At 31.0% G+C, this 69,743-nt stretch overlaps 4 protein-coding genes and 1 pseudogene across 5 annotated transcripts; 4 read left to right on the top strand and 1 right to left on the bottom strand.

The window, feature by feature from the left end:
• Positions 1-8,804: 8,804 nt before the first annotated feature.
• On the top strand, positions 8,805-11,473 carry LOC105141733 (uncharacterized). Its single transcript, XM_011049065.1, has 3 exons — positions 8,805-9,012; positions 9,601-10,098; positions 10,644-11,473. Exons 1-3 carry the CDS (start codon positions 8,934-8,936, stop codon positions 11,162-11,164), a joined length of 1,098 nt encoding a protein of 365 aa, XP_011047367.1. The 5' UTR covers positions 8,805-8,933; the 3' UTR covers positions 11,165-11,473.
• Positions 11,474-11,776: 303 nt separating this feature from the next.
• On the bottom strand, positions 11,777-15,393 carry LOC105141732 (cytochrome b5 domain-containing protein RLF-like). Its single transcript, XM_011049064.1, has 7 exons — positions 15,289-15,393; positions 15,002-15,088; positions 14,488-14,878; positions 13,365-13,499; positions 12,824-12,874; positions 12,420-12,488; positions 11,777-12,064 (listed from the first exon to the last, which is right to left on the bottom strand). The coding sequence occupies exons 2-7, from the start codon at positions 15,032-15,034 to the stop codon at positions 12,051-12,053; spliced, it is 693 nt and encodes a 230-aa protein (XP_011047366.1). The 5' UTR covers positions 15,035-15,088; positions 15,289-15,393; the 3' UTR covers positions 11,777-12,050.
• A 5,083-nt stretch (positions 15,394-20,476) lies between these two features.
• On the top strand, positions 20,477-27,165 carry LOC105141731 (cycloartenol-C-24-methyltransferase-like). Of its 2 annotated transcripts, XM_011049063.1 has the most exons (15): positions 20,477-20,611; positions 20,704-20,813; positions 23,198-23,264; positions 23,991-24,064; positions 24,171-24,255; positions 24,354-24,409; positions 25,031-25,085; positions 25,257-25,304; positions 25,489-25,572; positions 25,698-25,814; positions 25,909-25,992; positions 26,089-26,214; positions 26,357-26,454; positions 26,894-27,003; positions 27,061-27,165. In XM_011049063.1, exons 2-14 carry the CDS (start codon positions 20,731-20,733, stop codon positions 26,955-26,957), a joined length of 1,041 nt encoding a protein of 346 aa, XP_011047365.1. In that variant the 5' UTR covers positions 20,477-20,611; positions 20,704-20,730; the 3' UTR covers positions 26,958-27,003; positions 27,061-27,165. The 2 variants fall into 2 exon arrangements, with proteins under 2 accessions (XP_011047365.1, XP_011047363.1); XM_011049061.1 differs by having other exon boundaries at positions 20,478-20,611; positions 26,894-27,165.
• Positions 27,166-35,875: 8,710 nt separating this feature from the next.
• Positions 35,876-39,772, top strand: LOC105141763 (pentatricopeptide repeat-containing protein At3g53170-like; annotated as a pseudogene).
• Positions 39,773-62,321: 22,549 nt separating this feature from the next.
• LOC105141730 (polyamine oxidase 1-like) lies at positions 62,322-68,635 on the top strand. The gene is made up of 10 exons (XM_011049060.1): positions 62,322-62,425; positions 62,517-62,766; positions 62,930-63,049; positions 63,174-63,235; positions 63,428-63,582; positions 65,086-65,229; positions 66,506-66,655; positions 67,465-67,719; positions 67,875-67,956; positions 68,066-68,635. The coding sequence occupies exons 1-10, from the start codon at positions 62,374-62,376 to the stop codon at positions 68,275-68,277; spliced, it is 1,482 nt and encodes a 493-aa protein (XP_011047362.1). The 5' UTR covers positions 62,322-62,373; the 3' UTR covers positions 68,278-68,635.
• Positions 68,636-69,743: the final 1,108 nt, after the last annotated feature.

Below are 69,743 nucleotides of genomic sequence, written 5' to 3'. Positions count from 1 at the left end.
GACGAATTAGGGTGTTTACGAGAAGATATGTGTGAATTTTTTTCTTCTTTTTAGGGTTTCTTGAGGAAGATCTTTGTAGAAAGGGAAATTTTAGGGCTTCTTGCTAAACAAACAGAGAGGTAGGGCTTGGTTTTTTCTAGGGAGAGCAAGTAGGGGGTTTTAGTTTTGAGAGAAAAAGGACACAGAGATGGTGTCTGGAAGCGAAACGAGGGGAAGGAGATGGATGACAGATTATAAAAAGGAAGGACAGAAGAGATCTAACGGTCGGGAGAATTTGAATTTTGAATTTTGAATTTTGTGAGGGAATTTGAATTTCTATGATTGTTAAAAGGGGTTTCGAAGATCTCACGGTGGAGGATTGATCTGGTGATCAAAACTCGAAACAGGTGAGCGCTTGATGGAGGAAATGATCTAGTGTATCTCGATAACTGGGTGCTCTTGATGTTCTTTCAAGCTGGTCATCATCAGGTGCCACGTATCGCAAGGTTATTAGGGGAGACTTGGGTTTGCTAGGTATGTTTGGGTGAAGAAAGCAAAGATCTGTTATCCACGAAATTCTGGGCTAGAGTCCAAGAAGCTTTTTGATCCACGAAATGATAAGAGTACAGAGTACTCATTGTTTTCGGGCCCCTTATCCTAACAATTATTGGGGCGGGTCTAAAATTCACAACTTATCATCTAAATCCACGAAAAAAAAAAAAAACAGATATTCTTTTTATCGAAACTTAATGCATGCTCCTTTTTTAATTGTCTTGTAATGAAGAATATAAAAATAATTTAGATACCAAAAGTATAAAAATAAATATATTTTTAAAATAATTTTAAAGTGAATTTATTTACTTTTAAAATAAGAGGCACATAGAGAACATTTTTAGAGACAACAATTTTTATTTTTTATTCTTAATATATTTTTGTAAAAAAATCTTAATATTAAAATTATTCAACTAAAACATATCAAAATACAATAGTTATTATTATAGTTTTAAAATCCAACTTGATCGTCAATTCAGGATAAAAATCGAGTCATTAGTCAAGGTCTGGATCACGAGTTATGTTGACCGGAATCAGTATAAGAATAAAAATGATTATTGTCATAGTTTTAAAAATTAATTTGAAAGTTGACCTAAGACAAAGCCTGGGTTACGAGTGGGATGGACTTTTAACCCGAATCAATATAAAAACAAAAATAATTATTATCATAATTTTAAAACTAGATGTCATGACCAACTCTTAATTGGTAAAGCTTAGATCACATGTCACAACTGTCAACTTAAAATAAACTGGGTCAATATATATAAAAAATAATTATTATTATAATTTTAAAACTCAATTACGAGGTCAACTTAAAACAAGGCATAGGTCATCATGATTGGGATGGTCAACTCGGATTAATGTAACAATAAAAAAATATCATTCTTATAACTATAAGACTCAACTCAAAGGTTAACTAGCGAAAGGGTCAACATGAGTTGACCCAAGTCAATTTATAAATAGAAATAATTGTTATTACAGTTTTAAAATTTGATTTGAGAGTTAATCCAAGACAAGTTTTAGGTCGCTCAATATATATATACACTTTTAAAAAATATGTATTTGACAATAATAAATATCAAGGAAAAATTAATTTTTTTTATATTTATTATGTCTCATCCATTATTAAGGGAAAATTAAACTTTTTTTATATTTATTATGTCTTATCCATCATAACCAAATGGAATACAAAAACAAACCTTTTATTTTGTATATCACTATTAAATATAGTTCTTTCTCTATTTTTTTATATCTTATGTCATTTATCTTTATTTATTTTGTTTTTTTTATCTCAAGTAATAAGCAAATGCTACCTTATTGTCCAAACAATTCTTTTCATTTGAAGTGTAAAACCCCTTAATAGGTCCTCACCGCCATCTCAATTATGAAAAAAAATAAAATCATTGCACCTCATACATCTAAATTATTCTAACCCTAATAAACAGTTTAAATTACCAATTGAAATTGTATGGGTTCTTTAAATATATTCTATAAACTTCATTACCTCAATTGATCCATTGATGGTTACTTCACTGGTTGTATATAATAATTTATAATTAAAAAAAAATCTTAAAACACATGGAGAACTCATTGTGCAGTTAAACACATATTTCTATTTTTCCATTCCAAAAAATAATAAATGACTTTAGTACTAGGATAGGGTGGGCTTTTTCTAAAGTCTTTGTAGGATTAATTGAAGATCTTTGATCTATTATATTTAAAATATACGCTGGAATGATTATATTGCCTTCAAAAGAAAAATATTCTAAAAAACTCCTTTGACGATTTTTTTTTTTAATAATATTCTAAAAAACTCCTTTGACGATTTTATTTTTTTTTTACATTTTGAAGCCATGATATAAACATTACATTATCCTTACATGTAAAAAATGTTAACTTGTATAAAAGATTTTTAATCTTTTCATATTTTTTTTTATATAAAATTTTACGAGGGACAATTTAGTCTTTTAAATAATATAAATATTATTAAAAAAAATATTGATGGCACGTATGATAACATCACTCCGCTAAACACCACCTTATAAAACAGTGTTAGAAGCGCTTCACCATCCTCTTCTCACTAGTGTCGTGCATGTGCTTGATAGGGTGGTGGTTGAGCTTTGATGAACTTTTTTTTGTCTCTTTACTTTTCTTTTTCTTTCATTTATCAAAGTATAAAATTGTTATTTTTTTAAACTTGATTTTTATTTTTTTATTGCCATTTATTTTGCTTTTATATTATTTTGATTGATTTTTTTATCTTGCCCCTTGTTATTTAATTTTATATAATTTTTATATTAATTTTGATCCTTGTTTTTATTTTTTTATTTTTAATTATTTTTTAATTGAATTTTGTTTTTAATTTCATTATTCAATTTTCAAATTCAAATTATTTTTGTATAGAATTTAGTATTCATCCTTTTAATTATCATTTCTTTTGTTTTGTATCTTTTTATTATTTGAAAATTTTGCTTTGTTATTTTTAGGGTTTGTGTTTTATTGAATTAATCTTGCAAGTAAGTTCTAGTTTTATATTTAGGATTATTGTAAAATTATTAAATTAAATACTCAATATAAATTAAAGTAAAAAATAATAATATCTAAATATTTTTTAAAATATATAAGTTTAACAGTAATATATATTAAGAGTAAAATATTTTTTTAATATTTTATCCTGTCTTATCTACCATAAATAAATAAGTTATAGAAATAATTATTTTATCTTTCGAAGAGTAAAATATTTTTTTAATATTTTATCTTGTACATCATTATCACTATCACTATTAGATGTAGTTATGTTTTAGTGTTATTTATTGTCTTACCCCAATACGTGGTTGTCTCTTCTAGCTCAAAATTAAAATTAAACATTACATTATTATCTAAAAAAAAATCTTTTTCCACAAAGCTTAAAACCCTTAACTAGGTCCTTAATTAATTAATCATTAATTGGCTAGAAAAACATTGCAACCAATACATCTAAGCTTTTTTAACCTCGATAAAAAATCTAAATAATTATCATTATTATAATGAATTATGTCGTGACATTATCAATTGAAATTCGATGGGTTCTTTAAATAAATTCTATAAACTTCATTTCCTCAATTGATCTATTGATTGTTACTTCACTAGCTATATATAACAAATTAAAATTGAAAATATAAACTTAAAACATATGGAGAATTCATTATGCACTTGAACACTTGTTAGTATTCACCACGCAATGTAATTACTATCTTGCCTTTTAAAAAAATCAATAACTTTGGTATTAGAATAGAATGGTCTCCCTAAATTATAGTATTGATAGGTAATAATTTGATCTTTTTATTTTTTAAATTTATAATGCAATAACTATATTACCCTTAAAAACAAAATATCTTAAAAGGATCTTAAGGGGACATTCACTCTTTTTAAATTTCAAAGGCATAATATAAAAACTATATTATTGTTACAAGCATAAAAATAGTAAACTTACATTAAGGGGTTTTTTAATTTTTTTATATTGGTATTTATTTAATAAAAGTTGATAAAAAAACAAATTAATCTTTCAAATACTATAAATATTATTAAAGAAGGTTATTGCCACATATGATAATATCTAGCCACCGTACGCCATGTGACGGGGCGGCATTAAAAGTATCTTATTATCCTCTTTCTATTAGGGCCACGCGAGTGCACTGCAAAGAAGTGCTTGGAATACAATGATTTTTTCTCTTTCTCTTTCTTTTCTACTTTCTCTTTCCATTTTCAAAGTATAAATGCATCATTTTTTTTATATATATCTTTTCAATTTGGTTTCATTATTTTCATTGTTTTTTATAATTTTTTATTGTTCTTTTTATTTAATTTCACCCCTGATCATTTAGTTTTATTTAATTCTTATATCAAATCTAGTTTTTTTAATTATTATTTGTTTATTTTTAATCTTTTTCTTTATTAAGTTTTTTTTTTATTATGGGGATGTTTAAGATAGTGATAACGGTTACTTTTCAAAATGTTTTTGCTTTGAAATATATCAAATATTTTTTAAAAATTTATTTTTGACATTAACATATCAAAATGATAAAAAAACATTAAAAATTTAATTTTTTTGAAACCTCTGGTTTAAATACCCCTCCATTCCTCGATATTTGATTTCAAATTATTTTCATATCAAATTTAGTCCTTATTATTTTAATTTTTATCCTTTTGTTTTAAATTCTTTTTTATTCTTTTAATTTCACCCTCTAGTATTTTGATGATTTGAAATTTTTTTGTGTTAATTTTTAGGGCTTGTATTTTATGGGGTTAGTCATAAGCTCATGATCAAGATCATAAATTTTTATGATTAACCCGAGTTAATTTTAGTTTTTGTTTTGTGTTTGCTTTTTATTTTTAAAATTTTATCTTTCAATATTTTATTTAATAAAAATTGATCCTCATTCTCTTTTATTTTTAATCTCTTTTCTTTGGAGTTGTTACAATCCTGTGGTTATGGTCATGAGGTCATAAAGTTAATTAGTTAACTTTACTTTACTTAATTTTTTGTTTTAATTTTATTTTTTAATATTAAATTATTTAATAATGAAAATTTATATTTTTATTGAGTTTGCTTTTGATTAAATTATTTCAGTATAATGTTAAAATTATATGTTTAACTTGCTAACTTGAATGAATCAAAGTTAAGTTTTTGTTTATTTTGTTTATTGTTATTGATTGTTTTTGTTTTTATTATTTGAATTAATTAAGTTTATTAAACACAACTGATTGAGTCTTTTATTTAAAAAAAAACATTTGTTTTGCTTTAATATTTTTTTAAAAATTAAAACACGCATAGCTACGCGTCCTATCTGTTCTTCACTTCACTCAAAGAAATCCAGGAAAAGATCCACACCGCCAATGATCATGGAAAATGAAAAGAGGAACAACAAAAAAAGAACAAAATAGAGATGGGACATGCCAGCTCAAAGATTGAGCAGGATTAAGTCAGAGATCGCCCCGTTGATACGGGCCCCACGTCTTTTCAATAAATAAAAAAATATATCAATAGCTTAAGGTAGCGGGGCCCACCTTTATCACTAATAAGGGAGATGAATATTGGGACTCCAGTCAAAGATTTTCCCGCTGCCCTTGCTATCAGCTTTTTTTCATAGCCATGGCCCATTCACCAGCTAAATCTGAACCACCTACACATGGGCCCAGATATGGACCCATTAGCACATGCATAATCATTTCTTGATTTCTTCAGCCTGCGGTGCACCGCCTCTTATTTTCGGGGTATTTAAAAGTGGTTTAGTAATTATGATTTAAAGTGTTTATTTTTTTATGAATAGATTAAATTATCTTTTATATTAATATATTAAAAAAATTTAAAAAATAAAAATAAAAAAATAATTTTGAAAAACACATTTAAAATAAAAAATAAATAAGTTTTACACGGTACTTGGTAGTATTATATTTAAAGTGTTTTTTTATTTAGAAATATATTAAAAAAATATTTTAAAAAATAAAATTTTTTTTTTAATTAAAAGAAATTACTATTTCAAGTGTGTTTATAGACGCTGCCTCACATGATATTGGGCTAAAGCGATATCGTTTGATTGCAAAATAATATATAAAATCAACGAATCTTGCCATACATATAAAAAATCAAAATCAATACATTCAATGGAGAAGAATTGTACAAGCATTGCAATTTATATAGATTCGGGGGCCAAATGGCACATTATTGTTGGTGTCTGTGCATTTCATCCACATTATTCATGATGAGGAAAATACAGATTTGGGCCCCGTGACGTCAATTCTGGCGATGAGTTTTGCATTATAGGATCCTTCCTGACAGCAAGTGCACGTGGATTAGATGATACCTGGCCAGATGGCTCTCACTAAGCAGCGGCACATGTGAGTAGGGCATGGTACTCTCCATGCCATGAAATCACTCTACATGAAGAAGATCTCCTAATTACAATTCAAACACAATCATATTTTTTTTAAAAAATTTTATTTATACAGGATATTTGGGTCAGTTTGTGCGCACCATGATTAATCTCTACGGCCCACTGAATATCCTGCAAACCTATTAGACATGTAAGGCACCGCGGAGATGACAAACATGCATGCTAGGATTCGAACTCAGATACAATAAAAAAAAACAAGTCTTTTTTACTACTAGACCAAGCACTGAAATGCAATATTTTAACACTTCTGAATGTGGTGCGTTTTGCTCGCCTTTAGCGATCTCCTGATCATAATGTAATCACGTGATTATATAAATGAACCCGACCCTTCATTAAAGAAGTTTTAAGTTGGCAAGAGCTGTGACTGTTTCTTAAAGAATGTTTTAATAAATATATTAAAATAATAGTTATTTTTTATTTTTTAAAATTATTTTTGATAGCAATACATTAAAACAATTTTAAAACACTAAAAATTATTAATTTTTTTAAAATACTTTTGATATATAAAAATAAACAAGTTTAAAATAAAGCATACTGTGAGAAGTTTGAAGAAAAGCTCCATGAATAAAATATTCTATAATGGTTTCTTGTATCCACTGCACTTGCCTTGAATATTAATTTGTTAAGCACTGGATATAACGCAATACTAATTTAGTAAACAACGTGGCCACGTATAACAAAACAATATTAACGTTGTAACACCGAGATAGAAGTGCTTGGTTATATATTCATATTTTATTACAATTGATGTGTTTTTACGCGTGTCTTAATACTGGTTCTAGAATACTGTAGCTTCCTTTATAGCGGTTGAATGTAACAAAAATTGGAATTATTACATAATGAAGGAATTATGACGATAATCTCGTGAGCCTTTCTCTATTGTATTTCTCTTCCTTTTTTGGTTTTTTTTTAAGTTTAACTTACATGTTTGAATTAGCTTAGGAGTATTTTGATTAATTTTATAAATTTTAAAATTAATAATTATATAAACTTATAATAATTTTAAAATTTATAATACTCAAATTAGTAATTTCTAAAAATTAAATTCAGAATATAATTATATCCTTCTTCTTCTAAGACAATCGGTTAAATTATGCATTTCTGCTCTAATTCATCAATTCATCCTTGGATTGCTTTAGTGCGGGAACCATCTCAGTAGCTATTGCAGCAATTTTTATACTAATGATAAGAACAATAAAATTAGTTTATGTATAATTTAAGATTATTTATCATGTTTAACTTTAAAACATCTAGTATTACTAATTACAAAATTAGTCGTGATTATAAACAAAGATTTTCAGTGTTTAAAGGTTTTTACAAAAAAAAAAACATTTTTAGTAGTTAAATTTTACATTTAGGATTATTTTTTGGCATACCAAATGATGTTAAACAATCGAACTATGTAATATATTTTCATGGATAGTTGAATTCAATCAAACATCATTTCTAGTAATAAAAATATAAAATACGAAACTTAATGAAATTAAAATATGCTAGCAAATGATTGCTTATCTTAAATAAATATATAACAGAGAATCACACAGAAGCATGTGATAAAATAACTAGTAAAAAAATTGATATCTATAATATATTTGTGCTTATAGTTTTCAGCAATGAATTATATTGAGATTGGTGCATTTATATCTGATTTCGTATGCTATATTCACCTTTTACCTTATTTATTTATTTTTACTTTTCGAGAAAGAGTAAATGTGATTTAGGTACTGTTTGATATTTTAATAGTAATTAATTTTTAAAGTATTTTTTATTTATAAATATATTAAAATAATTTTTTTTTATTTTTTAAAATTTATCTTTAACATACAATAAAATAATTTAAAATTACTAAACAAAATTAATTTCAAATAAAAAAAATTAAAAACTTTGACATATTGCCAAACGAGTTTTTGCACCAAGAGATGCTTCCTTGCTTCGTGGAGAATTTTGGTTAGCTTAAAGCCTTAAACAAGTCACACGCTAAACCAATGGACCCCACGAACGGAAAATTAAGAGTAATGGCTGAAATTACATAAACGCCGGTGCCATGGAACGTGGAGAAAAGTGCGGCTTCGAGTGATCAGAGGCAGAGACAAAATGTATATATACTGTTGGTGAATTGATAAAGATTTGGTATCTAAGAAGTTTGTTTTTTTTAGTTTCATGTTTGAGTTTTCGATTACTTATATAATAGTTATTGAAGGCTTACATGATCATTAATTTTAGAACTCATAAAATTAGTCATGCTACGTATAAACTGGCCCAGATATACATGTTAATCTAAAAAAAATATACCATATCTTCTGCTACCCTTTTCTCATACTGCACATGTTCACCCAGCTCCCTCAACTTTGTCCTCTTCACGCTATAAATATAAGCATTTCCTATCCCTTTTCCTCTCCCATATCAAAAACACTTTACCTCTCACCTTCAGAACACAAAGCCTAGCTTGTGTCCATTTCTTCTGTGAAAATGGCCGTGGGGATCTCACTTTTGCTTACATCATTCTTGCTTTTCACTACCTCTGCTTTAGCTGCTACTTACATGGAAGGTAATGCTAGCTAAGTGCTAATTTCTCTGTTTAATGTTCTGACCCCATTCAGTGGGCTTAGACAATGAAGATTTAACATAATGGTCACGGTGTGCTCATTTGAGTTGGGGAGTTTTGTGCTTTGTTCTCTCTTTTTGCGTGTATAATCTGTGCTTATAGTGCAAAATTGACATTGTATGCTTGGTTCTTGGCAGTTAATGCCTGGTTTAATCTGATAAACTTCAAGGCCGAATCTTTATGCTTCATGCTTATTCAACCTTCTTTCAGGGGTTTAATGTTCGTTGCAGTATCTTACTTCTCCCTGTCATCTTTAATTGCTAATCACAGTTTTATGTTTATTCAACCTTCTTTCAGGGATTTAATGTTTGTTGCAGTATCTTACTTCTCCCTGTCATCTTTGCTTGCTCATTACAGTTTTATTTCCATTTTCAAAGATTTCCAAAAATGAAAGGTAGATTAATTTTAGGTTTAGAGTGGCCAACAAAGAAAGAGAGATTTAGATTTGGTTCTCTACATTCTCTAGCACGTTTCTTTGCTGATTACTAGTTCCACAGTCTCATTTTGACTCGGTCTGATCTCTTTCTTCAGGCTTTCTAAAAAATGGCAACTTTGAAGAGAAACCAAAACCTGGTGCGATCAAGAAAACAGTCCTTAAAGGAAAATATGCGCTTCCCAGCTGGGAAATCAATGGATTCGTAGAGTACATCTCTGCCGGGCCACAACCTGGTGGCATGTACTTTAATGTGGCTCATGGTGTTCATGCAGTAAGGCTAGGCAATGAGGCCTCGATTTCTCAAACAATAACAATAAAAGCAGGCTCTCTGTATGCCCTCACATTTGGTGCATCAAGAACTTGTGCCCAAGATGAGGTGTTGAGAGTCTCAGTTGGGACCGTGTTTGGGGACCTGCCCTTGCAGACACTGTATAGTAGCAATGGCGGAGACACTTATGCTTGGGGATTTAAACTCAATGCCACTGTTGTTAAAGTGACATTTCGCAATACTGGAGTCCAAGAGGACCCTGCCTGTGGACCACTCATTGATGCAGTTGCTATCAAGGAGCTCTTTCCACCAATGCCCACAAGAGGTAATGGAAACTAATTAGCATTATAATGTCCTGTTTTTGGTATGGAGAATTTGCTGGCCGGTTGTTTTAGTTTCATTTTTGAGATTTCTTATTTGATTTAGTTTTGCTAGTTCATTCACTGAATCACTTGTTTCGGTGGCGTTGAATGTCAAGGCTGTTGCATTTGTAGATATTGTCTTGGATCTTCAAGTTTCAATGATTTACAATTGATAGCTTTCCACAGACATTGTTTAGTGGATCTGAGATTTTTCTTGCTCTGTTAACTGGTTGGTTTTTGAAGATAGCATTTGATCTGAGATACTATCCCTTTGATAATTTTGTCAAACACAGGATACATTTGGTTCGAGAAGCAGTGCTGTTGATCCATTTAAAGTTCTAAACACCTCCCTATTCTCTTTGTGAATGGTTGCAATTGGTGACCAGTATGTCTGTGTAGTTGATAAATAAAACATGTAAAATATTCAAAATTTGCCTGCATCTGCTTATGTATGACTCTGATTATAGCTTCCCTGGTCTCATCGATGGTTGTAAATGTTATCTTGTAGATAACCTTGTAAAGAATCATGGCTTTGAGGAGGGTCCTCATCGGTTAGTAAACACATCCAGTGGTGTCCTCCTCCCTCCAAGACAAGAAGATCTCACATCTCCACTTCCCGGCTGGATGATCGAATCACTTAAAGCTGTGAAGTTCATTGACAAAAAGCACTTCAACGTTCCTTTCGGGCTCGCTGCTGTCGAGCTTGTTGCAGGGAGAGAGAGTGCAATTGCCCAAATCCTCAGAACAATTCCCGACAAAGTCTACGGTCTCACATTCACCATCGGGGACGCAAGAAATGGTTGCCATGGATCAATGATGGTCGAGGCATTCGCTGCTAAGGATACCTTCAAAGTTCCATTCGAATCCAAGGGAAAGGGTGAATTCAAGACCGTAAGTTTCAAGTTCAAAGCCGTTACAGCTCGGACAAGAATTACGTTTTACAGCTCATACTACCATACTAGGATTGATGACTTCGGATCCCTCTGTGGTCCTATACTCGATGAAGTTAGGGTATTCCCTATTGCTTAGATGTTATCTCTGTAGCAGCAGGCTACACCTTTGTGGTTTTTTACAGACAAGTCACATCATCTGTTGAGGCACATGCTTCGCTTTTGTATCTAAGCTAGGGCATGTGGTCTTTTACTGTATTGTATGATGTTGTCTTCACGTGGTGTCGGCAGAAGGAGCCTAATGGATAAGAGGGTAGTAGAAACTATATGTGGTTTATTTCTAGGACATGTAATGGCAACAACTGAACTTTATTTACCCAGCGGGTATGATTACAGCTTCAAAATTCCAAAGAAGACTTGGCCTATGACAACGTGACCAGTCCATCAATATGGTTGCCAGTAAGCTTTGTACTCTCTCTTTTTTTTGGGTGAATGGCGAGGGCATTTTCCTTCCAAATCAGATTTTAGAGCGTGCTGGCAAATCCAATTATTAATTACAGCAAACCTACATTTGATTTGATTTTTAAAGAGTTATTTATTTAGAAATATATTAAAATAGTATTTTTTATTTTTTAAATTTTATTTTTAATATCATCACATCTAAATAATTTAAAAATATAAAAAACTTTATTTCAAACAACTTAGAGCAATCCTAAACACCCCATGGTGTTTCAATCAATGGCATGATTAGCGATAAACCCGTCGGCTTGAGGTTCAAAATAATGTACCGATATTGGGGGCGGGCCTCAACATGTTCAATTACACGCACAAGTGTTTTGATGAATCGAAAGATACAAATTTCAGGATGGACCGCTATTGTGCTTGAAGAAAAACTTGGTTCCATGGTTCATCGTCAGGTGTGACTCTCTCTGTCTCTTTCGAAAACAGAAGGGACCAAAAAGCCCAAAAAAAACAGCACCACCACTCAGTTCGTTTGTTACATTCAGTATTCATCATTAAGCCTGTTATCCAGGACCGTCTTTTTTAAAAAAAAAAAAAAAAAACAAGAGAAAAGGAAGGAGAAAAGGAGGAAAATGCGTTCTATATCACCATCCCAACAGCACTGAAAGTAATTTCACAGAGAAGTGTGTGCACATAATTATTTATCATATCAATAATGTTAATACATTTATGCTGCGGATGACAATCTTGTACGTAACAAATACAAGGAACCCTGTCAGCCAACCGGGATAGTGTTATTGCCCCTATCCAAAAAATGTTAGGACATAACTGCCATGATAAGCTTACAAAGTTTCAATAGGAAAATTACAGATTTAACTTTGCTTCACTAGATCATCACGTCAAAACGGCTTAGAAAAGCTGCCTTCACTGACCTACATCCAAAGTGCCCACAAGGCACTTCTCCAGCAAGAATTCAGCATTCACCCAGGCATGGTATTTGTCTGAAATAAAGAGTTGAGGATTGCAATTTGTGCAGTAAATCTTAACAGTTTAAAAACAGAAATCTTGCCATGCTTTGGAAATCCGTTCCCTTTTTTACCCTTGAAAGCGAAATCACGAAGTACAGCTTCTTAATCAAGATAGACTTAAACTAAACTGGTAGGCTTTTCTAAGGATTGAGCTTGGCCATGGTTAGCGACGTCAATGGTGAAATAGAAGACAACTCAATGTTGGGTCATCCAGTTTAAATAATAGCTTCAAAGAAAAATAATGCACAAATTCATCTCTGGTCACAACCTCTAAAAATCACCAAGAAAAAGAATCCATAAAAGGATACTGAATAAAGATGTACAGTCTTTTCCTACTGCCTTCATCAGTATATCAACACCTGAAAACAGGGAGTTTGTTAAATAATCATAGCAAATAATGAGAATATGAAACTCTAACAAATGGACAGCAGCTCAGACACCATATGGCAGTGGCTCTTGAAATGAAAAAAGCCTCCATAACTAAGCTGTATTTTACTATTTTAGTTATGGCATGGGAGGCAAACTTTTGCAGATTATATGCAGATCGTTATGCAATTGAAAGTTGAAACAGGCTGGTGCTGCATAATAGATAGACCAATAAAGGAAGAGCACCTTATGGTGCTTCAGGCATGATTAACTAATCATCGTGATCCGCATGTCCATGATATGTGCTTGTGCATGCGATTGTACATGTCTAATTCAAACAACTGATAGTCTAACACATGTAAATCACATACATATTAGAGATATTGTAAGAAGCAACAGTAATGAAGTCATTCAATTTTAATTAAGGTACGTGAAACTAAAATCACAAAATATTTTATGTATGGACATAAGAAATGCACACACCTCCTGGATGAAACTTGAGGTATGGAGACAAATTGTAGACACGACCTTTTAAAACAGTCCACATGGATCCTTCTGTTTGGTGTTGTTTAACTTCATCCATGGAAATAAGCCTCTTGTTGGACTGTCCCGTCAATCCTGGAAACACAATTTATAAATCATGAAGGGAAAGCTGAATAGCATTCCAGTTGTCAAGTAGGTGAAATTAAAAAAGCAATCAGATGTTATTTTCATTAGTTCACAGAGCGAAGCACTTCACAATAGCAAATCTTGTTGTCACTAAAACACAACAAGAGGGAAGGTGGAAAAGTAAGGGGCACGATTTGGAAATATATTAAAACTTTCAAAAAGAATGATCTTCAAATGCCTACTCGTTAAAACTTAGCTATGTAGACAACTCCTTCCTAAGAGGAAAATAAAGAAGAAAAGAAAAACTATATAGACACCCACACTTCAACCCACAAACAATATACTAATGTAACTAGACATAAGGAGTCTTCCATAATGACATTTTTCTATAATCTAACAGCTCATGGATGTAAATTTGACCATCAAATGTCTTCAAAATATGTTGAGATATGATGTGCAAGTATCATTGTTTTGCACATATAACCATGCAAGTACAGATGCAGATGAGAAATGTTATAAAACCTTGTTGAAACAGAAAGATCCGCAACATACATTTACAGCAAATGCCCATATTTTCATGTGAAGGTGTTGAAACTCAAAGTGGATTTTGATCATGATTGTGATACATCCCCCAATAACTATACCAGTTCAGTTAATATGCATCAACTAAAACATATTTTGCCATGATACATGTTTGCAAAGTTAGTGTGGAATCATGTTAAGACCACACTTGCTTATAATACAAGGAGAAGAATCTCACGGTGCAAGCATGCTTCTCAATCGATGCTTACACGATGAGCTACAACAGGGATATTAACAAATCCTTCAAGGAGAACTCAATACAAAGGCTTTAAAGATGGAAAATAGCAATGATGCGACAAGTAAAAAAAAAAACCAGACTATATGTTAAGTTACCGGTAAGAATTCCACATTAGAACCTGAAGGATACAGAAAAAGACTAAAGAAACACATTGACAACAAATTACCAATTTTATACCTGCAAGATCAGGATGAGTTCGAGTGAGTTTAAGCCAATCCATTTGGCTATAACCTTTCTCAAATGGAACCTTACTCCGAGCCACAGGCTTCCTAGCAGAAACTTTCTTTTCATCAAAATTCTTAGCTGAAGTTCCAGCATTTCCAGATGCCACTTGTCTAGGAACTCCACTTGACTCTCCCCGAGCTGATGCATCAATAACATTGAAAGACAGAGAACCAACGGTTCTCTCGTTCTTGGAATCAGCATCAGGCAAGCTATCTCTCCACACAACACCACCACCCTGACTACTATTAGTGCCGTTGGAAAATCCATCTTTAATAATTATGCCCCCAATATCCGATGCAAGATTCTCCGCCTCGAGTCCATTTTTATCAACAGGCAATCCCACCTAGTTTCATGAACATAAATTACAAGGACTCCGGGTAGTCGAAATTATTTCATGAAAAACAAAGGGTAGCTGTAATTAAATAATTAATTAAAAAAATAAGGAAATCAGTGCAAATGTAAATACCTGGCAAAAGGTGAAATCATTGTCATTATCCATTTCACGCTAAATTTAATTTTTTTTAAAAAAAATAGCTCAAGCAAGATAGATTTCCTGGCAAGTCGTACAACAATGATCAGCTACAGTTCTTCAATCGTTTATAGATATAAAAGAAGCGATAAATGAACTAATTTAGCTGAATTTGACGCCTTTTTTAATTGTTTAGGTATATCTAAACAGCAACGGCAACAACAAGAAGAAAAAAACGCAGAAAAAAGAATTCAAAATTATCAGAAACAAAATGAAATACTTACAATTGGAAAGAGCCGGTGAACTGGTGTAGAACGCTGTTGTTTTAAAGGTAGAGATGATCAATTCATTCCTCTTTAACTGTTTCCAGCAGTCAAAAGCTCGAGGGAAAAGGGTTTATTCGTTTTTTTCGGTTTTGTGGTCTGTTTTTCACCGATTAGGTCAAGTGGCCAGTTAAAACTTGCCACGTAGTTTGGATTGAGTTTTGTGCTTTCCTTTTTCGTTTTTTAAGCTTTCCTACCGACGAATTGCATCGCCAAAGTCGATTTTCCTTTTGTGCTGCATTTAAAATAGAATAGAGTTAATTTATTAACATAAAACAATTCATGTTAGGGAAAACATTTTTGGCTATTATTACTGTTTATTCTCTCATAAATTACAGTAAATTAGAGCAGTGAATTTTCTTTCCACAATTAAACTTTTTTAAATTTAAATTAACACCAAATTGCATGTTTTTAAGAAAAAAATTGAATTAAATTACATGTAACTAAAATAAAAAAACACAAGTAAATTTGACAGTGATTTTTAAATTTGATTAGAAAATACATTTTCATCCCTTATTTTATTTTTTAAGTTATTAAATAATTAGTTCTTTTAATTTTAAAAATATTAATTTCAGTGTTAAATTTTATTTTCATTATTTTTCAGTTTTTTTCTATGAAATAAGAGAGAGAAGTTCATCAAATTATTATCCAAAGAAAAAAAGGTTATTATTATGATAATTCCGACTATTAGAATAGTTGATTTAAATATGAAATGGTTCCATGAGAAGAGTTTAAATTAGATTTTTTTATTTTAAAAATATATTTAGCTTGAAAAAAAATTTGATTTTAAGTTGTTTTTAGGTTTTAAGGTGGTTTTTTTTTTGTATGTGTGTTTTAGGAGTTATAAATTAGTTTAATAAGGTTTTTAAAGTGTTTTCTCGATATTTTAAATCAAAATAAGTTTTAAAAAGAGAAAAAAACCAGCATTTTTATTTTTATGACTACTACAATGGTTGAAATCTAGGGATTTCAAACAATACATCATCTTTCTTTTTAGTTGAAATGTAAAAAGAAAGATTAGGCCATATTTATCTTGTTAATTATATCAAATTTGATCCTTAAATTTTTTATTGATATATATTTTGTTTGAATTTTTTTAAATTTTATCCCTTAAAAATTGATTTAATTTGATTTTTATATTAATTTTATTCTTATTTTTATATTTATTATTTGCTTTTCTAAGACAATATTCTGGCAATAAACAACATTATTACTTTGGAAATGAATTATGAAATTATAAAACAAATTGTTTAAATAATATATTTGCTTGGAACTTGAACAACACAAATTCCTTTTGAATAATTTGAGCATAAATTCTATGCTAATCAAGAAAACACGACGAATAAGAACTTATCACTAATTAGGAAAATACAAGATTTTTTTTTTTTTGGCTACTTCTAACTATAGGTTAAGTCAAATTTTTCTAACATAAAAATAAATGTTTAGACTATGATAATCTAAATTAGCTTAACAAATATGTGACGTAGAATATGATACTAGGATACCCCTGCAGCGAAAAGAAAAAAAACATAAATCTCAAGATTCAATAACCAAATATCAAATAATAAAATTTTAAAATAAAAAATATATAAAAAAAACCAAATTAACCTGAATTCACTCTACCAATCCAACACCGTAACATGATATTGAGAAAAAAAATATTAAAAAAAGATTTAGAAAAAAAAAGATCAAAGTTAAATAAATTAAAAAACATTGAAAAAAAATTTAATCTAATCTTTGCTAACTTAACTAACCTGTAACTTATGATAATTTTATAGGAAAAAAAACAAAATAAAAAAGCTTAGATCCTTACAGCCTTATTTTAAATGATAAAATTTAAAAAAATATTTATAAAATTATAAGTCAATCTTAGCTAGCTTAACTAACTCGTCATGTGAGTTATTTTTAGAGAAGAGAAAGCAAAAAAATTTAAAAATATAATTAAAAAAACCTAAAATAAATCAGAATAATATTCAATATCAATAACTAAGATTATGAGACTAGAATAATTCCTATAAGACGAAAATAACTAGAAAACAATGAATATAATTCTTAATTATAATTTTTTTTAAATAAATAGTAATTAAAATAATGAGAATTATATTCAATATAACAATTAATAAAATAAAATAATAAAATATAAAATTTTAAAATATAAAAATATAAAAAATTGCAACTACACGAACAAGGACCACAATTAAAAGAAAAAAAATGAAAATATAGCTGTGAATTTTAGCTAATCGAGTGTGGGTTTTAAAGTAAGAACAGAGAAAAGAGATGGGAGAAATATATTCCACCGCCATGAATTTAATTACACGTGCCTTCTCATTAATGCGCCGTCTTTAGAAGATATGGTGTTTTTGGCTGCTGTAACTCACCAGACACGTCGCCTAAAATACTTGTTGTTGTCTTCTTTAATTTTTCTAATGTAAAAGATAATGAAGTATGTTTACTATTTTTAAAAGAGAAAATGGAAAGCCCCTCTTAACTTGTTATTTTATTTTTTTCTTTTAAAAAGTATCTATATCATTTTAAATAAGCAAAAAAAGTTAATATACTATTATAACCTCGATTAATTTTATAATAATAAATAAATTCCTTGAAAAAGATCTTTTTATTCCCAAAGACAGGTCATTTAGTTTTTTTCATAAAAAGCAAATATATCATTGCACCGTAGCAATTCAATGTGCAATAAATCTGGCCCTACAATAAAATACTGATGGGGTTTAGAATTTTAATTTCAACACTTTATGCCTTCTCGTAGCGTGCAACTTCTATGAGCTTCTGACGACTTGGTTTGGGTTCGGTTGACCATCGATATGCGGGACCAAAACCTTGATATGTTGTCGTCCTGTAATAAAGTAACCGGGCCAAAGCCTAGCAAAAGCCTGCTTTTGCTTTTAAAATAATATGGTTTTAGTTATTTTTTTAAATAATTTTTTATTTTTAAAAAATTATTTTTAAAATTAACATATTAAAATAATATAAAAATATAAAAATTAAATTTTTTTAGAATACGATTTGCACGGTCATTCCAAACAATTTTTTTTAAGTAGTTTTTTGCAAGTCTAATCATAATTTTAATATAAGCATATTTAAGAATATAATAATAGTAATTATTCAAAATATTTTTTAATTAAAAATATATTAAAATATATTTTTTATTTTTTTAAAATTGTTTTTGATATTTACACATTAAAATAATATAAAAATATAAAAATTATTTTAAATAAAAACATAATTTTTTAAAAAAACTTCAAAAATATACATCACCAGACACTTTCTTAATTATATTGGTGTAGATTTAGGATCAGGTGATCATAGTGCATGCTGAAGTATTTTTTCTTATTAGTAAAATACTTTTTTTAAAAGATGATAAATCAACATAATTTTAAAAAATTAATAAATCTAATAACATAGGAAAATGAAAATAAAGCGAGCCAAACTTATTGTCCAAGACCAAAGGGAGCCGTCTGTCATCTTTAGACGGAATATTCCAATCACGATTGATGGCTTTTTCAGCGCCGATGGATTGATTGATGATATCAATTGTATCGTCTCTCTGATTTTCTCTCTCTTCTCTTATTTTACTAATTAAAGAAAAAGTGCTAATTTTTTTTTTTAAAAAAACATCCGCTTTCAGTCTATCTCCCCTGACATGGACGAAATGCACGTGCTGTGCGATACACGAGGCGCAGCGATGGCTGGCTGGAACACGGCGTCGTCTTGTTGCCAAACAATAAAAACGATTCCATCAGTGCTGTCTTTCTAGGTGTCTCCTCCTGTTTTTTTTTGTCTTCCGCCGAGACTTTTCTGTTTTCTCACTCCGTACGGCTCTCGCAAAATTGTAAAAGTTTCAAGCTATCCATCGGTGGGGACAAAACGCTACTAATTAAATTCAAGACCTTCTTTTATTTTAATTAAAAAAATATATTTGACGACAAAACTTTCTGCTGCAACTTGAAAAAATTAATGCCAAGGTACGCTCAGAAGTTCTTACTATATGATGTATAGCAGAGAAGGTAAGCATCGGCTGTTTTATAGGCTGAACTAAATTTTCTTTGAATATATATATAAAAATATAAATAAAAAACCTAAAATTAAAGGTTTTTTTTTTTAAAAAAACTAAGTTAAAATAAGATTAACTGAATTTAAAAAGCATAAATAGAATTTGATCTTTTTTTAAACATATTTATAGAAAAAAATTATTACCATCAAACTTTTTTAGCAAAATAAAATTTATTGACACTAAACTTGATTTTTGTTGTTGTTGGAATTCGGTCGACTAATTATTTTTTTTTCTTTTTTTTTAATAACCTTGTTTTTCATTTCTCTAACCATGAGAATAAAAAATAAAAATAAAAAATAAAAAAATAAAAAAACATCATAAATTTAAGAGTAATTTTTAATATATTTTATATCTTTTAATTTTATATTCACATTATAATTTGAAATCTAATCTTATACAATTAACCTATAAAAAAGTTGCAATTAAAATACAAATGTTTGAAAAGTTAAAAACTCGTAGGAGGCTCAAACATCGGCAGCCTCCCAGTTTTTTTTTTTTAAAATTAATAACAACAACATAATGCATCATCCTTAGCTTTAGAAAATACAAGAAATAAAAAATCCTAGAGGCGCGTGACCTCTACAAAATGGCAATTCCTGCCATTAATTTTAACCTTGTTCTCATGCCGGTCCTAAAAACAACACCTGGATGTGCATTGAATTTGGACTCCAAACAGCGTTTAATTTGATTTATATTTATATATTGTGAAAAATGGAAATCACGAGTTTCTCTAAATTCTACACTTTTATTTTCTGGAGAAATAATTAATCTAAATTCTAAAAATCACAATTCATAGCACGATCATCATAGGTGTAACAATACTTATCTGAGATTGTATTTTAAATGGTATTTCTTAAAAAAATTAATTTTAATTTTTTTTATTTTAATTTTCTGATATTAAAAATAATTTTTTAAAAATAAAAAAATATTATTTTAATATATTTATAAACAAAAATAGTGTGAAAACATCCTGTATCCCACTTCAAAACACGATTGCGTTTGTACGTGCGGTGCGCATGAATTTAATGCGAAGGCTAAGTAATAATTAGCCACTTGTGTGCTCCCTCTCCTCAAATTAGCCACCAGTCTTTAAACCTCTCCCTCTATATAAATCCCACTTTTAGCAAAATTAGCTTCCACTTCCCCCCTCTCTCCCCTTCAGGCCTCCCTCCGAACAAATTAAGAAAGGCTCATCCCCCGATCTCAACTTTCGATGTAATTTTCCAGACTCGCTCATACTCAATCACATTTTGCATTTCCATCGACAAAACTAGAATCCGTTTCCACAGTTTTTTTTTGTGTCTCAGATCTCTGTTTGGGGGAATCTAAGAGAAATGTCGAAAGCTGGTGCATTAGATCTCGCTTCCGGTCTCGGTGGAAAGATCGATAAAAGCGATGTTCTCTCCTCCGTTGAAAAGTATTCTTCCTTTCCTAGCATGCATGATTTAATCTACCTCCTCTTTCTCGCATGCATGGATTTTGCTCTTTTAGATTTTTCTTCTCTGTTGAAGTTTTCTGTATCCTGTCTCTGTATCTCTACAACGATTTTGAAGACTTTAGTTGTTCAAAACTGTACGTTTTGATTTGTTGTATAGAAATTTCGATAAATGCATTTTTTCTTAAAAAGAAAAAACTAAAGAAAATCTGTTTCTTTGTAGAATGTCTCTTTTTTTTATCTCTCTATTTCAAGTTTTAATCCCAGTCTCTTTAGCTTGATTATTAGATCTCGGTGTGATAAATGTTTTTTTCTTTTGTAATATTGAGAATTATTAGAGGAATATTTGACTTTGGAAGGCAGGGGTTGTGACTTGCACAAGGTTTCGTGACACCATTAACTACAGAGCTTCGGCCTGGTTTCATTAGAAAAATCGCGCATGGTCCCACTCTCTTAAATCTTACATGTCAACCATTTATTTCTGAGTACATAAATCATAAGGGTAGAAGTTGATGGTTTTTTTTTTTTTTTCAAATAAAAATATAAAAATAAATTTGAAAAAAATATTATTTTAATATATTTTTAAAATAAAAATATTTTAAAAAATAATTTTTATCGTTTTCTTTATGTATGTGTTTCACCACCACGTGGGACCCGAAACAGACAATTGTCGTTTCAAGTTTCAATCACGAATACAATATACATGGTGTTTGTCCAAGGAATCCATGATTGGGTTTTCCCTCGCGTCTTTAGTGTGTTCCTGGCTGTTTAGAGTTCTAAGTTTTTTATTTTTTATTTTTAATTTTAGCATAACAATTTTTTTATAAAATAATATAATATAAAAAATATTTTAAAAAATAATATAAATAATATATATGATTCACAGTTGTAAGTATTATATGCAACTTTCTTAAATTATAAAATTGCAAAAGATAAAATTTAATTAATAAATTTTTTTTTGGAATCATACTGAAATTTTGATGATAATAGTATAATATCATTAGAAAGATGTTGACGAGATAAATTTAATAATACCAAAAATAAATCACTAAAGGTAATTAAAGTGGTCACATGAAAGACCCAAAGGTAAGTGAGTTTCAATAACTTTAGATAACTTATATGACACATTTCATTTATTATTTATAATTTTTTTTAATATTGTTAAATTTATCTTGTTGAGATTTTTTTAATAGTATCAATGTTGTCATTATCAAAGTTTTGGTGTGTCTATAATATTATTTTATTTTATTTTCTTTGTTTTTTGTTTCTCTCGTCTTTCCTTTTTATAATTTATGAAGAGACATGAGAAAGAGAAAAGTAATAAAACAAAATAAACCTTTAGATATATCAAAAAAGATCTCGACAAGATGAATTTAATGATACCAAAAAAGGTTACAGACGGTGAACAAAATAGGTCACACGAGTTGTCCAAAAGTGTCGGTGATCACTTGTCTTGGGGCCACTCATGTGGTTAAATCTGATTACGATTAATGATATTTTTTGATATCGTTAAATTTTTTTTGTTGAGATCTTTTCAACGGTATTGGCAGTGTCGTTATCGCAGTTTCAATGTATTTCCAAGATTTCTTTCTCTTTTTCATTTTTTATCTCATATCTTTTTTTTTTGAATTTTGTGTTTAATAATTTGACAATTTAAAAGATTTATAAATGATACTTACCACTTGCGAATTATAGATATTATTATGATTTTCTAAACTGTATTATTTATTTAAATATTGTTTACATTATATTATTTTATTGATGTTTTTTTAGTAAATCCCAAAAACTCCATATGTACTTATTATAATTTTTTTAAAGGTGAACAGTGACTGCCAGTTGCTGTACCTGGAAGTGGGATAAAACAGAACCACATAATTGTCTCTAGATTGTGTAGGCGATTGATAGGGCCTGTTTACTAGGAAAATTCCCAGAAAGAACCTGAAAAATAAAGGAAAAATGAAAAATCCCTGGACTCACTCCTTTGTGCAAGAATAGAATTTCAATTTTGCATGTACGTGATCCCTTTTTCAATTATTTTTGCTAAGCCACTATAGAAGGCATGGTCGTTTATGGTAAAGACCAGGTCTAATTTTGAGTTTGGTGCTGGTATAATCTGGATTTGAAACCCATCCAATATAGTGTAAATAAAATTCCAAATATAATTGAATCAGTGAAATGTGTGGAATGGTGTGTCAGAATATCATGATCGTTCTGCTTATTTACATGAATGATCTTGCTGTGAGTTTTATTGAACCTTCCTAGAAATTCTTCCCCGGCATGTGTAAACTTTGAGGTTTTCCAATCCTTTAATTTTCTTGGATCTTACTGAAAAAAATTGTGATAAAAATCTTGTATTGACAATCCAGGTATGAAAAGTATCATGTTTATTATGGAGGTGCCGAGGAAGACAGAAAAGCCAATTACTCTGACATGGTAAGAGAAGATCAAGTTGCTAACTTCTTCTTATGATTGACCTCATGTATTTCCTGCCAATAATCTGCTCTCAGTTTCCTTCTTGTTATGTTTAGCTACGGGAAACTTTTTTGCTTCGTCTTGCGTATTTGTAGTCATAGAGGGGGGCATATTTTGAACTATAGTATTTTCCTTTTCAATACATTTTCACTGCTCTAGAGAAAGTGCCAATTGATTGAATAATGCTTGGAACTTTCTATTGATTCATAGAAACATCAACATCATACTGCATGCAGAGTCCATTTCATTTCATAGCACATATATCTCAGAGAAGCTAAAGTTTCTTGTTATTCCTCTAATGAGTTACTACTCAATATAAATGAGTGTACTTGAAACCAAACAGTTAGATTTTAAGGAGTACCTGATCTATGAAAAAGATTTCTTGAAACAATATTTTGGAAACATCTATGGAAGTTTTTCCATGTAACTTTAGCAAGGATGAATAATGTCGAGTTTTCAAGTTTATTGGTCATGAAGTTAGATTCTCCTAACTAAAATCAGTCAGCTAGATACGCTAACATGTCAGCACGGTTGATTTTTTGTGATGTTTCTATTTGAATATGAAGAATTGAAATCTTTTGCTGAAATATGAATAACCTGATTATTTTCTTTTGGATGCCTACTAATTGCTGATCCAAACAGTGTTATTTAACCTATACCTATTGACTCATCACATTTGGATTTCAGGTAAATAAATATTATGATCTTGTTACCAGTTTTTATGAGTTTGGCTGGGGGGAGTCTTTCCATTTTGCACCCAGGTACCTTTTACTGTCTTCTACATTTTTATTGAAGTTCTGCAGGCATACTCTATGCTGCTACCGCTGCTTATAAGGCTGATAAAAAACAAAACATTTCTTGTTTCAGATTCAAAGGGGAGTCTCTCCGTGAGAGCATCAAGCGACATGAGCACTTTCTTGCTTTGCAACTTGGCCTGAAACCTGGACAGAAGGTTTAACCTCTTCTACAGAATATTGCGAAACCAACAGGAGATCTGCTTTATTTAATAATGTTGATGCATTGGCTTGACCTCTTTTTTTCTTAAAATAGGTTTTGGATGTAGGATGTGGAATTGGTGGACCTCTTAGAGAAATTGCACGATTCAGGTGAGTGGCAGAAGTTTCCTTTCCCTGATAATGTCAGCAAGAAATAGGGTGCAAATTTAAGTCATTCTAACCTACATGCTGACTTTCATCATAGTTCTGTCATTACATCGTATTGGAATTTATTTTATAGTTATTGTTGAATCCCTATATGATATTAAGTTCTTATCAATACTGCCTTTTATATTAGTTCAAAAAATGTAAGGATGATAAATGGCTGCCACTGCCTGCTAGCTTCTTATTCATTCGACGTAAACCATACAGATGGTCTGTCTTAGCTGGAAGCAAGGAAACTAATATTTGTTGGACAGGCATCCTACTCTGTTTCTTGTTATGGCATATTTTTTCTAGTGATTTGGTGGTATTTCGAAGAAGTGGTAATCCAGTTGTTGGATTGGTATCCTACTTTGCTCTGTCATTACAATAAGAAATGTTTGTAGTCCTTGGTAGTATTTGCAACATGGACCAGGCAAATGGTTGGCCTTATCTGGAAGCAGCACCACCGCTAATAGTTGGATGGAATCTTACTGTTTTTCTTGGTTGTGACAAATAAGTTAACGTTTTTTTCATTAAATTCCCATACATGAGAGTGCTTTGGGCATATTTTGTGTTGATGTGCTGCAGCTCAACATCAGTAACAGGGTTGAACAACAACGAGTATCAGATATCAAGGGGAAAGGTGCATGACTATCCTTTTCATCCATGTCAGTTAAAAGAATTGTGTGCTTGTATTTGATTGATTATCCGAGATTGATTGACTTTATTTGATTTCCGTACTTCTCACTTTTGATTTGTTAGCCATGAAATTTTCAAAATGGCTTTAAAGCTTACCGCCTATATTACTTTGCAGGAACTCAATCGCATTGCAGGAGTTGACAGGACATGTGATTTTGTGAAGGTTGATTCTGTTCTTGATATAACTTCGAGTTCCTATCTATTAAGCACTTTTGTCCATCTTCTTGTATTGTCAATTTGCTGTACTTGGTTTAAAGTTTCAACATTTACATGTGATGTAAGAGTTGCAGGATATGATTTTTAGTTTTCATGGCAAGCATAATTTTAGTTGTTCGCTGATAATGCAGGCTGATTTCATGAAAATGCCATTTCCTGATAACAGTTTTGACGCTGTATATGCAATTGAAGCTACATGCCACGCACCAGATGCAGTATGTTCCTAGAAAAACTCTCAACTTATATTTTCTGATGATTTTGCATCACAGCTAAGTATATTATGTATATAGATAGCCATCTCTCTCTCTGATCTTCGTAACATTCTGTATTTTCTAAACAGTATGGATGCTACAGTGAGATTTACAGGGTATTGAAGCCAGGACAATGTTTTGCTGCATATGAGTGGTGCATGACTGATGCTTTCAATCCACATAACCAAGAACATCAAAAAATTAAGGTTAGATATTTTAGCTGCCTAAAAAGGCCTCCTGTTTTCCGTTAGTGATTTCGATCTTCATGACCATGAATTTAACATATCTTAATTGGGGCAGTCAGAAATAGAGATTGGTGATGGCCTTCCTGATATTAGGTCGACTGGGCAATGCATTGATGCTCTAAAGAAAGCTGGTTTTGAGGTCAGCGAGCAATCTCTATCTCTCACTCTCTCTTTCATAATTGACATCTGAAACATTTGATCATGATAAATGGTCGTTGTTATTCTGCCTTTGAAGGTCATATGGTCAAAAGATCTTGCAGTGGGCTCACCTATGCCATGGTACCTGCCTTTGGACACAACTCACTTCTCACTGAATAGCTTCCGTTTAACAGCTGTTGGGAGATTCTTTACAAGAAATATGGTAAGTAAATGTTGGCCCATTCTGTTTGGTTCTCGATACCGTTATCACCTTATTGTTAGGCGCTCCACTTGCACGCGAATGCGTGGAATATTTCTGATTATTGTAGCCCTCATGGATGGTTAACTGGTAAATCACCTTGCAGGTCAAAGCCCTAGAATATTTAGGAGTTGCACCCAAAGGAAGTCAAAGGGTTCAAGATTTTCTTGAGAAGGCAGCACAGGGATTGGTTGAAGGTGGAAGGTGAGTATTAATTTCTGTTATCATGCTAACTTCCTTTCTGGACACCATTATTTAAACCCATATATTGCTCGTGTATTTTACCAAATTGATCACCATACAAGATCATTTTGAGCCTCAGACAGAAACCCTTTATCGCATCCTTCTATTTTAGTTTAGGACAGCTTGTAACAAGGGCAGATCGACCAATGGGTGGGATGCGTCCGCCTTGAATTTTTCTTATCTTGACAAAAAGTAGAGACGGATTCCTCATGTTAGTTCTATGGCCCCAGGTTGCTTGTGGGTTACTTGTGAGTAGCATATGAGCAAAAGAATCTCAGGATTTTAAAATGCCCGATAAAATTATCTTAAATAACTTATTTTTTTTAAGTTAATGATTTTGAGGTTTCCTGGTGCCCCTGCTACCATGTTAATGACAGAACTTTGTTATTATGCCTTACAGGAAGGAGATTTTCACCCCACTGTTTTTCTTTATTGCTCGGAAGCCGCATTCAGACAGCCAGTAATGGAGCGCAAGCTGTGCTGCTTCAGTTTTCAATCTTCCTGGTAATCGTGATGGCAGTGTGTATCTTAGAATTAACCATGACAATGTTATGCCGCCGCTGTTCTGTGATTCTCTCAACTCTGTCCAGTTTTCTTCGAGTTGATTTGTGTTGTACCTCTTGATATTTGCTTGATAATTTATGTCAGCTTTCCACTCCGTTTCAATCTTTACCAATCCAACGGACAAGATTTTACCATAAAAATTACGGCATTTTTTAATATTTCTATTACCGATCTTCTGATGGCATCAGGTTGCTTGTCCCCCAGCCTTCTGCTGCAAGATGTGAAATCTGAAAGCAAGATTGAAGCGCCTATAAGCTACATCTTCAATTCTGACTTGCTGGTTTAGACTCCATCTACCACTAGATATAGTAGTTTTACACTAACATTTCATGTGTGATTTTTTAATAACGAAAAATTTCATAAAAAAATAGTTGTCAATAAATTCTAGTCTATCCGCAAGTATATTGTTAATAAATTTATCAATAATTTTAAAGATAGACCTTATATATATAAAAAAAATTACTCATTTAGATCTGTTAATAATTCTCTCGGTACTAACAACAACAAAAAATTTATAGCAAGGAGAAAAAATGGCATGTATGAGTAATTATTTTATAAATCAACTACATAGATAAATGATAAATGATAAATTAAAAGTGGAATGAATATTTTTGTTTAAACTGAACAATATTTTTCTTTATTTTTATGTCTATTTTTGTTCAAAATAAGCATCATAAAGACTATGATAAAAATGATAGTTGAGTCAACTTCTAGTTTTACCAATATGCATGAAGTTATAGAAGTCAATAATAATCATTATAAGAATATGGTTATGGATGTGATATGAATGAATCATGATTATGCAAGTAAATATTCAATTATAGATAAAGAATTAAATGCAAACAGGGTTATTTTTTTTGATCTTTTGAAAGAATCCAACTAACTTATAATATGAGTGCACTAATCATAGTAAATTATTGGCTATTACACATGTGTTCACCATCAAGTTAGATTATGGGTTGAGTGAGGCCGATTACGATAAAATTATTGAGTGAGCAAAAAGAATTGTACCTCAAGGGAATAGGTTAAAAGAGAACTTCTATATTTCTATATCTATGATGAAACCCTTTAGCCTAAGATATCATAAAATTAACACTTGTTCAAACTTTTACATATTATACTACCTTGAAGATATAGAGTTGACCAAGTGTAGAATATGTGGACAAGCTCTTTATAAACCCAAAAAAGATAGCGAAATAGCTCTTGTTGTATATAAAAAAATTTAGATACTTTTCAATCACTTCTAGATTGCAAAGGTTATTCATATATCTAAAGATTGTTGAGATAATGACATGATATCATTCACATGATGCAGTAGATGAAGTCTTGGTGCACCCATCCGATGAAGCCTGAAAATATTTTAATCGGGTGTATCCTTAATTTTCATTAGAGTCAAGGAACGTACATTTTATGTTATGTACAAACAAATTCAATCTATTCGGGTAATTTATTGCTTCTTATTCTTATTGGCTGGTGATACTCACAATTTACAACTTACTACTGGAATGTGTATAAGGCTGGATTTCATATTTTTATCTACGAACATACCCGGTACTAATACTCTAGGTTGAAATATAGATGTTTGTTTTTGATCATTGAATGATAAGTTGAAGCAATTGTGGTCATCTAGGACTTTGACTTATAATGTCTCGAGGAAATTATAAATCTATATGAGATCACACTACTAAAGAAATGATCGACATAACATGAATCATCGAGGAAAGTTTTTTTGATGAACAATAATTGTTTATAAGCCTGTTGGTAAAAATCATGTCTACTAAATTCTAACTAGTGATGAAATATTCTGTAGGTAAAATGTAAAATTCTAGTTTTTTGGACCCCCTTATTCAAGCAAAATAACAAGATTCAGGAGGTGTAAATATAACACTCTTAAACCACCAAGGGGTTCATAATTTTCTCCAATCTCAATATATACATATAAAACTATTTTCTCATACAAAGCATTTATTACATATCAAAATAAGAACAAATAATTTTATTTTTAGGATCTAATCTCTTTTATACATTTATTGCATGTTCTCTCACTAAAAAAAAGAAGAGGGTCATGAGCATCGGATGTTAGCAATAGAATAATCTAGATGCAAATTTAGCAACATATTAGCAACAGATTGCATATATATTAATTTTTTAATATTGCCAACGAATTTAGCAACACAAAATCGGCTACTAAAAATAAATTGATATATTAAGAATCAATAATGGATTTTCTGTTGTTAATATAGGTGCATAAAATTTACAATGAAAAAGTTCGTTGTTGATAAAAAGAAAAGATTAGACTTTGACTTTTATATATATGAAAAACAATAATGATGTGTTAATAATTAATTGATACATGTATACCTTATAACAAAAAAAAAAAAACCCTCATATAAGCAAATACCAATATCAAGAGAAAAACCTTTCATTTTCCAAAAGAACTCTAGCCTATATGTCGCTTTTTATTCCTTCTCCAAAAACCCCATCTCTGTCGCTTTCTTAATTTTTTCTCTATGAATATATGGTCCCAAGGCATCCTTTTCCAAAAACACCATCTATCACTTTCTTAAAGTCTCTATGGTGAATCTCTGCTCCTAAGGATTTCATTTTACAAGGAACAAATATGGTGTAACAAAGATAATAGGTACAATTAGAAGTTCATGTTTTAGGGATTGTGTTTGTAATTTAGAGAGAATATATATTATTTTATTAACTAATTTTATTGATAAGAAGAATAATTTTTTGATTTATTAAAAATTATTTGTTAAATATGATTGTTGTCATATGTTAATGTTTCTAGTTCTTAATATAATGTTCTTTATCTTCGTAGTTTTGTGACGATTCCATTGTTGCTTGGTTAGGTAGTGAGGATTTTTCCAGGGTTTTGGTTTTTTTTTTGTTTTGCTGGGTGTATGTGTGTGGTTTTTCAGAGGAGAAATATAAGTAGCATGTGATAGACTCGTAAATAAAACTTAGATCTTGGATTTTGTTTGTGTATTGTGAAAGTTGTTTGGTTGGTTAATAATTTTTTACATACTACATCATTTTCACTCATCTTTTTCACCATCAACCTCTTTTTAGTGAAATTTGTTTAGTAATGTTAAATAGAGTAGAGCAAAGAGAGTGAAAATGTTCATCATCAATTTTTTACCTTTCTCATCCTGTTTTGATTAGAAAATTTACACTCTTAATTGTCCACTTTATTTATTGTAGTGCAAATGCTAGGGGCCTAATTATTATAGTATAATGATATTCCTTTCTTATTTGCATTTATCTTCACTAAAAAAAGTTAAAATTTAGGATTTCATGTCTTTGCTTTTTATTTGATTGGTTACTTCTTATTTGTAATCCTTCTAAATTAAGAATCAATTAAGGAACACAACAAGACAATAATTTAATTCTTACTACATAGTAATTTTTTGCCTCTTTATGATCGTGGATATGCATTGCCTTTGACTTTAGCAGATGGTTCAATTAATATAGAAGGGTAAATGATCTTGACTTGTGTACCTTTCTTGGATTTTATATTTTAAAAATATTACTTTTTTGGTCTTTGCCCTACATGCTTAAAATTATAGCAAATATCTAAGTTATTCAAAATTTGTTAATTGTTATGTAGATTGAGCAAGATTGGGATATTAGCATTTGTGATGATTTTATGATTGTGGCAATGATATTGTATGTGATATGCTGACAAATATAATATGTTGGACAATAACTAACCACAAGGGATATCTATATAGACGTGCATTTATTTCCAAGAATCTCTTGTATTTTATTTCCTTTAGCAAATTGCAATGCAAACCTCATTATAGGCTAATTTACTTTTTTAATTTTTTAACACTACTATTCTTGCTCATTTTTTTTAAAATTTCAGTTTGTTGAAGCCATCACATCACATTACTTGCATTTGGAATTGTCAATTTTTTATGTTGTGCATATTGGATCCTCTAAGTTTGTCAATGTAGTTTAAAACTTTTTATAAATTTTGAAAGATAACTTGGTTTATAGAAAAATTGCATGGTCATTGAATCTTGGCGTCTATTTGCTAATAATAGTGTAATTTGTCTTCAAAGTATTTTTTTTTGTTTATACTGTATTTCTTTAAAAGAGAAGTTGTTATTTTGAGTGTAATGTAGTTTAACAACCATATATTAAATATGCATAATCTTATTTTAGTTTGCTAGTGTTTATTTGTTTAATGTGATGATCTTAAGTAATAAATTATTGATCAAATAAATATTTAATAGTTGGTTAAAAAAATAATTGTGGCACGCGTTTGTATAAAAACTTTATTTCTACAATATTACTTGACAATGCAAATGATTATATATTTTTATTTTAATAAAAGAGTTTAGATTACTAAAACTGAAGAAAAAAAGGTGATGATGGGAAATAATAAACAGAGTAGTTGCTTGGTGTATCCTAATTAGCTAGTTATTCAGCCTACATAATTTCACTAATCAACAGGACAATCAAAGCAATATATTATTTTTTTCTTTTTCACACAATTCTAACTATTTAATTATATTTCAATTTCATACAATATTCCAGTGTTGTTCTTTTTTCAGTTATTGCACATTTTATATCTTTCCTTTTTATAACTTATGAGCTAGTTATTAATGAAATTATTTTGATAATTTGTTACATAAATGTTTAAATATAGATTGAGAAATATATTAGATAATATTCTAATTTTTTTTTGGTTTTAATTATGTTAATTAGATTAATATGGACGATCAATCATGGATGTATCACAGTCGAAGGGATGATCATATTTGTCCGGAATTTATTGCGAGTGTATAAAGATTTATTAATTTTGCATTGTCAATTAATGAAAATATATTTGGAGGTAAAATTAGATGTCCTTGTGTTAGGTGCAAAAATTAAAAGTTTTTAATGGAAGAAAATTTTTGTTAACACCTCCTTTCAAATAGATTTTTACTTGATTATGAAAATTGGACTGTGTATAAAAATCCTTATGTTTCAAAACCAATAATTATTTGACCTTTATCAATTAGGTGTAGTCATGTTGTTAATGATGTTTCTAAAGAAAGTTCATGTAGGAATATGGTTTTGCATGTAATGGAGGTTGGTGATGCATACTTTAATGATATGGTTCTATAATACTAAAGGAACTTCCGTATCTAGAGGCATATAAATTTTATAAATTACTGAAAGCTATAGAGGAGTCTTTATAGGATGGGTGTACTAAGAAATCCAAATTATTTGCTTGTGTATAATTGCTTAATATGAAGTCAACTCTAAATTTGACTTAGATTGCCTTCAATAAATTTATTGAATTTATAAAAAGTTGCATGTATAATAATGAAAATTTAGTTTTCAATTTCTATGATGCTAAGAAATTTATGAACCCACTTGGACTCGGTTATGATAAATATGATGTGTATCCTAATTATTGTATGTTGTATTATGAGGTAGATGCAATGAAAACAAATTATGACTTTTATGGAAGTTTACGATACAAACCTAGAAATCCCACTAATAAAGGTTCTAATAAGTCAGAGAAACATCTTCGATACTTTTCCTTGACACCAAAACTTCAGAGGCTATTCATGTCTCCACATCATGCCAAAGATATGACATGGTATCATTTTCATAGGTCAGATGATGGAGTTATGGTGCATCCATCTGACAGGGAGATACATAAGAAGTTTAATTAGGACCATCAAAACTTTGCATCCGATCCATAAAATATCCGGTTAGGTTTATGCACTGATGGTTTTATGCCATTTGACATGTCTTAAAATGTCTACTCTTGTTGGCTGATAATTGTGATTGTTTATAATTAGCCTTATTGGAAGTGTATGACCCGACCATTTATGTTTTTGTCAATGATTATTCTTGGGCGGAAGAATCTAGGGAAAAAGCTTGATGTTTTCCTACAACCGTTAAAAAAATGAATTGAAAAAGTTTGTTTGACCATTTCATTGATTGAAAACATAGATTAATATATAATTGTTTTTGCTTCTCTAACATTCTATTATGTTAGAACATGCCAAGTTGCTATGATATAAGACAAATTAAATTCAACTTTAGGAATATATTAAAAAATGGTAAGGTATATACAAAAAAAATAATATAATAATAAGAATATAAAACAAATTAAATTTTATTTTATGATGTAGTTAAGAAGTTAATATTTTAACAATATTTTTTATTCATCTTTTTAGTTACTTATTGTCTATGCATTATAGTTAAATTCCACGATGAGTTATTTTAACAACTATATTGAGCTTTGTCTTTATTTCTTTGGTAGAAAAAATATGTATTTTTTGAGGATGATGAACCAATTGTTCATAAGATTTGAAAAGATAAAATTAGAATTATTTTGAATTAGCAGTCGATACTAGCTCGTAAGAGAGCTATGTTAGACAAAAATACCACAAATATTATATATTGCATTATTAAAGGTCTAATTTGGATAAATAATAACGATTGAAATCAAATGATTAGAGATATTTGGTCCACCTTTGAATTTCAAAGGAGATCAAAATCTGTAAGGATTAATCAGCTAATTGAAACAGATGGTAATTAAAATAAGCACTCATTCTGGAGTTACGATGTCATTTGTATCATATCAAGCTAGCATGACAAGCATCTTTTTTATTTGTTATAATGGATTTTGAATTTTTATATTTATATTTTCTAATATCTTTTTTTGGTTGATAGCAAAAAAAAACAAGTGGAAAAGAACCTCTATGAGATGATGTGTTTTTAGTGTTGCATCAAAGTGTTAAGCATCCTAAAACCTTAATAGATAACAAGTCTAAAAAAGTTGTAAGTATTTTTTATGTAATTGAATTATTATTTAAAATTAAAATAAATTTATTATTATATTTAATTTTATTGTAGGAGAATTACAAAAAAAAGATGATTCAAGATATGAAACTGATCGGAAAAATCATCTTTCATTTAATGGTGCAGCTTGGTGTGTGGCTATAGAAGGAGTTACAAAAGGTAGAATATATGGTGCACCTAGTATGCTAAAATTAATGGTTAGTGCGAGTGCTTTATCACATTCCTATACGATAGAGTCAACAAGTTCTAACTCATCAATTCAAGCATTGAAAAAGCAAATAAAAAAAAATTGGTCATATTTTATCATTACAATAGGATACCAAGCTTGGACATTAAATATGAACCAAGATATGTTGATACCTATGATTTCATCTATGGCGTCATATGTGGCTCCACAAATGATGACACCTATGTATCCTTTGTCTAATCTAGTATAGTGACATAAGCCTCGACCACCATATATCAGTTCCACCTTATAATGGTCAGCATTGTTTCACCATCCCAACCACCACTTTTATGATAAAATATATTTATTAAATTGTGACCTACTTATATTGATGTAAGTTTAATAAGATTTTGAAATTTATTATCAAATTTATTTTTATTTGACTTATTAGTGTTGATAAAATAATTTCTAGTATTAATTTATGTTCTTTATATGTTTTTCTATAATTTTTGAAATATCCATAAATAATTATAAGAAATTCAATAGATGAAAAAAAATAATTTAAATAAGTTATGTTTTAAAAAATAATTATTAGGCAAATTAGCAACGGATCAACAACAAATTTTCCGTTGCTAATTAACAACGGATCAGTAACGCAATAGTCATTACTGATTAGCAATGTAATATTCATTGCATCAATGATGATGATTATCGATAGAATATTTGTTGCTTATTTATATAATTAGCAACTAGATTTTAACAACATATAGGTTGTTACTAATAAAATTAGCAATTGATCATTTGTTATTAAAAAATTAACATCTATTATTTGTATTTGATATCATTTGTTGCTAATTTCATTACTGATTTTTTATAAACAACAAATTTTATTTTTATTTGCAACAAACTATGTAGTTGTTAATAATCTTTTTTTTTAGATTGTGTCTCTACAAAGATATCAACTTAAATATAAGTGTCTCAAAATCCAACATTTAATTAAACCTATTACCCAACTATCACTTTATTCTTTATTCTTTGACATTTTGAAATAGATAATGTCCTAACAAAATTTAGCCCCTCTTTGGAGAAATAGAAATCGAAAATTTACTTTCAAACATCATTTGACATCTTGAAAAAAGTATACGGGAATCTTGATAATTTATAACAATCCATTAATAACTTCCACCCACGACAATTTCCCACTTTTATACCCCCAGGTAATGCTCTCAGGAGAACATGGCTGGCAAATTTAATGGCCTTTCAATTTTGTTATTAACCCGTTTTTAGTTGAAATCATTTGCTATGCTATTACAGCAATACTCCAGGCCATGAAGCTTTTTAGGTTAAGTCGTCACGCCGATCATTTAAGCTTGTACAGGTTTTTGGGGCAGCGGGGTACTCATAGATGGAATCAAAAGAACATCTCAAATCCACCAGAAAGGACCCAAAACATTTGTCATTTTGTTCATCCCTTTGAAATCCATGTTCAATGGTGTAAATTGAAGAGAAATCACAGTGTTTCTGTACGCCCAACAAGTTGCTTGCTTACTCGTTCTCCCCTTGATCGCCAACCTTTTACATCCCTATCCAACAAATATATATATAGAACTAACTAATAGCATCACCGCGTAGATGAAAATTATAATTAATTGAGAATAAAGTACTAATGAGAAAGAATATTCATTAATAAAGGAACAAACACACTTGAGATTAGAGAAAAGGAAACACCTTCTGGGCTCGGTAGGATAAAAATATTCAACATGTTTTTTTTGCTGTGAAACATTAAATTTACATCTTTCCTTATCATTTTGTCGATGTCAAATAGAATTAAGAATGGACTCTTTCACGTCCGCCCTCGTAACTTCCTTTGGATTGCTTACACTGCTGGCCGCCACCATGCTGGTGGTGGGGGTGGTTGTTGTGTGGCTGTCAGCGTTAGTCGGTGGATGGTAATACATGCGAGCAGTTTGCGGGCAATGAGAATGAAACCTTGAAGCTATTCTTATCCCAGCATCCAAAATCTCCGTATACTTTCCCATATCCAGATCTCTCTACTTATACATGCTTATTCCTACCAGATCTCTCTCTCGAAAAAATTCTTTCTTGTAAACAGGAAAGAAAGAGAGAGAGAACGGGAAAGAAAAACGAGAGAGAGAGAGAGACCGAAAGGAGAAGAAAAACAAAGCAGAGGATGTTTTGCTAGGAAACGTCCCAAACATGAGAACCCATGAAACTCGAGAGTGGTAGGCTCGTGTTCAGGGTTAACAGAAGGCGTCTATATATATATATATATATAGATGGTTTCTTTACTGTATTTATTTTGTTAGATAAACGTGTTTGCATAACGTGCCCTCGAATTTTTAGCTAATTCTAATATTGGTATCGTGCTTTTTTGGTCTTTGCACTTTCTGACCTCATTTCTGTGATGGAAGAAAATGATCCAGATTTATTTCCAAGCCCATGTTTTCTATTGCTTTCGCGAATTCACCTCATCTTCTGAAGAATCCCAGGCCGTACTTTCAATTTTGATTTTTTTAGGGTTTGCCGATTTGGTTACTTTGATTAGTGTTGGATCCAAGATTGAAGACGAGGGACCATTTCTTAATTTAATATTAGAAATATATCTCTAAACTAGCTTTTACGTTAATTTAAATTAAATACTCCCAAATTCAAAATTTTTAAAGACGATGGTCTAGGCTTCCTGTGTCGTGGAAGGGGGTCAAACATTCATTGGGGCCACGATGGATGGATGCTAGCCCCTTAATCAGTTGTTGAGCTCTGTCATGAGAAAACAATTTTTTTTCACGTAAGGGCTGGTTGTTTTTCAAAAATTTAATTTTTTTTAAAATTTTTTATGTTTATGAATTATTTTAATACATTTTAAAAAACCATTAATAAAAACTTATTATTTTAATCTCAAACCAGCAGTTTTTGCTTTTCAATCCACTATATGTAGCCCAGACCCTAATTCAACTGGGCTCAAAAGACAGCCCAAGAAGGACTTGTATAGAATTCTAAGAACTGAAGCTGCTACAAACGCTATTGAACAAAAATCAACTCCAAGAAATATAACAATGACCTTCGGCCCAAGGCTGTTTTAGAAGCTCCTGATGAGGCTCTCAAAGAGAAACAATGGGAATCAGCTCTAAGGTTTGTGGGTTTTCTTTTTCTTGGACCTTCTCTTCTTGTCAGGCTTTTTTTTTTACTGCTTGTAGTTATGTGATTTTGGTTTGAGTTCTGTTTGTTTGATGGTGTTAATGTGTATCCTGTGCTTTTACTTCTCAGAACCAAGTTTAAATTAATGATATTGCTACACAAGTGTATTAGTCTCTCAAGAAAGTGATTAACTTTTCCATGATCATGTCATTACACAACTGGTTTGATAAATTCAAGTTATGCATTCGACAGTTTTTTGAGGCTTGCTGCTGTTTTCTTGATGATTAGTGACATTGTTGCTTAAAATGCATGTATACGTTCTAGAATAAAGTCCGTGTCTGTTTTTTAGATTTTTGAACTTCTTCGTGAGCAACACTGGTACGAGCCAAGGACCAAAACATACACCAAGTTGCTGATGATGATTGACAAGTGTAGGCAACATGAGGAGGCGAGATTGCTTTATGAGGTCATGCAGTCTGATGGCCTCAAACCTACAATTGATGTTTATACTGCTCTTGTAAGTGCTTATGGCTAAAGTGGTCAACTTGACAAGGCGTTTTCTGCTGTTGCTGAAATGAAACCAATCTCTGAATGCAAACCGGATGTGTATGCATATTCTGTACTCCTGATATGTTGCATTATACTACATTATTTTGAACATATTCGAGGAATTCTTGCTGAGATGTCATAGTTACATACAACACTTTCTGTTGATAGGATTAAGGCCAGATGTTAAGACGTTCAATATCCTGATCAGATCATATGAAAAAGCAGGCGTGTATGGAAAGATAAAGGTCCGTTTTGGAATTCATGGAGGAAAGATTATTTTCTCCATCGATTGTTACTCGTAACCTTATAATAGAGACATTTGGAAAGACCGATGAGTAATCGTCAAGATTTACGACCAACACATCATGTTTACCTTTCCACTGATCTAGTATTATCGGCACATCATAAGACATCCCAGAATATCTCAGCAAAACTAAACATCTGAGAATGAAGACTAACACTATTACATAATGTTCTCTTGTTAGTGTGTACAGTTAAGCTGGGCATATAATGAAGGTTGAGTCAAATCTGAGGGAGGTGGAGAACTCTGACATACCATACTAGATACGCCTTTCTTCAACTGCGTTGTCAGGACCTATGGTTGAGCAGGTGATGTAGACAAATAAGATGTCTAATCTCTTTATGGAAATGAAAGGGAGAAAATGCAAGCCTCACAGTATTACCTCTGCTACCATGATCCAAGCCTACAATACGCAAGGTATGATTGAAGCTGCTCAAGGCATGGAGAATATGATGATTGCAACCAGGAGAATTAAGGTATCTGTGATGGCTTCCCACAAGAATTTTTTTTCTGGTCCATTAGTATCTTTCCTTCAACTGTTCGGGTTTAACTTTCTTTATGTTAAAATTAACCTCTACCTTTTCTTTTACTCTGTGATTTAAGTTTTGCCTTCTGAGAAAAAAAGGGTCGTGCCTTCCCAGGTGTGAGAAGGAATAGTGTCTTCTCGATTCAGTGGTTATGCTTCAATATCTGATGAATACCGCTTAATGTTTAGCCTGAAAGAGCTTGTTTAATATGAATTTAGAATTGTTTGGTTACGTTAACAAATTTCCTTTCTGCAGACAAGATAAGACTTACGGGTCTCCTTTACTGTTTTCCCATCGTGTTCTCAGGTACCAAGTTGACCGGAGCCTTACATGAGGATTATTGTGGAAGAGCAACTTTCAAATACAGAGTTAGATTGATACCTTGGAAGCAAAAATTCATTGCTCATGACCACTTCTTTCACCAGTAAGTACACAATCTCCCTAACACATGTAAATTGCAAGAATAACTTGACACAAACACGCACACACGCAAAGACAGTAATTGAGGTTCCAGGTATGTCACTGAAACACCAACCGGAAATGAGACATTAATTAAATACAGTATGGTTCTATGGAAGATCCTCACCCTGCCACCCCCTGACCTCTGAATGTATGCTTCTTTGCCTTGTTAAGTGCGAGCTGCATTTACCTTTTCTTTTCCTGGTATAATCAGAAATCACACGTAATTCTGCGTTCTCGTATCCATGACAGGGAAATATCATGCTCCTTATCATGACAGGGAAATATCATGCTCCTTATCATGACAGGGAAATATCATGCTCCTTATCATGACAGGGAAATATCATGCTCCTTATCATGACAGGGAAATATCATGCGGAAGCAGTACTCTCTTTCTGCTCTATGATGTTTGTCGCATGTGGTGGATGATCCAATTCGCACCCTCTACTTCTGGATGCCAGCCTCTGGTTTTTCCTCATGCATCCAGGGGGAGGAGTCGAGAAAACCGCATTTTACGTGTGATCTTGGCAACTTTTGATGCAGTCCTGCTTCCTCACAAACACCTGGCTTTTTTCTATGCTTGCAGCTTAAGGTTCGTGCTTTTGTAGATGGGACGGATTCAGATACTCAGTCTGCAAAGGAAATTTTTTTACGAGAGGTTCGTAGTTCAGTCCCATAGACCTTTTGCAGCCTTGCGTATCTGCTTCCACCCCGGTCTCTCACACTCTACTCTGCCTTAGGAAGGTTTTTGTACGATATAATATAAAATAATACAATCAAGTGTATTATAATGAAAAATATAACACAAGGAATTGAGATGATTCATTATCTTCTTTTGTTTCATCGCAGCAATACACTGGAGGTATTGATTAACTTTGTTTTGGCTGAATTACAGTTTTGCCTCCACCGCCGCCGCCACCACCATGCATGCTTATGGTTCTGTAGCTGTCTTGGTCCTGAGGACTGGTGCTACTGCATGCTTACCTATAGAGCTTTACATTACCTATGGATTGTGGCTGACTAGTTGTTAGAATTCAGGTTTTGTTAGCCAGGCAACTAGTTAAGAGTAGTATATTGTTCTTCTATTCCTTCTGAGTTTTTTTTAGATTAAGTGGGTATTCAAAATACATATATCTTGACTGATCCCATGAACTACTCCACTAAATTCTAGTAGCCATGCTCTCATTGGCAATGATTAAATCTCTAATTTCCCTCGCTTTTCATGTACATTCATTTCCCCAATCATATTACTTTGAGTCATAATAATACATTTTGTGCAAATGTTAAGAAACCACTTTCGAGCAAAAATACTAATGGCGGTGAGCGATATCCAATGCTCATCAGTTCGAAGAAAAAAGGGACCAGTACTGAGAGTATACATGGCCAAGGCAGTCGAAGAACTTTGAACTTTGATTATTTATGGGAGATTTTTAGTTAATTCAAAATTATGATTGTTGGGGTGGGCTTTGAATAAAAAAGAGAAAAGCCCACTGGCCTTCTATTATGTTTGGGTGTTATTGGACTTTTGGATTTAGACTGCTTTTAGGTGATTGTTTCACATTGTACTTGAAATTGTATTTGATCGTGTTTTTAAAATGTATTTAATTTGAAAAAAAATAGTAAATTAATATTTATTAGTTTTTTTTATTGTTTTTATGTGCTTATTTAATAAAAATATAAAAAATTATCTTAATATATTTTTAAGTAAAAAATACTTTTAAAATATACTATTATTTGGAATTGTGCTGCAAACAATGTTTCTAAAAAAATAAAATTTTTATATTTTTGAATCGTTTAATATAATAATATTAAAAATAATTTTTAAAAAATAAAAAGATATTATTTTAATATGTTTTTAAATAAAAAATATTTTTAAAAAATTATTACTACACTATCAAACACCCATAATTTAAGAATTTTGATTCCATGCCATGGATAAATAATCGTGACCTTGAATATTTGTTGTCTCTGCCTCCTTCAACGAAGTTCTCTTGTTTTTTAATTATTTGATAACTTGATAAATTTTCTCATAGATAAATCACAATTTCAGATTTTTTTTTAAACCGCGTGGTGAGTCATCAGAGCATTTGAATTAATGGATTTTCAAACCAAAATATATATCTCCAAAACTAATATTACGCACCATTCTTTTTTTTTTTAAACTACAATTTTTACTTATCTTTTCTCTCATATTCATATTATCATATGCCAGCATTGGATCAATTTGAAATATATTTCGAAAGTGTAGTTTCATTCTGAAAATCATCTATATGCCAATCAAGATGGGAAACTAACGTTTAACATGCCCCTTTCATCCATTAAAAACAGGAACTTCATTTAACAGGAGGAAAAAACACAGAAAAACAAAAACAAATGTAAGTGTGAAAGGAACGACACATGAACAGCGAGCGGCAAGATTGCAAGAATTGAAAACCTTAATGACGGGTCCTCGGAGGACAAGACCTTTTCTGGTTAAAACCCCCAAATTGCTGTGGCACAGCGAGAGAGATGAAGCTGACAATTGACATGACCGATATTATTTACACTCTTAAGACAAGCGAGTAGCTTCTAATGGAGCAATCAACATGACTAGAAGAACATGCTATTTGTAATCATGGTATCATATCCTTTTCAAAGACAAGCCTCATATAATATTATTACATCTACGAAAATTGCAACACCCCAATAGTCTAGGAAAAGGGAGACTAGACGGCCGAGGGTCAATTCTAAGGATTTGTTTTTTCGGTAAGCTTGCATTATGAGCTTGAATGTGAAAGCACCTTGATCCATGCTCATTTTTCCTAGGTCAACAGTAAACCGACTGCATTGCCGGCCATGCCACTCAGAAATGGTGGAGGGACGAGCCTGTAACTCCATTTAGAATGCTGAGTACACACAGTTTTGGATAAATTATATGTCGACACATTTACCATGGCATAGTTTGATTTATGGCCAAGTTTCCCTTCTAGTTGATAACTAATGAGTTTCGTTTTTTATATTATCATTCAGAGTTTTATAACCTTGTTTTTTATTCAATGGTAAAAGATTTTTTAAAGTGAGATAACGTGTCAATGAATATTATATTTTTCCTTCGATCTGGAAGCATGCTCTCTATGTTATATGGTATATTAAAAAATCCAATAAACTTCTTTGGTTCTTGACTTTTAGATTTGATCCTAATAAATCAATGAAAATAAATGTCTTTTGATTGTCATGCCAGTTCGTTGGGATTGATTAAAACCCATTTTACCATGAGCTTAGTTTCAATATACAATAGTTAGTATAAGGATATCTTGGCTGTTAAAAAAATAAAATTACATTCCTCTTAAGATGATAGCCTACTAAATATGTTTTTTTTATTTTATGTTCTAGAGTATTTTTTTTTAAAATATATTATAATAATTTTTTTATATTTTTTTATATTAGCATATCAAAATCATTTAAAAAATATTAATTTAATATTTTTTCAAGAAAATATATCTAAATACAAAAGTTATCATATTCTTAAACAACTGTCTATCATGTTAACTTTTGAGATGCTTAACTTTGTTTGGGTAGCAAGAAATCAGAATTTTATTCAATTACTACCCAACTATCGTTCAACCATGTGTAATGGGAAGCCTTGCGTTAAATTTGGTTAAATTTGTGCAATATGGTGATTAATATTCTAAAACATTACAAATGAAGCTGAAGAGTTATAGAATATCTAGAATTAGTGACCTCTCTCTTTTTAATAGGTCTCAGACAGGATCTATCATCATATAGAAAAAAATAAAAAATGAAATAGGGCTCGAGTTAATTATCATAATTAAGGGTCTAAGCTAGGATCAATGATTCTCTTGAAACGAAAATCACATCAAGCTTACGAGACATGGACGCAAGATCATGTCTTTCACCAAGTACTTGAAGGCTGTTCATTTCGAATTCCATACTCATCAAAGCTGCGTGTATATGATAATTATTCCTGTCACATTTCTCTACATATGTAATGTAATTATGTAACATCATGTGCTGAGATGAATAAATGTTGCTTGTTACTTTCATAGCCAACTTTCTCAACAACTGAGAAAACTGGCATTCTTGTAAGCTCATGTGTGGGGGTGTGTGTGTGTGTCCTGTCCACCTACTAACACTAAAAGAAAGGGAAAATCATGCTAGATGGATAAGCATCGCTGCTCTAAAGTCTTGCCGAAATGATTTCAATCGTCTGTCATGATTTTCCCTCGGAAATGTGGTTTCTAGCCAGTAATGCCATTCATTTCTTCTATCTTCTCCGTATCAAATACATGGGCCACATTTACGCGTTTAATTATGCTGTAACGCGGAGGAAGGTGTGCCTGAGATATAATGGCAATGCTGGATAGAAGATAAACATCTTCTTCGGTGTCTGTTTCAGCTATCAACCATAGTTTTAATTGTGGTTTTGGTCGCAGTCACTGTCCTTGTATATTAATGCTTTATTAAAATAACCTAGCTATGATCCATGATTATAACTTTATAAAATCATGAGCTCTTCAAAAAATCTTTCAATAGATTGCTATACTCTTAACAGAATAGTATCTTATGGTGTCACCGGGGAAAAAACAAAAACGTATAAAACTATGTCACCGGACATTGATATGGGTGTCCCATGGCCCAAATTTGTAAAGTAAAAATTGCAGCGATCACCGATCATGGACGGCGTATTCCTTGTTTCAACCTATCCCAAGTGGCATGCAATGGAACATGGAACAGTATTAACCAGCTGAGTTCTTTCATCGATTCTCTGCCACCATTACCACGTACAATTACTTTGGAATTATTATGTTGTAAGCTATATATTGGCATCTTTATATCTAAACGTCTAATTATACATGTACACTTCCATGGAAACTTGGAGAAATGTTCTTCTACATGTCTCTTTATTTTTCTCTCTCTCAAGCCGCCACAATAATGCGTCTTTGAACCGGAATTTGGAATTTGGTGTTGTACAATCAAGTGATGAAATGAACAATTGTACCACAGGTGAAAACGAAGTTTAATGATGGAATACGTATCTTTGGGTTTAAACAGGAGTCTTTTGTGTTCATAGAAAGTATATACTTGGATAAATGAGACAATTTAACAAGTCTTTCTTGGGAACAATAAGATCTACGGGTATCTAGAAGAATTGTTATAGTTATTTTTTATTTTAAAAAATATAAAATAATATTTTTTTTATTTTTAAAATATTTATTTTTAATATTATCACATCAAAATAATTCAAAAACACTAAAAAAAAATTTAACCAATTTTTTTTAAAACTTTGTAAAATGCAGTGTCAACTGCAAAAACAAACATGTTCTTAAGTACTACCATTCATTTTAAGAGATGGTCATCTAGAACTTTCACGATAAAGTAGAAAGTCACTACAGAAAAATTAACAAAAACACCAAAAGAATTTTTCTGTTAGTATATTCTAATGATCTTTACTGCTATTTTTTTTTATCTTTGTATTCATCAATAAATATTGAAAGAAAAATTCTCTTAGTATATATTGAGAGAATTATAGAGAAAAAAAAGAATGGAAAAAAGTCAAATAATACAATGACATGTAACTTTTACAAACAACATTACTGATGAAATTAACTAAATGGTAAAGTACATTTGTAAATATGCCAACAAAATTTTTTTCTCATTATATATACCGAGAAAAAAAAATTATACAATGACATGATATTTTTATCACAATGACCGACGAAGTTACTAGCAAAATAATTCCATCAGTCATTTCATCATTAATATTTAATTTATGATCTGATAATCAACCCTCCTCTCCCCCATCCTCATTTCTTATTCTTACTTATGCATTTTTTCTAGAATAAACAACCACCCCTCCTCTCTATTCTTAACACAATTTAACCTCTTATAAAAAATTCAACCAGTAGAATACTCAACTTATTAGCATCCGTGTTCTGATTCAAATTTTACTAAAGTTTCTTCATTTTAAATAAGCTAATTTACACTTTTTTTTTTAATTTGAACTCAATTTTAACATGTAATTTTATTTTGCATATTTTTGAAGTATATGTATTTTATTTAGGTGTTTACATGTTTTATAGTTTTTCATCATATAAATTTATTTTATGGATTTATGATTTGTACATGTTAGTATTTGTTTTAAATTTTATAAAATTATATTTATTTGTAAATTGATGAAACTTATGTTAAATTTTGACTTAGGTGTTTTGTAATGAAATAAATAACGGTTTATTTAACGGATCCGTTTTATATTTTATCAATTTATTGTCGAGTTGAAATTTTTGATAAATGTGCATAAATTTAGAGAATTAATAATGAATTAAGAGTACTATTAAAATAGATTGAATATGTTTGAGCTAGATCAATATTTTTACAAATTTATTTAGTTAAAATAATTAATTCATACATGTTGTCATCACTATTTTATATGGTTTGATATAAGTAATAGATAGTCGTTTATGGATATATAAAGATTCACCCTAAGAATTGCAGATTATAAGTGTAACGAGGTTCAAGGTTTTATTAATTACACATTATATAATCTAAGAAATATTAGTGGATGAGGTACTAAATGTCCATGCAAGAAGTGTAAAAATAAAAAGTTTCTCAATTCAGATGTTATAACGATGCATCTTTTACAAAAAAAATTTTATAAAGAAGTACCCTTGTTAGTATACACACGAAGAACCATATGTTTCTCACGATACCATGATAAAAAGAATGGTTGGGTTAACTTCTAGTTTTAGCAACGTGCATGGAGATATAAATGATAATAGTAATCCTTATAGGAATATAGTTATGGATGTGATGAGAATGAATTATAGTTATACCAATCAATGTTCAATCGTAGATGAAAACATAATGTAGATGCGACTATGTTTTTTAATCTTTTAAAATATTTTAATAAACTATTATAGGATGTTGCAAAAATAGTAATAAATTATCGGTTATTGCACATGTGTTCACCATCAAGTTAGATAATGGGTTAAATGAGGTTGATTATGAAAAAATTATTGAATGAGTGAGAAACATTTCACTTGAAGGGAATAGGCTGAAAGAGAACATCTATATTACTAAGTCCATGATGAAGTCCCCTCGTTATAAGATACTAAAAAATTGACAAGTGTCCAAACTTCTGTATGTTATAATACCTTGAAAATGCATAGTTGATTGAGTGCAGATGTTATTAATGTTAACAAAAGCTACTGAGCACATGATATGACACCAATCACATGGTACAATGAAAGGAGTGATGGTGCACCCTTATAATGGTGAGCCTGGAAACACTTTAATAGTGTGTATACTTAGTTTTCAATGGAGACAAGGAACGCACATCTTGGGTTATGTATAGATGAATTCAATCTATTTGGATCATTTGTTACTTCTTATTCTTGTTAGCTAGTGATATTCACAGTTTACAACTTGTCATTGGGGATATGTATGAGGTCAGAGTTCATGTTTTTATCCATGATCATATCTAGTTCTAATAGTCTAGGTCAGAATATAGATATTTGTCTTCGATTGTTGAAGGATGAGTTGAAGTAATTGTGATCATCCAGGGTTTTAACTTATGATGTATCGAGGAATGATGTTTGAAGGTATAACAGACATACACAAGTCGATGAAGATGATAACGATGAAATCAATGTAGAGGATTGCAATGGAGATAAAGACAAGTCAATTGACGGTAAAGAAGAAAATTCTGATTAATTTATACAACATAAATATGTAATGCCATAAAATATAATGTAATATTTTGGATGAAATTTATTCCAAAGTAATGACAATGATGTTAATTTATTATTGAATAGCAAGGAAATATTTAATTTATTATTGTGATGTAAACTAGTGCTATTATGCTCTGTGCGCAACTATGAATTTAATAATTTGTAGGATGATTAGATAGAAAATACAAATATAATTTAGCATTAGACATTGTTTTACACCAATGAAAATACCAGAAAATTGTACATTACATACAAGTATATCAACAAAACATGTTTATCGATATTCTAATGACAATAGGAATTGTTCACCTTCCCCAAGAACTATTCATGGTGTTTATAATATACAAGTATACTCATGAAATATGTCAGTTGATATATTACAGTGGCTATGAGAACTGTTCATTTCTAAATATGTTGATAATTAATATTCTTTTGATTGGTCAGTTTTTCCTAACGACATCGTTAAGGGGATGAAAAGAAGTTTGTATTATTTAGAGGGCTTTCTGAAAATTTTCTTGTAAGTTAAAATTTTTTATTCGATATTACAGAAGGAATCAACAGTATAATTATTAAAAATATTAATATTTAATTTTTCATTTGTGATTTCATTGGTGAAAAATGCCCAGGTAACAAGATCATTAAATTTCAATTTACTTTACAAATTGAATCGCTAATTGAAATATTAAAAATATTAATATTGATTATTTTATAGGTAATTTTTTTAGTAAAACTAAATTAAAAGACCAGAATTAGAACAAACATAATTTCATTTTTTTCTTTCTTCTTCTTTATTTTTCTCTCACAAAGTTGTTTTTCTCTCTTTCTCTTCTTTTTTCTTTCTCATTCTCACTCGAAATCAAGCATTTTCTTTTCTTATCATTCTAATGTATGTTGTCTTTCTTCATTTTTCTTCTTATTTTTAGGTTTATTAACAATCTCTTTTCATTTTTTTTTAATTATTAGCTCAAAATAAGCTTGCCATTAAAGTAAAAAATTCTCATTTCTTTTTCTTCCTTTTTTGTGTTTATTTTTCATAATTTTTTTTAGCAATTTTTTTCTCTTAATAATTTTATAAATTAATAAATATTTTGAATTTTAGTTGTTATTGAAATAATTTTTGAATTTTTTCCTTGAATTTATTTTTTCAAATTTGGTGTTCAACTTCAATTAAATGAGTAGGATTAATTTTAATTGAAATTTTGTATTTATTCCATTTAGAATAAATTTTTGTAAATTTAGGATTAAAAATATTATCAGTTAGAAATAATTGTGTTGAATTTTAGATGTTATTGTAATAATTTTTGCATTATTTTGTTTAATTTTAGTTGTTTTTTTATTTTTTATTTCAATTAAATGTGTAGGATTAATTTTAATTATTTTTTATTTTTTTTAATTTATAATATTTTTTTATAAATTTAGGATTAAAAATATTATTGAGTAAAAAATGAAAGATTTCAATGAAATTGAATTATGCTAAATTGTTAGAAGTGATTGAATAAAAGAACCTGATTTGTGGCATATATGTCATATATTTTTAGCTTTAAAAACTTTAGGTAGTTTTCTATATAGGGGACAAGACGTGTTATCAAATTTTTTTTAAAATAGGAATTGTTTAATGTTTTTATATGTTAATTTGTGTAGATACCTAGGGAAAAGTCTATTCCATATTGCGAGTATATGATCTTTACTAGTTTTTTTTAATAGCGATCCTAACAACTATGAGTCATTAGGTGCTAACCCAGAATAGGTACATGAGCACAAACATCAACTCAGAAACAGGATCGCAGAGTGTGATGCGACAACATCAAGGGGGTCCCTTTATAACGAATTCATTTACCTACAAGCATGAGACTTCTTGGAAAGAAGACATTTCAATGTAAGTTTGTTTTGTTTTCACAATGTCATGGTTAATCATTTTTTTAAGAAATAATTTCATTTAATGAATGCAATTTTAGGGTTTGCAAATATTGAGGCTATGAAAACAACAATATCAACCTTTAAATATTTTTTTAATAGAGTTAGGTTTCCAAATGTCTTGAATTAAAATTACACGTCAATGCATGGTTTTCAAGGTTCAAAGTTAGTATTAATTTAACTATTTTTTTATGTTAATTTGGTTAGTTTATTAAAATTACTGACTTTGTTTCCATAAATTTTTATTTCAAGGGAAAATTTGAATGGGAGATAGATGATAATAATGTTGCAAGGATTTGAAAGAATCACACTGGAATTAAATAAGATCAAATTTAAGATAATTTTTTTGATTTCAAATATTAAAATTTTATTTTTCATTTACTAATAGATAATTAATATGTACCATATAGGTTGTATAATGTTTTTGTAATAGACGTAAAAGAAAACCAAAAAATATTAAAAAGAAAGTGATTTGGAAGGATTTTAGACCACAGTATGTCTCAGAGCCTGTATGGATGGAATACATTCAGCGTGTGATGTCCACGCATTTCATGTGACGGTCATAGTTCAGCACAGAAAATATAAATTGGTGTGTTTACAATTCTTTACTATGCACATCATTGACCCTATTTTGTCTGTTTCACGTATGAAACGAATGGTATAATTTTTATTAAGTACAATTTTTATAAATTGTTTTTTATAAATATAAATTGTTTTTTATAAATATATTCCCATGTGGGGGTGTGGAATGAGTATCTTCTAATTGATCTCCTAGATAGTGTCTGTTATGGACACCCCAAAAGTCAAAAAACAGAGGAAGAAAAATACACCTTTTGTCCACTAATGTTAGTATGTGCTTAGAACTCGGTGCTAGTAAAAGGACCATGATGGAGCACGAGAAAACAAGATATAATGGCATTTTCCCGACCATTTCTGGCTAATGGAAGAACAAGACATGCATAGATTGCATGTTGTGAAAAAGGAATAATGGTGTTTCCGACCATTTGTGTCGATTGGACGAATGATCATCGAAGTTTCTAAGAGATGATTGAGTCGATTTTGAATTATCTTGTATGGTTTCGATCAATTGAAATCAAGTGAGCCCCGCACGTGTATAGCACCGGTCTTCGGCCCTTCTCCTGCAATCTGTTTCGCTCGCGTCTTAACCCTCCAAAAAAAGAAAAAGAAAAAACAGAAAAAAGGAGAAGAATCATGAATAAACATTGTGGTTAAAATCAATTTATGGAGTGGAGTAGAGTCATTGAAAAATCATAATTTTTATTTTATTTTATTTTATTTTATTTTTGTACATGATGATCGTCTTGTTTCTTTCTTGAATGTTAGTAAGGTTCATTCATTCCTTATTGAAGGTTTTTTTTTAGATTTGAGAGATATTGGGAAGAGCTCTATAAAGAAGAAACCTGAAGAATTCAAGTAGAAATCCATGAAATCAACGTGCCTTTTCACTCATATTTCTCTTGGAGATTATTCATTAATCTGTGCTCTTCTGCTTATTAAATTTAAATATAAAACCACCAAATTGAAATATTAAATTATCACGTATATTAAATATTATAAGGTAATCTGAAGGGGGCTTGTGGTTAAGAAGGTTTATTTTTTTGTTTATCCGAGAAAAAGCATATATTTGTCACCCAAGCTAATATTTTTAATAAAACTCACGATATTGGTTATAAAATTGAGATAATTTTATAAAAAAATAAATTAAAATAAATTATAAATTTTAATACTAAATAAATTTAATATTAAAAAATAAAATTTTAAAAAATAAATTTAAAATAAAAAAATTCACAAAAATTTCGAGGATCAAAATAAAAAAAGCTTTGGTATTTTATTATTTATTACTGCAATAAAATGTTGAGGCTTTTTATTATATGTTACTATTTAAACCCTCCAGTGCCCCTTGCTCTTATCTTGTGCAGCAGAAAAGATTTAAATGTGCATTTGTTTTTGAATAAAATATTAAATTGATATTATTTTAGTGGTTTTTTATAATATTAAAAATAAAAAAAAATTGAAATAATGGCCACAAAATCTCTTCATTAAAATAATGATAGCAAATTATACCGTATGTGGATAAAAGGCAACAACATTAATTGCATTATAAGGTTGTTGGCATGTCAAATTAGAGAATTGTGTGGCGGTTAAGTGTTTATTAGCCGTTTTAGCTTGTTTTTATGCACAGCTAGATTTAATGATAAGTTGAGACAGCTTTTCTTGTTTAGATGTCTACGTGGGACACTTGTGTTGCCAGCCGTATAATTTGCACTAATTGATCGATAATTGTTATCTAGCTTTGCTAGGAATTTCATAGGCAGCGACCATTTACGAGGAAGGAAAGTTGATATATATATATATATATATATATATATATATATATTAAAAAGAAAGCTAATTCACATAGAAAAAAATATATAATAAGTGTAATTTATTGTGAATTATAATAGTAAAATTATATTATAACTCACCTGTAAAGGTAGATTAAGTATTTTTATAGGGTTTATTTTGTTATTCTTCAATTGTTAAGGGATATCTTTATCCTATTATAAACTTTTTATATTATGGGTTTACTTTAGTACCCTTAGAAGCAATTATTGACTTAACTATGGTTATAGGCATTATTGATTTTACAATTTTTTAGAATAATGTAATTACTCTATTATTCCTAAAAAGAAAATTTTTATAGAATCCTTGCATATGCCGATTCATCATTTTATGATGATTCTTTTAGTAATAGTTATTTGATCTTAGGGTTGATGTTATCTTTTAACACGTAAAAAAATAACAAGTTAGTGACGTGTGTACAACACGCGTCGACTACTCAGCTATCTTTAGACGGCACGTGCGTGAATATGATATTTGATTTGATGTTGGTTCAAATTTTTTTTTCCCCTTCATTTCTCTTGCATATAACTTGGTTTTGATGTTGCCTATGGAAAAAAAAAAACATAATAGCTCTTGAACTTTTTAGATTCAGTCACTGTTTTATTTTGAAAAAATCACTTCAAATTAAAAAGTTTTTTCAGTTTTATCCTCTTTAAGTTTTTCATCTCTCGGATTTGATTCCCACTCTTTTAATTTTTTTTAGATGGCTTATATATAGATTTTATTTATTTTTTTGTGATTTCATCCTCATTGTTTTTTCTTCCTTAGCTCTTTCTATAAAATTTTATATTTTTTAATTTTATACTTCAAATTAAATTTATGATTTTTTCAATAATAATAATTTTTTTTTTCAACTTGGTCCTTCTTTTTTTGATTTTTTGTTTGTTTTCTTTGTCATTTTATCAAAGTTTTTATAGTTTTTAATTTTATCATTCGCATCAAGTTTATGATTTTTATCATATTGCTGGTGCTACTACTATTAGCAGTAACATTTGTTGTTGTTGTAGCAATAATAGTAGTAATAATAATAATAATAATAATAATAATAATAATAGTGATAATGATATTAAAAATACTACTAATTATGATGATACTATTAATAATAATAATAATAGTGGTAGTGGTAGTGATAACAATAATAATTCTAATTATAATAGTAATAATGAAACTAATAATAATACTAATAATAGTGATAATAATTATAGTGATGGTAGTAATTTTTTATGGCAGTAATAGTTGTAATGATAGTAATAATTGTGATAATAACAATTCTGATTATGGTAATAATACTAATAATACTATTAATAGTTATGGTAATGATATTAGTAATGTTGGCGCTAATAATAATAACAAATAATAATATTAGCATGGTTGTGATAATGATAATACTACTGATTATGATAATAGTAATTATTTATTAAGATAATAATAGTGGTGATGATATAGTAGTTTATTATGAAGGTTGTAGTGGTTATGTTATCAATAATTATGGTGATAATAGTAATAATTGTGATAATAATATTAATAATAACTAAAATAGTAGTAGTAGTAGTAGTAGGAGTAGTTGTATTAATAATAATAATACTATTAATAGTAATAGTAATAATGAAAATAATAATTGTAATAGTGATTGTGATAGTTAAAACAATGACAATAATTATAATTATACTTATAGTTATAGTAGTAATGATACTAGTAATGAATTTAATAGATAATAATAATGTTAGTGCTAATAATAATAATAGTTTGTTATAATAATAATGGTGATGGTTATAACAATAATAAAAATAGTGATAATAACGATAAAAATAATAATAGTATCTTTAATTATAATAATAATGGTAATGATGATGTGATAGTGATCATGACAACGACGACGACGACAACAATAACAATAATAATATTATTTAATAATAATAGTAGTAGTAGTAATAGTTGTAATGATAATGATAATAGTCACAATGATAATAATAATAAATATAGTAGTAATAATTATAATAATAATAGTGATAATTCATCATTCAATATTAAATTTGCTAGGAATTGAGTTTCACCACCTTCTATATATCATATTTACAATCTAATATCCTAGATTATGAGTTTAAAAAATTTAGTTGGCTTGACGTTTTTTTTTTGTTTTTTTGTTAATTTTATTATTTAATATTGATATTTTAAAATAAAAAATATCATCTAGGTTTTCTTTGAACCTATTAAATAAACCAACTCATATCAAGTTAGATCTTATATGATTTATATGATTTAATTGAAAATTCATGTTAGGAAAACATCCAAGTTAAAAGATTTAAATATTTATTTTCTTTCGCATATGTAATAACATTGCAAAAAATTCCCCGCATCCTTAATATTTTTTAAAATGTAATTTGACCAACAACAAAACAAAACACAAATAAATAAACTAGTGTGTGTATATAATAAATTTATTAATATCTTTAATAGCCAATAAAAAAAAACAGTTATAGAGGAAAAGAGGAAAACATAGGAATAGGTACTTTACAAGCCAAATAGGACTAAACAAAACAATGCTCTATTACTCCACGAAGCCATAACAAAAATCAAACTATGAAATTAAAACAAACTAAAACCAAACAACTAAATCTACTTCACTATGGACTCCTTACTTTGCTAAATTATTTGCCATATGATTTCTCTTTCTAATAATAGAAGTAAAGTTCATAATAGAGAGGATACTATGAAAATTTAAAATGTCAATTCATCTTGAAAGTGATATGCTCTAATGATATTGTGGTTCTAGATTCATGTAATGATATTATATGAACCATACTTTATAATTTAAATTTTAGTAAGTGCATATAAACAATTAATATTTACTTTAAGAGCTTTTTTAATTGTCAAAACCTCAACAATATCTTATTCTTTTACATTTATAGAATAAAAAAAAAAGAAATATTTTTTTTTTCATGATCTCTAAACGTTACCAATACTAGGAAAACCTAGTTTTTCATTTGAAAAACCATCCATATTTCACTTTAATATTTTTATATATCCCAATTAAATTATTTTAGATTTCAGTAATGGTAGTCTGATTATGCAATCAAAATATGTTTTATCATGAATATAAAAAAAGTTATTTATAACCGTCTTTTTGGTTTTCAAAGATTATTGTATGTATTTGATTTGAAAATATGGTGGTTTTTTTATAAGAATATATTCTTTTTAAAATACAAATAATACCTCTGCAAAATAAAAATATATATTTTTTATTTAAATTAAAAAAAATCCAAAACAATCTTCCAACCAAACACTCTCCATTAAATAGATAAGTGGTGCTGACTTTTTTGTCGTGAAATATTTTGTTTTCACGGGTGAATATTATTTTAAAGATGGAGAACGTTTTTTCAGTGAGGAATTTTTTTTATTTTGGATAACTTGAAAGTGCTTTTTCGAAGACCGGATGTATGACAGCCAGTGTGGAAAGGTTAATTAGGTTCATAATTAAACAACCATCTAGAGATTATGTACTAATATACCATTTAAAATAGTTAGCTCCTTAATACGTACACCCCCCCCCCCCCCCCCAAAAAAAAAAAAAACCCTCGCTTTGTTCTTTCTACCATGGTTATTTTGATGTAATAGCTTTGCTACTAGGAGCTAGGTTGACTTGATTGCCTTTGATTTCATACTCAATATCATAAAAAAATAAAAAAACAAAACAAACTCCCCTATTTATACACATTCCAAGATTTTTTTAAAGATAAAATCCAATTATAGTTATTAAACTAGATTTAAGATTTAATCAAAAACAAGATTTATATAATGGATCGGATAATTTTTTTTTTTTTAAATAAAACATAACATATTTTAAAAAATAAACTTTATAGCCCACGAGTTTTAATCAAATCAGGAATTGATTCGTCAAATTAAACAAGGCAGGGTGACTTTTTCTAAACTCAACATGGACGAGAAGCGAGGCAGCTTGATAACATATCGACTCACAGTACTATAAAATTAATCAGTCACCCTATCACCGCCACCTTTATTTGAAAAAAAAAGGGGTTGAATTTGACACTCTTCATGTAACTATCATCAGTTTGTGAATTATGATAAGCATCTCCCCCACACGTACGGCGACACCATTGGACCGTGATTCAGCACTTTATATTTCATTCTATCAGTGTTCTCTTATATGCATACTTTTATTTTATTACACATTTTCCTTTAAAGCAAAGGTAACATGCAAAGACAAAATCTTGAGTCGCCAAAGCTAACTCTTTCGGGTTTTCCCCCCTTGTCGGTAAGTGAAAGCTTCCGCACAATATGCAATGAAATTTCCATACCTTACGTGTTTAGAAAAAGGATGTTCTAATAATACAAGCAGGACAGTCGTCAAGAACGGTTTCTTAATATGGTCGGTCATTAATGGAGTTGTGACCTGGACGTGCTAGCTAGAGGTGTATCCGTTCATGACTGGGAAGTTGGGATATATATACATATATATATTGGGAAGCTCCCTTCTTCCAATAACAGAATATGAGAAGTTCTTCTCGTACAATTCAAATAGAAATGCTCAAATACTAATCAATATGGATATATTTAATAAAAACTTTTAATTTTATGATTCAGAAATTCTGTCAGAAAATGATGATAGAGAAAAAAATATAAACTATTTTTTTGTAGTTATATACTAAAATGTTTAATCAGTTCATTTATCTGTTGATATTTATTATTACAGACCTTTTAAATCTTCTATTTATGTATTTTTTTCTTGATTTAGTATTTTTATTTATAAGAAATACTGTTTTAATGGTTTATTTTTTAATTATTGATTGGTAGATTTTTTTTTATTAACATCCTATAAATTGATTGAAAACATCATATTCACACTAGAACCATCAATAAAACCTCGTACATTTTTTATATGTATATATCCTTCAAGTTTTTGCAAGAACAATCAAAGTTTGATTCTTCTTACAAAAATTAAAGGCGGGGAGGGAGGACTCCAGGGATATTTGATAGAAATTGGCATTACTTGTCACGTTGTAAATGGTTGTTCAACCAGCAGTTTTGGAGGCTGAGGTAGCAGGATGGCATTTTTAACAATTTATCACGTGCCATGGCCAGCTAGCCGGCCACCCTAAAACAAATTAACAATGGCTGCTGTCTTCGTCCTATTCTGTCAGGTTTAGTCCACGAGGACGACAAGGATGAAAATGGATTGTTAGGCTCAATATGGAAATACATAATACTAATAATGAACAATATTAATTTTGTTTGCAGTCATGAGTGTTTACTTACATTAACTAACCTGTGTTTTCTGTATAATTAAATTTAATTACAATTATAGCATTATAGCATAAGCTTAAGATGGGTAAGGAGCATGACATGCACTCCGCTGGGCATGTTATCATGCCCAAGCCTTGCCGAGAGTGCACCTTAGCACTCTGATACTCGAGCCTAATATATTTGTGTTCATATAATATTTTTAAATTTATTTTTTATTTTTACTGAACTTAGATACCCTTTCCAAGTGTAACACTCCCTTCAAAGTTTTTATAGGTTCCACATGAATTTCTTAGTATTTTACACTGATTCTAAATATTATTTTTACTGAACTTAGATACCCTTTCCGAGTGTAACACTCCCTTCAAAGTTTTTCTAGGTTCCACATGAATTTCTCAGTATTTATTATTTTGAGTATAAAACAATTAAAATATTATAAAAATAAAATTATATATTAACCTTTTCTCTTAACAATTAAAATATTATAAAAATAAAATTATACATTAACCTCTTCTCTCCATAAAAAAAAGACAAGACTCAAAGGTTATAAATATATATTGAATCCTTCAAACACAAAGTCTATAAGTTTGTAAGTCTTAACATTTTCAGCATATATTTTTTCAAAGTCTATCTCTCTAAAATATCATTGAATTTTCTCTATCTATAAAAGTTACTTACTTAAGTATCTAAGAGTCTCCACATCCATCAATACGAACCTTTTACAGGCAAACCTACTAGCCACCTTCGCTTACCTGACACCACCAGCTACTAGCTACCGATCACCATGACTTTCTATATCAAGCCACTAGATACATTAACTATAAATAATGAATCAAATTACTTGAACTAAAAGATTAATTGATTATCTAGCATATTAACCTTATTTTTAAGCATTTTAGATTTTTGGACACATTAATTGACGTTGTCTTTAGGAAATTAAGTAAAAGGCATTAGTTTCTAAAACTTGTTTATGACATTTCCTAGTCATTTCATGGCACACAACTAAGACATATTGAGGTTAGGATGTTTGACAAATCTACTCTATACCACAAACACTTCTACCCAACTAAACATTCAACAACTCACCAGTCAGGTGCAACTTCTCGCTCAAACCATATTGACAACCCAGGGGAAAAATTAGACTTTACCAGCCTAACAAATATTGACACCCCTAGCAATAGACAACACCTCAATGCCACGATCACCGACCGTACTAAACATCCATAGATGATTACATTACCTAAATAAGAATGGACATAATGACAATCTTCAGAGTCCTTTATAAGGTCATTCGTGCCATTGCAATACATATGTACATAACCAGTATATTGAATGCCTTAGCTATCGTGAGATGGACACTAGTTAACGTAACCATCGTTCTATTCTAATCTCTTGGGCTCCCAAAAGCCTAATAGAAAAAAGACTAAGAGAATGTATATATATGAGCATACCTAGGAGGATAACTATAACCCTCATCAATGAAGAGATTCTTCCTTAACCAAATAAGTATTAAACACTTTACTCCCTAAAGACTATATTTCCATAAAAATAAGTTTGAATAACTATGATGGCCTCACCGACCCGATGGAGCATGTACATAATACACACGATAACTTAAAGTTGGTCATCTAGGGGTTTGTGCATGCATGATATAATAATTTTAAGCCAAATTCTATTGATTGTTTCAATGAAATCCGTGTTAAGTTAGTGACACGTTTCAACATCAGCATACCTTTCATAAAAAGCTTCACGAAACTATTCGGTGTTACCCAATAAGAAGGTGAGTTTACATGAGTATATTTAAAAAGGTTCAATGAGAAGATACTCAATGTGGAAAAATTTCTTGAGTTAGTAGGCTTAAAGGTTTTGATAAAAGAGGTAAGGGAACATACCATCTAGACAAAAATTCATGTCTTACTAGATATAAGCTTGCTCAAGATCAAACAAGTTATGGAAAATCACATACTGGTGGAAGAGACTAGTTTGCTATGACATAAGCTTCTTTGTTTTTACAAGAACAACCAAAATGAAAGACATTCCAACTGAATTCATTCTCCTTGTAGCAATGAAATCTTAAGGAAGAACCATTAAGGATTAACTTATGGTCATTTGATGTATCTTAAGGATCACTAATTGAAATTTATCAGGGAAGTCAAAGCAAACACCTTGATGCCACCTCCAAGACATGTTCATTATAAGAACTTCTCTCATACATATCACTAAGATCACCTCAAGATGTATAATTATTAACAGGAATATAAGTTTATTTTTTAAATAAAAATAAAGTATCTTTAATATATATTTTCTAGCTACAAATCTCTAATGGAGGCTTTCAGACACTTTTCAATGAAATAATTGACTTGGTCTCCTTAATGCAATAACATTACTCTTTTTGAAGGGGATGAACTTGGTTTTCATATGGCAATAATCCCATAATCTTCAATGAATGAGTATGAGATCTTCTTATTACAATGACACATTCTCTAAGTGATACGTAAGGGCATCTTAACAATTTATCAAGGGTTAATCTTGGACCCCTCATTTACTAGTACAGTCATGGAATGATATATTTTTTTAAGTGATGCTAAAGAATCACTGATCAATTTGTCAGGGGTTGATCTCAAATTCCACATTCTTCAATATAGTCTCAAATTGACACATTCTCTAGGCAATACCCTATAACCTCTCACCAATTCAAAAGTGGTTGATCTCGGATCCCTTATTATCCAGTGCAGTTTTGGACTGACATGTTCTTCAAATGATGCCGAAATGCCTCATAAATTCATTGGAGATTGTTCTTAGATCTCTCATATAATTGTTCTTGGATCTCTCACATTTTTAATATAGTTTCGGACTAACACCACTCTTTAGTGGAAGGCCTTCATATCTCATGCCATCTTATGGAGGTCATATACCTCTCACACACCATTGATCACTTTTTAGTGGAGGGCTTCCAAGCCACTACAGCATCACTAGAAAAGCTATAGACCTCCATTTCTTTAGTGAGATCTTTCCCCAATTAAGGGCTTTCATGCCTTATTCCATCTTAGGTCATATAACTCCTATACTATAGTGTGACCACTCTCTAGTGAATGATTTCCCCAATTAAGGGCTTTCATGCCTTATACCATCCTAGGTCATATAACTCCTATACTATAGTGCGACCCCAATTAGTTTTCCTAGTGCAACAACACCACCTTTCATGGGTTTATCACCTCTACCACTTAGTAATTTTTCTAAGTATAGGCATTGATATGGATTTGTTCCCCTAATTACTTATAAATTTTTTCTAAGCATGAACATTGATATGGGTTCGTCCCTATAACCATTTGGAAATTTTTCTAAGCATGGGTTCCTCTTTGGTTTCCCCTTTTAAATACTTAGATTTTTTTTTAATCATGGTGTATGCCTTTACACATGAGCTCCCTGATATATTACTCGGGGTTTTCACCTCTTTTCTTATACGAAGAAAATTTAATGAACTTTTTATAATAACCAGGTATTTTTACAAATCTTTATAGATTAATACCACAAAGACTCGGAGGGCTACTAATGGATCCAAATAAAATGGGCCTAATAAATCCCTCAAAAAAAGGAAAGAAATCCCAAAAAACTCCCTAGGAACGCTTAGGCCATCACACTCAAGCCTAATATGTTTGGGCCTAGATAGCATGTTTTGACCTATTTTTCATCTTTTTGGGCTTGGGCACCCTAACACTCATTGCAAATTTTTTCAGGACTCCACGTGGATCCCTCAATATTTTAAGTTGATCCTACTCATATTATTTTAAGTAGAATACAATTTAAAATATCACATGGTTAAAATTATACTTCAGCCCTTCATCTCTAGAAAAAGACAAGACTAATGGGGTATAAATACACTATGAGTCCTTTAAACTTTAGGTTTATAATATCTTTATTATTAGCAATTTCAGCATATATATTTTTTGAGACTATCTCTTTAAAATATCATTATTATTTTTCTTTCAGTAAAATTACTAACATAAGTATATAAGATTCCATACATCCATCAAAGAGAACATTTTGGAGGTGCTAATTACCAACTATATTGGCTTATATAGCACTACTAGGTATCAACCACTTGAGTTTTTCACATTAAGCCACTAAACATTTTAACTAGAAAGAATGAATTATAGTACTCGAATTAAAAGATTAATTGATTATTTAACCTGTCAACTTTATTTCTAAACCTCGTGGATTATAGATCTTGTTATACAATATGTACATCTTGTTATCAATCTATTGTATTTTATTGGCTTTCTTTTAAGAGTAGATAAAGGAACATTTCAAATTAATCTCCATTTGTTTCATTTAATATACTCAAGCTATATCTCCCTAACAAAACGTATAAACATATGCATCTTACAAAAGCAATCATATGACAAAAAGCTGTATATGGACCCCTAACTAATAATTGAACAAACATAAAAAACAAACAGACACCTCTCTTCGGTATTTTCCTCTCCCGATACTTGTATGATCTATGTCATAGTAGACTCTTCAAAAATGCAATGTAAGGCCATAATTGAGCTAAACTCTTATTGCCAAACGTGACAACCCAATGTAAAATAGCAGTTAAATCGATGTCACAAGTGTACAAAATAATGAATTTCACGAGTAGCTCGCCCCCCGTATTAATGTCATTCACACTTTAAAAATAATAGCTCGGACACGCTATCTTTTTAAATTCATTGCAAAGAAATTCAAGTGAAGAGAATATATATATATATATATATATATATATATATATAATGCAGAATATCTGGGTTAGCTTATGCATACTACGATTAATTCTCGGGTCCATTGAATACTCTATAAGCTCAGTAAGCAGGTAAAACATATCGGGGTGGCAGGTATGCATAGAAAGAATCGAACTTGGGTGCAGAGGAAGGGAACAATCCTTGTCCCTATCAGACCACAACCTTAAATACAAGAATCAATTTTTTATTTTACAAGTTAATGTGTCTTTTTTTTATGTGTTTCAATTTTCCCGGTTTTTTTTTTTAATTTTGAATTTTTTTTAATGATTTTTAATGTTATTTTTAAAATTTCTCAAGGTTTGAGTTTATTTTTTTTAGGCTTTCCAAAATTAATTTTTCCAAGATTATATCTCAATAAGACGCAAACACTCACATCTAGTTTTTTTTTTTTTGACGCAAACACTCACATCTAGTTTTTTTTTAAAAAAATTATCTTCTAGTTTTTTTAAAACATAAACACAAACTCATCTTCTACTAGGCTGCTATACCAAATCCACAACTAGTTTTATATTGTGTTAGGATTAGTTGTACCAGCTGATATTAATTCTTAATTGGATCAATGACGGACGAGAATGTGTTTTTTTATATACTAGGATGAATGTTTTGAAAAATTAAGAAGGGTAAATGGCCCCCTTCACCTGCACCTAAACAACACCCCCACCCCCCACGTCTTCATATATATAAAAAAGAAGAGTAGACTTTCTTATAATATACTAATAATTATTATTTTAGACTTTCTTATAATATACTAATAATTATTTTTTTTTATAATATACTAATAATATACTAATAATTATTACTTGTGCTTTCAGCCGAGAAAAATAAAAATAATACTAGACCGTCACTTGGTCTTTCTAACAAAAAATAATCTCTTTCTAACAAAAATAAATTGCAACATCTTCCTTGAGAATTTTATTATACATAAGTAATTTCTTCACCTATTTATATATTTATATTTCTATAACCTTTTGAATCTCAAAAAATAATTAATAAAATATCACTAATAACTCCATAAGCACAGCTAAAATTTTCGCATATTGAGATCACATTCTAAGTTTCGATCGAATACCGGCACTACCTACCTATTTCGACGTCAGTCAACCCGGTCAGACTCATGATGATAGAGAAAGAGACACACGTCCATCGCCCACCGTTAAAAAATAAAAATAACAGAAAAACACCTATATAAACCGACTCCCGCTATTTCTTCATATCTTGCCATCAAAACACGCACACCTCTCCCCCTCTCCCTCTCATGGATTCCCCTCCACGCTCCTCCGTCATCATCATCGGCGCTGGAATCTCCGGTAACTCGCAACCTACACATACATACGTACACGAACACTTGTAATTCGAGACTGAAGGTTAAGCTATTTTGTTCTGTTTCTTGTCTTAAAGGTGTATCCGCAGGAAAGGTTTTGGCGGAGAATGGAATAGAGGATATGGTGATTTTGGAAGCTTCAGACCGTATAGGTGGTAGGATCCGAAAGGATAATTTCGGTGGCGTTTCGGTTGAGCTTGGAGCCGGTTGGATCGCCGGAGTTGGTGGTAAAGAGTCCAACCCTGTTTGGGAACTTGCTTGTCAATCTGGCCTCCGCACTTGTTTCTCTGATTACAGCAATGCTCGCTATAATATCTATGATCGCAGGTATCTGTATCACGGCTCGATTCTGAGCTTTCTATTTTTCTTCGCATGTTTTTTTTTTTAAAAAAAAATTGCTGTAAAATGCTCCAACATTTGGACCGTTGAAATCTCAAGAATATATATTTTTTTTCGGACGCTAAAGAAAGAGGTTGTGTTGTTGGTGTAGTGGGAAAATATATCCTAGTGGAGTGGCGGCAGACTCGTATAAGAAGGCGGTAGACTTAGCAATTGAGAATCTGAAGAGTTTAAAAGCAAACCTTGCCGGTGAAGTTAATGAACCGCCTAGGTAAACTCCAAGCCTTTAATGTGATGTTTTGGTTTGTACCGCTAAAATTAATCGATAAAGATATAGTTCTTGATGGTCTTAACTAATTTTAATCTTAAATTTTTGATGTTTTGTGCTTGTTTAGTTCACCAAAGACGCCAATAGAGCTTGCCATTGACTTCATCCTTCATGACTTTGAGATGGCAGGTTGGTTTTCCAAATGATTTTACACTCTATTTTCTGCTTGTTTCCTAGGAAAATAAAGTATCTTGTTAGTCTGGTTTAGCTTGTAAAACAACTAGTACAGATTAATAACCACAAACGGGTTTATTTTCTTTTATTGTAATGATTGATTGAAGACAGAAACAGAGACTCTAATGGGTTATTTTGTGAAAACAGAGGTAGAGCCAATATCAACGTTTGTAGATTTTGGAGAAAGAGAATTTCTAGTAGCAGATGAAAGAGGCTATGAGCACCTGCTTTACAAAATGGCTGAGAATTTTCTTTTTACCTCCGAGGGCAAAATCTTGGACAACCGTCTCAAACTCAACAAGGTAATTACAACAGACAAGAAAGAAACAAGAGGAAAAACCTTTTGATTTCTATTTTATTTTTTTGTTGTTTCTGATTTGTTCTGTTTTGGATTTGTTTATCGCTTTTAAGCAATTATTAAGGCAAGGGGGCACAGTTAATTCTTAATAGAGTGAAAACACCAAAGAAGGAACAGCAAAAAAGAAAACGAAAAAAAATAAAAATCGGAAACTGTGCTCTGTTCTGTATGCATGCAGATGCAAAGCTAGCTTGTAGCTGTTAAGATTGATCGACCAACTTCCGGAGCTTGCAGATAATGACGTTTTAAGCCTTTTCTTAAATATTCTTTTCTTAATACCGTTTTGCCAAGAATCCAGCAATTTTATTTTCTGGGTTCTATTATTTTTCGAATATTTCAACAGTGGTAAAGTTATAAATATTTTCCCCTCATATCATTATAACATTGGAGCTACGAAAGGAATATTTTTGCTGGGCTTTTATTGAAATGTTCACCACCTTTCATGGAAATGGACTCTGTCGATTAGCATTCACTACTAGTATTATATTATATTTTACATAATTTCAGTCCGTGGAAAAGCTGAAAGGAAACCAAGTCACTAGCTATCCAGCCAGACCTAGAATTTCCGGTCTTTGACCCTTTGCTAAATATCCCGATTATGAAAACAAACCAAACTTTCAGTGAACTTTTTGAGTGAGGACCCCTACATAGAGCCATTAAAAACTGACCCACCAACATGCTTCGTTTTTCAATCATATAGCCATTGAGTGGCAAAAGGTTCCTCGTCATCTTTCAATCAGTAAAGTGCTTTTTACCGCTTTTGAATCTGTAGGTCCATGAACACCAAGTTGCTCTAACACTGACAAGAATTAGACCACTACGGTTAGGAGGTTGAGATGTCATATCAACTCAAAGAACACGAGATTAGCTAGGCCTGTCAATTTCTTCATTTATGTTTCCCGTATTCTGTTGCCTAAAGCGAAATAGAAGGGGGGGAAAAGATTGCCTAGTTTGCTCTAAAAAGTCAGAGCTCAGAACCTAATGAAACCTTAGGGTGATTGAACAGTGAGCTATCACTGCAATATTTTTTTTAATAGATACATCAATTAGATTCTTCTTCGACTCTGTTCCATCTCCATCTCTTGCTTTGACTTCACAGAATCTGATCATTTGAGTTGTAATAATTGTTGATTTGCTTGGATTCTGCTAGGAGTACTATATTCATTTTTACCATCTCATGGATGAACTGTATCTGGGCGCGAGTTTCAATTTGATTTTTGTTGAATTTTTGTTTTTTTAATTAGCTGGGCGCGAGTTTCAATTTGATTTTTGTTTTTTTAATTAGTTTTTTTAAAATCTTTTTGATATGGTAATTTCAAAAATAAATTTTAAAAAATTAAAAAAATATATTTCAAAAGACAATCTAATATTCTCCTATTCATCTCTCACTATTTTTTGGTTTTTTTTTTTTAATGCATGATGATTTTGTGGCACGTTTTTGGGGCAGGTTGTCAGGGAATTACAGCACTCGAGAAACGGCGTTGTTGTGAAAACGGAGGATGGTTGCATCTTCGAAGCCAATTATGTGATTTTGTCAGCAAGCATTGGTGTCCTCCAGAGTGATCTCATTTCCTTCAAGCCTCCCTTACCCGTACGTCTTCTCTTCCTCTATTTAACTTACTTAACGAGTCATGTGTGCTTCTTCCAAATATCCATAAATAATCCCTCTCAGGTGATGGTTCTGATACCCTTTTATCTGTCTTGATGCACTCCGCCTTCGTTGTCTTTATTTTGTTTCCCTTTTGTTTGCAATGGTCACATCCGGAGCTTTCAATTTGTCTTGGTCCAATGGAGGGGAATCTATTACCTGTATAGGGACTAGGACCTAGGCCCTGGGGGGTGGAAGTAGCAGGATTCTTCCTTCGATATATAGGGTTGTGGCCCAGGAAATTAAATACTATCATTAAGTAGAAGAGTCAAGAATTCATGGCAGCTAGGCCCTGTATTAAACAAGGTTTAGGTGGTGTGATGATGCAAAAGATAGCTTTTCGAGGTGGCTTACTGTCTTTATAGAGAGCAAATACCGTGGGTTGAATGTCCGGTGATCCACAGAATTGGTAACCCACAGGCTCACAAATGGCTGGATAGCTGTTCCTTGGTGGATCATTTGGTTGAACCACCACGCGTAGGGCCCTAACGAGACAACTCAAGTTTTTATTTTTTATTTTGTAACAGTTGTTTCCCATCAACACTCCTAGTGAACAATGATAGCTAGGGATCTGTTCAAAGTAAATTAATAAATAAAATCAATGTCAGGGATAACTCTTTTTTCCCCTTTTTTTCTTCTTTAACCTGGGCCTACATTTGGTGGATTACTCTTGGACACACTGGTGTGTCAACTCCAACATCTAGCCATGAACCGTACGTAAGAATCTTTGTGATTTGATCAAGTGACCTGGGATACAGGCAAGTGAGCAGTTTGTGTGATGTAAGATTATTGCTCTGAAAAGGAAGAGCTAAACATCGCAAATTACAAGGCACCGGTTAAGAATCTTGCGGTTTGATTGCTTCAATTACGTAATTTTCTTTTTCTTGCCTTGCCGGACTTTCAACGGAAAAATCATTGTCAAATCGCCCAAGCCTATGTGCTGTAAAATACACAAGGGCTAAGCAGGTGATCTGTACCTTCTAGTGAAGGTTATAGGATGCCAATCTGTTCACATGATTTGCGTAATTTGTTGGGTAGATCTTCCGGGAGTGCCTTAGAGGAGTATGAACTTTTATTCCTTGATCTTAAATTGAGAAAATACGTCACCTGGATTATTTTTTTCCGTAGGAAGTTAAGATATTAAAGCTGACTCGCATCATATTATAAGTAATTGTTCTCTGTACAAGTATTTATTAAATGAAATAAATAAATAATGCAGAGGTGGAAAACAGAAGCCATAGAGAAATGTGATGTGATGGTATATACAAAGATTTTCCTGAACTTCCCATACAAATTCTGGCCATGTGGTCCCGGAAAAGAGTTCTTCATCTATGCTCACGAGCGAAGGGGATACTACACCTTCTGGCAGGTTATTTCTCCTCCTTGTTTTCGCTTCCCAAGTTGCTGCTCCCCATTCTGCATTGCTTGCTTCTATTGAGTGGAATTTGAAAACAATTGTTTACATTTGGAACTTCTTGCCCTTTTCAAGACAACGATTCAATTCTGTGCCTGTACCAACGTGCCTTGCATTTAAAATTTCCAATAACAGCAACTCCAGGCCAACGTTTAGTCTAGCAAGTCAACTTGTCAAGAGACTGCATGATGTTGATATTTTATTTCCAATCGAAATACGCATACAGCTTGCTGCTTGGCAACTTAGATCTAGCGTCAAACAGTTTCAGCATCATGATAAAAAAATGTTGATTAGCTTTCTTGCACAGATAGCAAACTAGAATCTCTTGCATTATCTGTTTTTTATTGTTCTTCGAGCTATGACGCACCTGGTGTTTCTGTCATTGTAATAGAGCTGGTGATATTAGTTTAATTGAGGGAATCGGTTGCGATGTCAACCTGTTCTTACTTTCTATTTTTCTATGCGTAGACATGATAATCAATTTTGAGACCCACAATATCAAAAATTATGTCCTCTCACTTGATTAGGAGAGGATTGAAATAATTTAATGATCATCTGTGGTCTATTGCGGAGGCAATGTGGGATCTCACTAACCCCATCATTTTCAGTATTTTTTTATGTAATATCAATGCAGATTCTATGCCGTTAAAATGGCAAATAGATTTGATTTGATTAATAAGCATAGTATCTCTTAATAATCAAATCATAGTTAGTAACTCTCTGGATTTATCCAAGCTGGCTGCTGATTTTTGCTTTGTCATCAGCACATGGAAAATGCATATCCTGGTTCGAATATCCTGGTCGTGACTTTGACGAATGGGGAATCGAAACGCGTTGAAGCACAGTCTGACGAGGAGACGTTGGAAGAAGCCATGGGGGTGCTTAGGGACATGTTTGGACCCCATATACCCAATGCCATTGATATACTTGTGCCCCGCTGGTGGAACAACAGATTCCAGCGTGGCAGCTACAGCAACTACCCCATCATTTCAGACAATCAAGATGTTCATGACATTAAGGTATTTCCATCTTATTTCTGTTGCATGTGTTCGTCTGTTTTCACTCTGGCTGTACATGGCAATTCGAAGTTACAAGTTGTTTCATAGAAAGGGAGGGGAAAAAATAAATAAGAGTGCTCTGAAATGCATTTCTAAATCTTGCTTGTTTTGATCAGGCCCCAGTAGGACGCATCTTCTTCACCGGTGAACACACCAGTGAACGATTTAGTGGTTACGTCCATGGTGGATATCTTGCTGGTGAGAATGCAGAATTTCCTTTTAAGACTTATAATGGAGGAACTCTATATGCCAATGTGCTATCTGGATCTTACATTTTATATATATATATTCTTGATCGTCTAAATAGGTATTGACACAAGCAATTCACTATTGGAAGAAATGAGAAAAGAGAAGGAAAGAAAAAGTGAGAGTCAAACATTCTTGTTAGAGCCCTTGCTGGCATTGACAGGATCATTAACACTCACACAGGCAGAGGCAGTCCCAAGCCTTCATAAATGTGACATTCCTACAAACCTGTATCTTAGTGGCAAGGTTGGTCTTCAAGAAGCGATATTATGACTAGATGGACCTACTAACGAATCCAACTTTGATGATGCTAGCTAATGATGATAATATGTTCGATGTGAAAGGAGCTGACTGGATCAATTTGGACCCAAATTCAATCCGGATCGTTCATGCCCTTCAGAAAATAGAATGAAACGGGAAAAACTGCAGGAAAACAGGCAGATGTATGCGACGAGGTGAACAGACATGTCTAACTCCTGATGCTTATAGATTCGTAAAGGGCCTTGCCTGTTTGGCGCCTGGGAGGGGATTGTTTTAGGCATACATGTAAAATTGGCTAATTGGGGATCGATGAAAACAAAGCAGACTTCTGATTCTAATTGTACTAGCCACTTGTTTATACAAGAGAATCCCTTCTTCCAAAATCATCTACCTTTTGAATTGTGCCGCAACTTGGTGTCTGTCGCACTTGCAGCATCTATAGCGATAACCAGTCAGATAAAATATATACGATGAACACTGGATAAAGAAGTTCAAGGCCGTCTTCACGTCAGATTTGGACAAGGCCGCGCTTTTAAATGGAATAGTGAGAGAAACGAAGCAACCAAAAGATTCTCTGTACAGCCTCAAATAAGAAGGGCTCAGATAAGATCAAAACATGCTAATTGTGATAATTTTCTTAAAAATATCATTGTTTTTAGACTATTAAAATAGTAAAATATCAACCAAAATACTTTTTTGTACAATGCTTTGGCAATAGGAAGGGCATCCCTGTTGGCCTTCACAGGATAAATCTTGGTATCCGCTTGCAGTTTCTTTGAGAAGGCTATCCATTCACAGGATAAATCTTGGTATCCGCTTGCCGTTTCTTTGAGAAGGCTATCCATCCTTTTCTTTTATTTTCTTCCAAGCTTTTCAATCAAATGATCAAAATAGGTTGAAGCTCTGGGAGATAATAGTCTTCTCATAATTGGTTGAAGCTCCTGGAACAAAATTGTTAAGGACATGCTCCTGCCTATACATGGAGCAAAAATTTCTTAAAAAGAAAAAGGAAGAGAATTCCCGGCACGTGCCATGGAAGGCCACGTGATCAGCTATGGAAACAGAGAGCAAACGCCACGCAAGCAAGTGCTCACAATACAGTGCACCACATCCTCGCGGAACCCTTTAAAACCCCTAAAATTTAAACCCTCAAAAAACCCTAATTCCGCTTAGCTTCCAGTTGGAGAGGGAGGGAGGGAGCCATAAACACTAACACCCAGATTCCCTAACTCAAAAAAACCTCCCATTTTGTACATATATTAAACAAACAAACACGAAAACCCACAATTTTGAATAAGCAAAGATGGAGGATGAAACGGTGAACAATGTTATGTGCCAGTTCACAGACCAAGAAGGGACACCGCTGGGAGCTCCTTTATATCTTCCTCAGAACGCTGGTCCACAACAACTTCAACAAATCGTTAATAAGCTTCTTAACAACGTAAGTTTCGATTTTTATTTGTTTAGCGATACTGGGT

This window comes from Populus euphratica, unplaced genomic scaffold (assembly GCF_000495115.2).
Source record: "Populus euphratica unplaced genomic scaffold, PopEup_1.0 scaffold127.1, whole genome shotgun sequence".
NCBI classification, from domain to species: Eukaryota; Viridiplantae; Streptophyta; class Magnoliopsida; order Malpighiales; family Salicaceae; genus Populus; species Populus euphratica.
Note: the sequence above shows the minus strand (reverse complement) of the source record. Positions and strands in the feature narration are given on the sequence as shown.

What these genes read in the sequence shown, in the direction of transcription:
- LOC105141733 (XM_011049065.1), top strand. Translation starts at nt 8,934, where the DNA reads ATGGCCGTGGGGATCTCACTTTTGCTTACATCATTCTTGCTTTTCACT. An exon ending in AGCTGCTACTTACATGGAAG is followed by an intron (nt 9,013 to 9,600) that starts GTAATGCTAGCT and finishes CTCTTTCTTCAG; the next exon opens with GCTTTCTAAAAAATGGCAAC. An exon ending in TCCACCAATGCCCACAAGAG is followed by an intron (nt 10,099 to 10,643) that starts GTAATGGAAACT and finishes GTTATCTTGTAG; the next exon opens with ATAACCTTGTAAAGAATCAT.
- LOC105141732 (XM_011049064.1), bottom strand. Translation starts at nt 15,034, where the DNA reads ATGGATAATGACAATGATTTCACCTTTTGCCAG. An exon ending in ATGATTTCACCTTTTGCCAG is followed by an intron (nt 14,879 to 15,001) that starts GTATTTACATTT and finishes TCATGAAACTAG; the next exon opens with GTGGGATTGCCTGTTGATAA. An exon ending in AACTCATCCTGATCTTGCAG is followed by an intron (nt 13,500 to 14,487) that starts GTATAAAATTGG and finishes TTGTGTTTCCAG; the next exon opens with GATTGACGGGACAGTCCAAC.
- LOC105141731 (XM_011049063.1), top strand. Translation starts at nt 20,731, where the DNA reads ATGTCGAAAGCTGGTGCATTAGATCTCGCTTCCGGTCTCGGTGGAAAG. An exon ending in GCCTGAAACCTGGACAGAAG is followed by an intron (nt 24,256 to 24,353) that starts GTTTAACCTCTT and finishes TTCTTAAAATAG; the next exon opens with GTTTTGGATGTAGGATGTGG. An exon ending in AAGAACATCAAAAAATTAAG is followed by an intron (nt 25,815 to 25,908) that starts GTTAGATATTTT and finishes TAATTGGGGCAG; the next exon opens with TCAGAAATAGAGATTGGTGA.
- LOC105141730 (XM_011049060.1), top strand. Translation starts at nt 62,374, where the DNA reads ATGGATTCCCCTCCACGCTCCTCCGTCATCATCATCGGCGCTGGAATC. An exon ending in ACCGTCTCAAACTCAACAAG is followed by an intron (nt 63,583 to 65,085) that starts GTAATTACAACA and finishes TTTTTGGGGCAG; the next exon opens with GTTGTCAGGGAATTACAGCA. An exon ending in GATACTACACCTTCTGGCAG is followed by an intron (nt 66,656 to 67,464) that starts GTTATTTCTCCT and finishes CTTTGTCATCAG; the next exon opens with CACATGGAAAATGCATATCC.